This window comes from Amblyomma maculatum, chromosome 11 (genome assembly GCF_055883805.1).
Source record: "Amblyomma maculatum isolate TAMU_Amacu chromosome 11, ASM5588380v1, whole genome shotgun sequence".
NCBI lineage: Eukaryota > Metazoa > Arthropoda > Arachnida > Ixodida > Ixodidae > Amblyomma > Amblyomma maculatum.
Genome location: NC_139354.1, coordinates 95001597 through 95073685, shown reverse-complemented (window position 1 = coordinate 95073685; position 72089 = coordinate 95001597). Strand labels below are relative to the sequence as shown.

General features: G+C 48.1%; 1 protein-coding gene across 1 annotated transcript; it reads left to right on the top strand.

Moving 5' to 3' along the window:
• Positions 1–37711: 37711 nt before the first annotated feature.
• LOC146174434 (translocator protein-like) lies at positions 37712–65238 on the top strand. The gene is made up of 3 exons (XM_084585392.1): positions 37712–37822; positions 40988–41203; positions 65065–65238. Exons 1-3 carry the CDS (start codon positions 37712–37714, stop codon positions 65236–65238), a joined length of 501 nt encoding a protein of 166 aa, XP_084441518.1.
• Positions 65239–72089: the final 6851 nt, after the last annotated feature.

Below are 72089 nucleotides of genomic sequence, written 5' to 3'. Positions count from 1 at the left end.
CATCCATTGTTGTGCGTACCTTCCCGTAAAACTATTGGGGACACTTATTTTTTGCCTTCAGTGGTATCACCGCACAACCAAAATTATTTCAAGCCGGTGTTCGGATTCTTTTGCATTCGCGCATATTTTCATATGCACTTGGTTCTTGCCACGCATATATTAGGCTGCGGGTATTTGTTTCGGCAGATAGAAGTCAAAGACCAAATGAGACCTTCTGAGGGCCAGCGTAGCACAGGTACATAGCCTATAATATAAAGTCTGGTGTGCTGTGCGGCGGTGGCTCCCCACTGAAAAGAGTAGCGCCATTTTCCATAACTGCCACCAGTCGGCGCGCAGTGTGTTTCCAGAGGAGTCATCCTCATTATTCCAAACAAACACACATTTTGCGTAAAAGATTTTGTTTCATTTTTCTAATTTTCAGAGCATAATTTTACAACACGATGATTTCTCGTTTAAAAAGGAACAGCCTTATCAGCCTCAACCTCAGCAAGTGATCTCGTTTAGCGGACGTTTTCTCCCAGCAGACGATAGCGCTTGAGCAGCTGGCGTTGTCGTGTGAATGAGTGCGTGATTTCAGCGGTACATGTCAATTCTCCGATCCATGTCGCATGTAATGCCCATTCAATTGTGACAGTGATTGCTGATAAAGTGGCCTAGCAAAAAAAACGGGCATGTTTATCAATGTGCCGGACGGAAATGATTACTTTCAAGCCGTGGTATTAAGTGAACATGAGGAAGAGAAACAAATGGCCAAAGAGTCGCAATTCGATTGAGAGTGCCTCGGCCGACTTCAATGAAGACATGCACACTGTTAAAGCTGAAAACCTTCCGCACACCTTCAGCAGCGCCCACTTGCACCAACCGCTCTCAGTCATTGATTTGGCGCCACCCCGACGACCCGATCGACATACTAGGCGGTACATTAGACATTAGTCTGCCAACCAAGATCCGTATAACTCGTGCTATGGTCTTTCCAGTTGTGATGTATGGATGCGAGAGTTGGACTGTGAAGAAGGCTCACCGCCGAAGAATTGACGCGTTTGAATTGTGGTGCTGGCGAAGACTCTTGATAGTTCCTTGGACTGCCAGAAGATCAAATCAGTTGATATTGTCGACCATAAACCCTGACTGCTCATTGGAGGGCCAAATTCTAAAGTTAAAGCTCAGCTACTTTGGTCATCTGATGAGAAGAGAGGAGTCGCAGGAGAAAGATTTGATGTTGGGAAAGGTTGAGGGTCGCCGGAGAAGGGGTAGGCAGCGAACGCGATGGTTAGATGGCATCCTCGAGGCACTGCAGATGAAGTTATGTAATGTTAGGAAGAGACCGGAAAGCGTGACGTGACAAGGTCCATAGGGTCACGAAGAGTCGGACACGACTGAACGACTGAACTGAACTGATATTCTAGACACTGTAGCACATGGCTAAGATACGGTCAACTACATGGAGGGAATAATATATAAACGAATAGCAAAGTGCACGTACGTTAGTGTGTGGGGGACTAATACCACTGTCACACCATACACTTAAAGTGGCTCGTGAGCCCCTGAATTTGTTTAGGTGCCGCTTATAAAAGCGATGCACCAGTACATTTCATCCTGAGGTTAACCGTCACCATTCATTGACCCCGCAGCAATACAGACCTTTAGAATAGAGGGCCCCCAAGGAGCTTAGGGCGTCACAATGCGCATGCGCAGAAAGTAAGGTATCCTTGGTGCTTTGGGTTGACTATTGGGGCAGACCCTATTTTTCGGAAATAGCGTTCGTCACAGGAGCCGGTCGGTGCCCCAAGCTGCCTTGGGTCGCTTGGGTTACGGCCAGATCGCGGCGTCAGGCAAGCGGCGGCCGCTCGCCTCACCACCGATTCTTCGTTAACGCTCCATGCTTTCATGTGTTCACGGAAAACTAAAGATGTGCGAAGCTTGTTCTATGACTGAAGATGCCCGGATTACCGAATATTTACGATAGCATGCACTATATTTTCTGAATGCTTCCAAATTTACTTTGAGGACCCGGTTCGGCAGAATATCGCCACAGATTGGGCTGCCAACGTCATGAACCATAGGAACATGAACGTTTAAGTGTAGTGAGGCCGTGCGGGGGCCCAGGGGCATACATCCTCCAAACTCCTCTGTTTTAATAAAGTTATTACCACAACCTGTCTGGACGAATAACGGTTCTCTCGGGGAGAAGGAAGGAAAACTACAGGAAGCGGCCTCTTGTGTACAGCAATATCTCGAAGAAAGAGGCCTCACATGCTCTACCGAGAATTCGGAACTGCTTTCCGTGTGAAGACGCAAACAAAACCGGACCGTCCCAACCACTGGGGACCTGAAACTCAACATCTACCTGGAAGGAATGCCCATTCCGGAAAAGACCACAATACGAATATCGGTATGCGGATTGAATCCAACCCAAGCAGTACTCACTCACACTTTTACCCTCCTCAAAGTAGCAACGCTGCAAGTAACACGCATAATCACCCGCATCACCCACAGGCGGCATGGCATGCGCAAAGAGGACCACTAAAACTAATCAGAAACCTGGTAGTGAGCCGAATTATGCACAGCCTACCCTACCAGTGTCTCAACAGGAGCGAAATACAACACGCGCATGCCCTGCTACGCAAGGTGTATAAGACAGCTCTCCGACTACCGCGCAACACGTCGACATAAAAGCTCATGGCTGTTGGATTTCAAAACAACCTCGAAGAGCTACGCGAGGCGCAGCTTGAGTCCCAAAACCTCAGGCTGCTGCAGACAACGACTGAAAGAGCGCTCTTCCAGAGACTAGGGCAACGCGAGCAAATGCGAGAAATAGCGAGGATGGAAACGATCCCCGACGAACTTCGCAAGTCCCTCAAGGTAGCTCCAATCCCGAGAAACATGGACCCTAACCTCCACCAAGGTAGAAGAGAAGCAAGGGCCGACTTCATTCAGAAAACATACGCTCCTCACGACCCGACCGTGCACGCACACGCGTCCTCGAGAGGACGACACAACAAAATTGCAGTGGCCACGGTAGTTAATTCATCTCTACGCGAAGTGACCAGCGCCTCTATGCGCCACTGCACGGTACCAGAGGCCGAGGAACTAGCGGTTGTTCTAACAGTGGCGGAGAACTATAGAACCGGGCGGTCGCTAACGATATTCACGGACTTTCAACAGCTTCTCGAAATTACATGAATGGTAGGCTAGGTCACATGGGCCTGTCAAAACATAGATGTGGTCCCCAAAATTCGAAACCCGAGTGCGGAGCAATGGGAGACTCTGCTGTCCAGCGACCGCTGCGAATACCAGCAAGGTCTGATACAGCGAGCTCAGCGGGCGGCAAGTGGCCAGCGGAGCCCTGGACTGAGGGCAACCGACCATTGGATGGAATTGGACGAGGTCGACAGAGGAGACTCCTGGGGTGCAAGGAGCTCTAAAGGTGCCCCAAAATAACATAGCTTTTTCATAAAGTTTTTCCTTCCTTATTACAGGAAGGGAAAGCCGCAGTATCTGTCACACTTGCTATGTGGACACCTGGACCGCGCCGTAAGGGAAGGGATGAAGGGGGAGTAAAGTGGAAAGAGAGAAAGGGGAGCCGCAGTGGAGGGCTACGGAGTAATTTCGACCACCTGGGGATCGTTAACGTGCGCTCACATTGCACAGCACATGGACGCCACTTCGTTTCGCCTCCATCGAAACGCAGCCGGTGAGGTCGGGTTCGAACCCGGGAACTCCTGACAGTAGTCGGGCGTCTTACAACTGCACTACACCGGCGGGGCCGGTAAAGATCCCCAGGTGGTCGAAATTACACCGTAGCCCTCCACTACGGCTGCTCTTTCTCTCTTTCCATTTTAACTACAACCATCCTCCCACCCCTTACGGCGCGGTTCAAGTGTCCACAGAAACAAAGTGTGACAGTTACTGCGCCTTTCCCTTCCTATGAAAAATTATTATTATTATTATTATCTCCCCCCCCCCAGCACGCAGGCCGTGGGGTGGGTCAGGAGGGCCGCCGGGGGGGGGGGTGCAGTGGTAAGACGCCCGACTGCTGTGCCGGAGTACCCGGGCTCGAACCCGACCTCGGCGGCTGCGTTTCGATGGAGGCGGAACGAAGAGGCGTCCGTGTACTGTGCGGTGTCAGCGCACGTTAAAGGTCCCCAGGTGGTCAAAATTACTCCGCAGCCCTCTAGTACGGCTTCTCTTTCTCTCTCTTCACTTTCACTCCCATCTTCCTCTCTTCTCTTACGGCGCGGTTGCGGTGTCCACAGAAAAACAAGTGAGACAGTAACCGCGCCTTTCCCTTCCTATAAATAAATCAGGAGGGCCCCGCAGGCTGAGGTCAGATGCGATTACAAGCACTCTTCACGGCCTCAGCCGCCAGGCGGGTCGCGTGCCGCTGAACAGTAGGGTCTCCGCTCCACATCTAAGCCTCCTAGGCTTCTTTACTGTCAATGTTAATACTGGGGAGTCGGCGCATCCCCATATTATTTGATCTAGCGTGCCTTTTTGGCCGCAATTTTCACATTTTGAATCTTCTCCCTCCCCGGTTTGTGTTAAGAAAACCCAGACCGGGCAGATATAGTTAGCAGCTAGTAGCGTGCTTCATTGTTAGTGACAGGCCGATCTGGGGGAGGGTAGTCTTTTCGACCGAGTTTGTAAGATACAGTGATCTCATTGTATCTTATAGCGCAGTCTTTAATTCCCTTGCATTCGGAATGTTCTACCGCTGCCCGGCGGTAGTGATCTCGGGCCAGCAGGTGCGCAGCTTCATTGCCAGGGACAGACTCGCGTGCTGGATGATGGATATGGTTCTAGTATTGAGATTTGTGAGAAGAATCTTTCTGGCCTCCTCTGAGATCCGTCCTTTTGCAAAAATCCAGACAGCCGTTTTGCTGTCGCTGATTATAGTTTTGGCCTGTGTGCCAGTGCATGCGAGCGCTTTGGCGACATCTGCAGATGTGCTAATGTCACGGGTGCGTGTTGAGACCACAATTTTAGGCCAAGACGGCTGGCGTTTCTTGGATGCCTTCAAGTTTCCTCCGGAATGCTGACGGCGCCCCAGACTTCAACGCTCCGTTTGGCCTCATTGGCTGTCACGCTCAGAGGACCACCCCTCTATATGGAAAGCGTTCATCCCACCTCTCCTTCTCGCCACCCTACCATAGTGGAGGGCTACGGTGTAATTTCGACCACCTGGGGTTCTTGAACGTACACAGATTTGGGAATCGGAGGTGGCTGTTCCTGGCCCTTCGGGGCGGCGACTTGTAGGTCACCGCCGCTCAATTGCGGCAGGGGCTAGCCTGCCACTGAATTTTATCTGTTGTAGGCCGTCATTGCGCCCGCCACCGCTTAGGTGGCGGAGGACGGCTGTTGGCGCGCGAGTCTTTCTCTTCCTCTTCTTTTTCTTTCTTCTCTACTTTCTCTCTTCTGTCCGCACGAAGCAGCGGAGGTGGCTCAGCAACAGCGCCAGTAGCAGGCTCGTGCATTTTCTTTTCCTTCTTCCTACAGCCCCAACAACAACCGCCCATTTTCTTTTACATCTTCCCACATTCGTAACAACGACAGACATCGCACAGCACACGGACGCCTCTCCGTTTTGCCTACATTGAAACGCACGCGCCGCCGGTCGGGTTCGAGCCCGGGTACTCTGCCTAAAACACCGGGGAACTTTGATGCTTTCAACGGAACGCAGGTTGAGTTCGATGCAACGCTCGGTCGCCTACAGCCAACGCTTTCGCTCTACATTCTGTTCATCAGCGTTGAAACCCTGAAATGCACAGCTGGCGCTTCGGCAACGGCACCTCGTATTCACCCACGCTGCGGAGGAGTAGGCGTCGGCTCCGCCAGCGGCTCCGCGCTGCTCTCCAGACGTGCGCCATGTGACATCACTGCTCCTCGCGCATGCGCAGTTGGGGCTTTCCGGGACTCCACGTTGCTCCTTCAACAACAGTCAAATTAATCATAATACACTCCTCAAGGTGACATGTGAGCAACCTCTAAGACACGCAACCACATCGGTTAAAGACAAACGACTACCATTACAATCACAATATAGTTGTTTAAGCGTCATTTTTATGTTCGAAGCGTCAATAAAGCACAAAGCAATTTTCCACTGATATCCCTCCCACATCAGGTACGGGATAGTGTATAAGCAGAGTATAAAACTTTCACATTTCGCACCTTAGAATAAAGACAATTGCTATCTGAATACCACTTCTAATATGATGCATTGAAGACATCAGGAAGTTCACCAATCCAGTTTGCAGCGTGAACTTGTTCCGCCGAAAAGGTGCTGGACCGCCTCCCCCTTACTCAGCAGCCAGGAAAGGCCGTGTTCAGCGTCGCCTAGCAACCACCCTAGCTGGCGGACGCCGCGCTCGTCCTGCCATCTGGCATGACGTCACACCAAGCGCCTCGCCGCGGAGCCACCGCCACCGTTTGGTATGACGTCCGGCTAATCGGAATCCTCGGACTTTTTATTCACGAGGACGGGTATCGACGGAACGATAAAAAGAACACTACCTACGAGACGCAAGTAACAGGGATATTTAGGAGGATTGCACTCAAACACAAAGGGTTCAAAACGAGAATCCTGTTCTGACTGATGCAGGTGTTGATAATTAGCGGAACATGCCATGCCACACCGTTCCTCAGCATCAGGACCAATGGAAAAGATAAGATAGACGCACTCATCAGGCGTTGCGTCAAGAGGGCGTTGGGTCTACCCATCTCCTCTTCTACGGAACGCCTGATAGAAATGGGAGTGCATAATAGCTGGACGGAACTTGCTGAAGCGGTGAGAATCGCCCAACATGAAAGATTAAGTAGGTCGAGCACGGGTCGAACCATCTTAGAATGGGTGGGTCGAAAAATAGATAGGGGCACAGCCGACAAGGTTGCCCTACCACCACAATGTCGCGAGAACATCGTTGTCCGTCCTCTCCCCCGCAACATGCACCCAGAATACCACAAGGAGAGACGGGAGAAGAGAGCAGAAGCACTGGTTAAAAGTGCACAAGAATTCAGAGTAAAAGAAGTTGCCTACGTAGATGCTGCAAGCGGCCTATCAGGGGCGGCAGTCGCCGCGGTAGTCGATGGTAGCGGCGCAACAGTCGTCTCCGCCACCATCCGAAGTAGAAACATAGTCACGGCTGAAGAGGTCGCAATAGCGCTCGCTTGCGTCGGAACGAAGGATAGATTGATCTTTAGCGACAGTAAAACTGCTCTCTGGAACATCGGAAAAGGCAGGGTCTCACAAGAAGCCGCCCAAATTCTAAAAGCTGCAACTAAAATCGATCGCAAAATCCCCTAATTTGGGTCCCAGCACACACGTCCGTCCCCGGCAACGAGGCGGCCCATGATTTAGCCCGAGATCTCTACTTCCGGGCAAACGCGGAGCCACCCGACGGCCAGGAGATGGACGAACGTTTGCAAACCTATAAAGAAATAATCGAAAATTATAGATTAGGAAGACGTCTGATGCCGCCACCGGATCCTAGCTTAAATAATAAAGAGGCCATAGCCTGGCGGCGATTACAAGCCGGAAATTTCCCGAACCCTGTCTGGTTGTTTCACACTCAGATAGAGGAGAGAAAAGACGATAAATGTAAAGCCTGCGAAACGAGGGGGACCCTCGACCATATAGTCTGGGAATGCCCTAAGTCTCCGGGCGCTAGAGACAACATTAAAAGTAGAGAAGCCCGGGTAACCCTGCTGCGAAGCGACGTCCCCGCTGACCAGCAGAAAGCCGTCCGCCTGGCGGCTGAGGCCGCGAATAACCAATGTATATTCGCCAGTCCTTAGCCGAGGAGGTTCCAGCCCCCGTTCCTGAGGCCTGCGTGCCAGGAGCGGGGAGTAGGGGGCCTCCTAAATCGGTGGAAATTAAAGTTTTAATCAATCAATCAATGCCTCGCTGTTGCGCTCCCCTCCGCTCGTTTCGCCAGCTGTGTCGCATACCGGATAACATGTCGGAGGATTTAAACCTAGAGCTTGCGTGAGCTGCAAACACTGTTGAGGCGTCAGTATGGACGGCGAGAAGTCTGCTAAGGAGGCCTGGAATTGACATCAGAACAAGATAAAGAGGAAACGAATCGCCCAGGAAACGGAGGAGCAGCACGCCGAACTACTGACTAAACGCCGACAATATGCCGCCGCGAGATTAACTAAGGCTACCAAACAGTGCGTTACTTTTCGCTACGTATGTCCTGGCATAGCCGAGCTACGCCACTGCCATTTTTATGCATTCGTTAAATGCTCAAAACACATGTACAACGAATCAGAATGGTAATCGTTCTGTCTGTGTGTGCATCGCGCATTTAGTCAAGGTGAATAGTTACCAACTAGGCAAACAAAACGTAGGATGTGCTTTCGCGGCTGTCTTCTACGATAGTTTTCGAATGCAGGAAGACCACTCTAAAATTTGGACTTCAAGAGAACGGTTACAAAACTTTAACCTGACAGTTTCGTAATGCCGATGCGATAATTTGTGTTTTCATCATCTCGTTAAAGCAGCACACGTTTTATCACAGCAATCTCTAGATGTCACTGCCCGACGCCTGTTGTGTACATGTATGCGCACTCTCCCCTCCGCCCCCCTTGGCTGTTTACGGAGTAAAACCCGCAATGGCGGATGTCGTAGCAGACGCCACAGTTTTCTCCACCCTGCACGGCGGCAGAGGAGTGTGCGCGAATTGAGGCACCCAAGCGTAGGTCAAAGAAATGAGCGGCGCAAAGTTCATGACGACGATGGTCGCTGCACAGCGCCAGAGTGTGTTGCAGATTTAAACCACACATTATCGTCAGTAGCTTCTCTACTTTAGAGGTCCTGCAATTTTTATTATTTTATACGGATTGTCCACATAGTCCAAATTTCGCGTGGAGCCGATAATTTGCAAATAATTTTAAAAAGCGCTCCTAGCGACCGTCCGCTACCGACCGGGCCGATACATCGCGTGCAAACATCCCCTCTAACATCATTGGGGCTGCTGGCCGCACCCGCTCATGGTTGCTCCTAAGTTAGGCGGGCGTGGCGGGGCGTGGAAGGGTACCGTCACGACGTGTTTACTTCTGTCCTTGCGCTTCGTAGTGGGATGAGTTGAGGGGAAGAGGAGAAGCATTATTTTTAATCGCCAATATGTTAGGTGCTCAAGAAGCTAGCTTGAATAAATTTGTGCTCCAGAGAGGATTTATGGATCATATATTCCTCATAGGCATTTTATTATGTAAATAGTAGTTCTGTAGCGAAAGCTTTATTGCGATACGTTTTTGAAGCCGTCGTCTGGGACCGCGTTGCTCCGGCACCATGGGAGACGAAGAAAAAGAAAAAAAAATGAAAAAGAAAACTAACAAGGAAAAGAAGAATAAAAAGAAGAGAAAAATAATTAAAAAAAGAAGAAGACAGGTAACTCGGTAGGATGGTAGGCGAACGACAACAGCCAGTTGTAGGACAAAAGGTTCTTCTTCTTTTGTCCTTTAACGATACTTTCTTCTTAATCGTTTTCGATTTTCTTGAACTCAGCGATGGCCTACAATACTAAGCAATTCTGCACGCAGTCGGTTTTACCTGAAAAAAATAGGCTAGTAGTAACAGCGCATCGTCGCTAACTTCTTCTCCCGCGTTATAACAGCACGTACCCACAGTGGGGGATTGGGCAGAATTCGTTGTAGGTGACATATTATAATTTATGATGATGATGATGATGAATTTTAATGGCGCAAGGGCGACTCAGGCCAAAGAGCGCCAAACTCAAGGTTAACGGTGTACTCAAGTTTATGTAATGGGATAGTTGTGATGTTTCATGAAGGGATAAAAAAAAGTGTTGTATAGGGCCTACAAATGCAATTGCTCTGTAATATCGCTAAAACACTGGTGTATAGGGCCTAAAATTCATTTGCGATGTATAATATGCAAAAAAAAAGTAGTATATGTAGATGCTTTAAAACATCTAATCCGTCCTCTCAAGGAGGAGCGGGCTGAGACCCACGTCGATAAAAAAATTCCATGTAAAAAGCCTACTCGTGATAAAAATATAAGCACCTCTTTTAAAGGAAACATTGGGTTGTCACCAATAAAAATGATTGGGTTGCAGGTGCCTGATGAGTGTACGAGGAGGGAAAATGACGTCTGCTTCCTGGTTCCAGTTGTGCACATATAATTAAAACATTAATTACCGTAAGCTGATTACCACATATTGAACAGTGTGGTGCAGGAGAGTTAGTTAAAAGATATGTGTGCGTGTTGTGTATGTGCGACCAATTCTCAGCCTGCATAGAGCTACTTCTTTAAATCTGTCTTGTTTTTGTGTGGTGTACCTGCCTATCCATGGCTTTATTGTGTGTATTTTAATTCTGTTGCTGCGTCCCATTCCTCTTGCCATTGTTGTCGAATCATGTTTTGATGTGTGGCTTGAGGTCCTGATATGTTGTCAATGTCTGTAGAGTTTCGAAGGGCAGCTGATGCAGGAAGCCTATCAGCTGCCTTGTTACCTGATATACAGCGGTGGCCTGGCACCCAAAACATTGTAAATTCAAGTTCTAGTTTATGGGCAGACATAAGGGTGTTATAAAGAGAATTCAGTACTGGGTTCTTATTATGCCACTTCCAAAAGGATAGGGACGTTAAAACACTGAGGCAGTCTGTATAGATGATCGATGTCTGTATTTTATTTTCTATAATGGGGTCTCACCGCTAGCAGCATTCCATGGCATTCAGCGGTAAATATACTTGTGTGTCTGTTCGGTGCTTTTGAAAGGGAAAATTTCGGTGGTTGTGCTGCACAGGACACTTGAGCAGACTTTGAAGCATCGCTGTAATATTCATTACAAGTGTACTTCGCCTGAAGTGACATGAAGTGCTGCGGTATGGCAATAGGGGATGCGTGCTTCCCCACTTCAAGAAACGACAGGTCACAATTAACACCGTGCATTTCCCAAGGAGCAATTAGGTCTTTTATGGAAGTTGTATGAAGACTGGTAACCGGAAAGCCCTGATATTCAATATGCGTGGCAACTCTGATCGGATATGGTGGTGTTAGAGATGGTTTTTTAGAGAAAAGTGCTGTGCCAGTTTTGTCGAGCAGGAGACGGCGACATGGATGGTCCAGTTGGCATAGCACCTTCATAGCATAAGTTAGAGAAGTAAATTGTCTCCTTCGTTGCAGTGACCATCGGTTCGCCTCGACATAAAGGCTAGTAATTGGGCTAGTTCGAAAAGCGCCCGTAGCGAGGCGAAGGCCGAGGTGGTGCACGGGATCGAGCAATTTTAGCGCAGAGGATGATGCTGACCCATAGACCATCGAACAATAGTCAATGCGTGATAGAACTACACTATTCAGAAGGCTCAGAAGACAGTCGCGGTCTGTGCCCCATGACCGGTAAGAGAGAATTTTTAGCAGATTCATTGCTTTGAAACACTTCAGTCGCAACTGTTTTAGGAAAGTTTTTCATCAACAACTACGCCAAGAAATTGATGTTCCTTTTTAAAGGCAAGGCTCTGACCGTTCAGTGTAATTTTGGGGTCAGGCCTGATGCCACGCTGCTTAGAGAAAAGTACACAGACACTCTTTTCAGAGTTAAATTCAAACCCATTGTCATCAGCCCACCTGGACAATTTGTTTACACCTACCTAAATCTGTGGCCAAGTTGCAACATTTGAAGCTTATCTGGACGTCATCAACATATACAGAACAAGAAATAGTTTTTGGCAGCACGCTTTTTAAAGAGTTCATTTTGACTATGAAAAGTGTGCAACTGAGAACACCACCTTTAGGGACACCATTTTCCTGTATGTACTGCTTTGAATATGCATTGCCAACACGAACTTTGAAGGTCCGTTCAGACAAGTAACTTCGTATTGTATTCAACATGTTCCCTGTGATGTCAAGAGGGAAGAGGTCGCGGATGATACCATAGCGCCAAGTGGTATCATATGCTTTTTCAAGATCGAAAAAGACAGCTAAATAATGTTGTTTATGTACAAAGGTATCCCTTGCATAAGACTGAAAGGCAATGAGCTGATCAGCTGTTGACCGCCCAGCTCTAAAACCGGCTTGGTTTTGATGAAGAAGGCCATTCTATTGAAGGAAAGGGAGAAGGCGACGATTTACCATTTCCTCAAAAAGCTTGCATAAACAGCTGGTTAGTGCGATAGGCCGATAGCCAGCAGCAAGTGCGGGTTCTTTTCCGGGTTTTAATATTGGGATTATGATCGCTTCCTTCCAAGATTTAGGAAAGCATCCTGTTGCCCATACTTTATTAAAAAGGCAAAGTAGGGTTTCAAGAGTGTCCACATGCAATCGCCTGAGCATTCCATATGTGATCCTGTCAGGACCTGGAGCTGTGTTGCCACATGTGTCTAGTGCAATCTTCAGCTCCTGCATGGTGAATGGACTATTGCATTCTCCTGTGGATGGTCTTTTATCATATGCGTGCTTCCTCTCCTCTCTTGCCTTGTGCCGCAAAAAGGAATCTGTATAGTGTGCTGAGCTGAATATGTATTCAAAGTGCTGCCCTAGTGTGTCTGCTTGATGTTCGAGAGAGTCACCACTGGTGCTAACAAGGGGCGTTGGGATTGTGCTATATCGTTTGAGTGCTCTGATCCTGTTGTGAACTTTGCTTGCATCAGAATAAGAGTTCACAAAAAAGAGGAATGATGACCAGCTTTCTCGCTTGGAGATGCGTCGAACACGCCTGCCATTGGCCTTTTCACGCTTAAAGGCTATTAGGTTATCGGTAGTGGCGTATCGGCGTAGTTTCGACCATGCCCTGTTTTGAGTTTCACGAGCCGTCTTACATTCTGCATTCCACCAGGGTCTTCGTTTATTTCGTGGCTTACTTGACGTCTGTGGAATGTATTCTTCTGCTGCCTCTATAATGTGCAGCGTGATCAAGCGCTGAGTTTCATCAACGCCTAAGTCAGTAACTGATGAACAAGCCAATGATGAGTGTTCCCTGAACATCTCCCAGTTGGCTGCATATTCTTTAAACTTTCTATAATTAGATGCATTTCCATTTTTATTACCTGCATACTTTACAGAGATCGGAAAATGGTCACTTCCATATAGATTGTTAATTACAACCCACTCTGTAGCTGCTAAGAGCATTGGGGAGCCAATAGCTAAATCTATGGATGTATATGTGTTATGTAATATGTTGTAGTATGTTGGCTCTTTTGTGTTAAGTAGGCATGATCCAGAAGACAATAAGAATTTTTCGATTACCACACCTCGGGAGTCCGTTCTTGTACATCCCCATAATGGATGGTGTGCATTAATGTCTCCGACCAGCAGCCATGGTTCTGGAAGTTGATCAATTAGCTTTTCAAAGCTTTCGCTACATAACCTATAATCTCGAGGAATGTACAGAGAACACACTGTTGTTATTTTACTAAAAATTAAGGCTCGTATTGCCACTGCCTCTAGGTCTGTATTAAGTGAGATGCTTCGGCATGGGATTGATTTTTGAGTTACAATGGCAACATCGCCAGAAGGGCGAGTGCTGCCTTGCCTATCCTTCCTGAATACGAGATACTGCTTGAGGAAACTTGTGTCTGCTGGTTTTAAGTGGGCTTCTTGCAGACAAAATATGTTTGGTTGGTTCTCGGCAAGGATTTCATATACATCATCCAGATTATTTAGCAGTCCCCGACAGTTCCAATAAACGATAAACTCAGTAGCCATTTTAGTAGGTGCGGGATATGCGGTGGCTTAACTGGCGTATGTTTTTTTTTTTCAATTTCAAGTGTACCGGCAGGCACCGCCTCTCATTGGCGGACTCCCTAGGCGCCACTGACGCTGCGGAGGCCACGCTCACCTCCACCGCCTCTGGTGAAGGCATGAAGACAGGTGAAGACAGGAGGTTTTTCCAGAGGAACCAAATTCCTCTCAGATGTATTTGGTGTCCCGGACATCTGGGAGAAAGGGACCTCCGGGATTGCAAAGATTGGGGCAGCCAGTGGCTGCTTAGTAAGGAGCCGTGGTGGGAGCACGTCAGCAGCAATGCACTGCGTGCCCATCGTTACTAGACGCGGCCTGGCCCCTCTACGGGCTGCGTCAGCATAGGGAGCAGAGGAAGAACTCTATGTTTCTTCCGCGCCTCTCCGTATGATATATTCTCGGTTACTTTCAGATTGATCACTTCCTTTTCGGCCTGAAAGGCCACACAGGACCGTGAGTATGCAAGGTGTGTGCCCTCACAGTTCACACGTTTAAAGTCAGTTGCATTGCAATTATCAGCTGCATGGTCATGTGCACTGCATTTTGCACAGGTAAGGCGTCTTCGGTATGTCTGGCTACCATGCCCGTACCGCTGACACTTGAAGCACCTGCGGGGGCTTGGTATGTACGGGCTAACTTTGCATCGGATAAATTCCACATTGACGAATTCAGGAAGTGTGCTCTGGTTGAAAGTGAAAACAATATGTTTTGTTTTTATTTCTTCATTCTTGCTCCTGATTGTTATTCTTCGTACTGCTTTTACACCTTGGTTCTGTAGGCCCTCAAGGAGGTCTGGTTCTGTTTCATTTAAGAGGACTCGCTCAGAAACCACTCCCTGGCAGCTGTTAAGACTGCGGTGGGGCGATACCTGAACGTCAAGGTGAGCAAATGTCTTTGTTATGAGGAGCTTGTCTGACTGGGTTTTGTCTGATACCTCTATTAGCAGGTCACCAGATCCTAGTTTTTTTGCTTTATAGTTTGCCCCAATGAGGGCCCTTAGCGAGCTGGCTATCAGAAAAACTGATAGCTCATTTATAGGTTTAGACTCTGATAATGAGTGCAGCACAAGAAACTTTGGGAAGTTCTCAGTTGGTGACTTGAATTTTTGTATCACTTCGGTGCGACTCCTTTTCGGAGGTCGGTCAAGTTTTTTTTATGATAGTTTTTCCATGCATTATGGGTGGTGTAAGGGTTCCTAATATTCTGTTGCCTCTGTTTCACCCTTAAATGCAGAGAAAGGTCCCGAAGCCCCTCACCTGGTAGACAGGTTGGGAGCCCGTCGGCTGAGGCTTGACCACGACCTCGACCGCCACCGTTCACGGTTTCTTCCCTCCACCTTTCAACTTATCGACACAGTACGGATTACAGCTTCGGTATGGGGGCTCGGGGTCCGTGGTGGCAGCAATCACCAACACCTCATTACGCAAGGTGCCCCTGTGGGGGACATATTATAATTGATAATTTCGACTTGACTATATGATATTGCCACACCGCTGACCATCTTCTGGCGCCACCAAGTGGCCGAATGTCTCGGCACGTGGCTAAGCGTCATCCTCGTCTCTCTCTCTCGAGTTTTCGCTTAATTAAAAAGGGCCAGCTCGGTTGTTGTGCTGCTTGCTACGTGTGTTGGTGACATTTGGTGGAGGTGCGGGGTAAGATCCCATGTACGTTGCCCCCGAAGACGTCAGTGACGCTGCTCATCAACGCGTGGACGCGACTCCTGTCCATAAAGCCAGCCGTCGCCTGCGAGGCCTACAACCTGAGTTTGAACCGCTGTCCACCCCGCTACGAACCATGACATCCACGACGAGCAGCCAGACAAGCCAGCCTTCCAGCAACGCCCCACCGTTCGTCCTTCTCGCACCGCGATCACCGCCATCATTTCATGGTGACCGGTTAGAGGATGTGGAAGACTGGTTGGCCAGTTTTGACCGTGTGGCTGCATTTAACCAATGGGACGACGAGCGGAAGCTAATGAATGTGTACTTCGCGCTGCAAGACTCGGCCAAGACGTGGTTCGAGAACCACGAGGCGTCCTTTGTCAACTGGGCAGCCTTTCGCCGTGAGTTACTTACAACATTCAGCTCAAGTGCACGCAAAGAAAATGCAGAGATTGCAATCCGTTCAAGGTCTCAACAGTCAAATGAGAGTGTGGCCATGTTTGTCGAGGACATGATGCGGCTTTTCAATCGGGCCGACCCTACCATGCCTGAGGCAACGAAGGTACGGCACCTCATGCGCGGGGTGAAGGAGCAGTTGTTCGCTGGCCTCATTCGCGACCCCCCAAGAACTGTCGCAGATTTCGCGAGAGAAGCTACCAGCATGGAACGTTCCCTGCAGGAACGGAGTACCCAATACGGCCGCCAGGCAAGCGTAGCGGCCACACCCTGCTGCTCGTCCGTGCCAGCAGCCAGCGGCGAAGCATTGCGGGAGCTTGTGAGGAGCATTGTCCGCGAAGAGCTGCAAAACCTCCACTTGAATGCTCCCTCTGCAAATAATTATTCTACCGTTAACGTCATCCGTGATGAAATTCGGCGAGCGGTGCAGCCACCACCACCACCAGCACCACAACCGGAGCCATGCATCATGACTTATAGTGATGTCTTACGTCGACCTGCTCCCGAGCCAAATCCATTCCGTCCCGTTGTCGGACCACCGCCTCGCTACATGCGCCCCGTCGAGCAGCAACAAGATCTGCGCCCCGTCGAGCCACAGCAATACCAGCGTCCTGCTATCAGCAAGGCGCACTTGTGGCGCACGCCCAACAGACGGCCGCTCTGTTATCACTGCGGCGAACCTGGTCACATTCTTCGCAATTGCCCATACCGGAGAATAGGCCTGAGAGGATTTCCACCAAACGCGCCTCGACCCCGCTATGGCGAAAGACCACAGGAGATTGAGGAGTACCTGGCTGCTAACGAGATGCAGCCAACGTCACCACAACGGCGGTCGCGATCGACATCTCCGAAGCGTTTTGCTTCGCCCACTCGGTACTCTTCCTCTGGGCAATTCAGAGGCACGTCCCCTCACCGGGAAAACTAAACACGGCGACCTCCGGGGGTGGGGCCGCCGCTACGTTTCAGATTAAACAGCCTCCACCCGACGATTTGACGCGACGGCCCGAGCGGCGACGACCCGATCCGATAAACTTACCGACGTGCTGCGAACGCATTGTTTCCGGGGAAATTTTTGTAACCGCCGACAGTTGTGATGTGACCGCACTTGTGGATACCGGCGCCGATTTCTCCGTCATGAGCAGCCAGCTAGCCACGGCACTCCGTAAGGTTCTGACGCCTTGGTCTGGGCCAATGATGCGTACCGCCGGTGGTCATGTAATGACGCCGATTGGCATGTGCACTTGCCGCATAGAGATCTGCGGTTTTACTTTCACTGGCACATTTGCCGTATTACAAGAGTGCTGCAAAGATCTGATTCTCGGCATGGATTTTCTTCAAGAGTATGGTGCGGTTATAGACCTTCGGGAGCAGCTCATGGTATCGTTTTCAACCAAGCGAGCCGTTGATAGCAACACGGACTTCCGGAAAACGATGTTGCGCGTCTGTGACGACCACATAACGATCCCTCCGCGTGCGAGCAAGTTCGTCACAGTCGAATGTGATCATAGCACCGGCACGAGTGGCATTGCTGAAGCTAACATGTCACTGCTTCTAACTCGACAAGTTTGTGTAGCTCGGGGCCTTGTCGAACTTGTCCGTGGCCAAGCCAACGTGCTAGTGACAAACTTCACATGTGAACCCCAACATTTGACGGCGAACACGGCGGTCGCTTATTTTGAAGAACTTGGAGAATGTACAGGCCAGTACGCTTTAACCAACACGTCAGACCCCGACAATGCGACGCCTACAGCCATTCAGACTGATGTGAACCCGCACCTCTCGCCCAGTGAGAAACGCTGCATAGATAATCTTGTCAATTCGTTCCGAGATTGTTTTGCATCAACCTCCAAGGTCCGACAGACGCCACTAACGAAGCACCGAATTATAGTTGCCGATGACCAACGTCCACTATGTCAGCGTCCTTACCGGGTGTCTTCAAAAGAACGTGATGCCATCCGCCGCCAAGTAACAGAAATGCTCCAGGACGACGTTATCCAACCGTCGACGAGCCCCTGGTCTTCGCCTGTTGTCCTCGTCGCAAAGAAGGATGGAACCTTGAGGTTTTGCGTGGATTACAGACGCCTCAACAACGTCACGAAAAAGGATGTGTACCCCCTGCCACGCATAGACGATTCCCTCGATCGCCTTCGCCATGCCACTTACTTTTCGTCCCTTGACCTCCGCAGTGGATATTGGCAAATAGAAGTTGACGAGCGAGACCGTGAGAAGACCGCTTTTATTACGCCAGACGGTTTGTATGAATTTAAAGTGCTCCCGTTTGGCCTGTGTTCGGCCCCTGCCACATTTCAGCGAATGATGGACACTGTACTCTCTGGTCTGAAGTGGCAGTCATGCCTCGTATATCTCGACGACGTAGTGATTTTCTCGGACACGTTCGACGAGCACCTGAAACGTTTGCGCGCTGTCTTCGAGGCCATCCGATCTGCCGGTCTCTCTCTAAAACCTGAAAAATGCCACTTTGCTTTTAACGAGCTGAAATTTCTCGGCCACATTGTCAGCGCTCGTGGTGTTAGCCCAGACCCAGAGAAGACGGCCGCTGTCTCTTCATTCCCCAAACCAGCGGATAAACGAAGCTTGCGTCGATTTCTCGGCCTCTGCGCGTATTATCGTCGCTTTGTTAACAATTTCTCCAAGATCGCTGAGCCTCTGACCCGCCTGACAAAAGACGCCGAGCCGTTCTTTTGGGGCCCCGACCAGGAAAACGCTTTCACGGAACTCAAGTCCCGTCTCCAAAGTACGCCAATACTTGGCCACTTCGATGAAGAGGCCGACACTGAACTGCACACGGATGCCAGTAACGTTGGCCTCGGTGCGGTCCTTGTTCAGTGGCAGGACGGTGCAGAACGTGTCATTCTTTGTCCCGTTCCGAAGTTAATTATTCAACTACCGAAAAGGACTGTCTCGCTGTTGTGTGGGCAGTCATGAAATTTCGTCCGTATTTGTACGGTCGTCCGTTTCGTGTCGTGAGCGACCATCACTCTCTGTGTTGGCTGGCAAACCTGAAAGATCCATCGGGTCGGCTTGCTCGATGGAGCCTTCGGTTGCAAGAATTTGACGTTACAATCGTGCACAAGTCCGGCAAGAAACACAGTGATGCTGACTGTCTGTCCCGCGCCCCTACTCCCTGCCACGCGGACGGCTCCGACGACGATTCCGTTTTCCTTGGCGTTATCGCGACGTCCACCTTATCCCAAAAGCAGCGGGCTGACTCTGAACTTTTGCCCCTCATTGAATACCTCGAAGGAACCGTGTCATCTCCTCCTCAGCTCTTCAGGCGCGGAGTGTCGTCATTTTGCCTGCGTGATGGTGTGCTCTACAAGAAAAACTACGGTCCAACAGAAACTGCTTATCTGCTTGTAGTACCCACAACGCTACATGACGAAGTTCTTCGTGCGTGCCACGATGACCTTTCTTCCGGCCATCTCGGGTTTTCTCGCACATTGGCACGGATACGCCGAAAGTACTACTGGCCCAGGCTAGCTGCCATTGTGCACCGCTACGTCCGTACCTGCCGTGAGTGCCAGCGGCGGAAAACACCACCCACTAAACCAGCTGGGCTCTTACAGCCTATCGATCCCCCGAAATTCCCATTTCAACAGGTCGGCATGGACTTACTGGGCCCATTTCCGAAGTCCTCCATGGGTAACAGGTATATAGCGGTTGCCACTGACTACCTTAGCCGCTACTGTGAGACCAAGGCCATTCCACGTGGTACCGCAGATGAAGTTGCGCATTTCTTCATTCACAGCATTGTACTCCGTCATGGTGCGCCAACAGTCGTCTTAACTGACAGAGGAACCTCGTTTACGTCGGCACTCACTAGTGAGGTACTTCGACTCAGTGGCACCACCCACCGCAAGACAACAGCCTATCATCCTCAAACTAATGGACTGACTGAGCGGCTTAACAAGACAATTGCCGATATGATTTCTATGTATGTAGACGATGATCATGGGAACTGGGACCGAATTCTGCCGTACATCACGTTCGCATACAACACTGCACTCCAGGAAACAACACGCTTCACTCCATTTCATTTGGTTCATGGACGCGAACCCTTGACTATGCTGGATGCCATGCTTCTTCCAGATTCTGCTCCCTCCACTGCCGTGGGGGCTGACCAATTTATTCGTGACGCAGAAGCTGCACGCCAGCTTGCCCGACAGCGAATTCGGCACCAACAAGTACACGACGCCCAGCGCTACAACCTGCGACACCGAGAGGTGACTTACACGCCCGGCGACCAAGTCTGGGTATGGAGCCCAATACGGTTGCGAGGGCGCTCTGAAAAGCTTCTGCGGCGATACTTTGGACCTTACGAGGTGCTCCGCCGCCTCAGCGCGGTGAACTACGAGGTGCTACCACAAAGCACTGTACGCTCCTCTCGGCAGCCGAAATCTGAAATAGTTCACGTTGCCCGAATGAAGCCCTATTACAATCGGTAAACCAATTCAGGATCCAAACCAGCGCCAGAGACTTTCCCGTATAACTTGCCCCGCTTTTCGACTATTCCCCTACGCTTGCGGCATCGAGTCGATGCCCCTTGGAAGGGGGGCAATGCCACACCGCTGACCATCTTCTGGCGCCACCAAGTGGCCGAATGTCTTGGCACGTGGCTAAGCGTCATCCTCGTCTCTCTCTCTCGAGTTTTCGCTTAATTAAAAAGGGCCAGCTCGGTTGTTGTGCTGCTTGCTACGTGTGTTGGTGACAATATATAACCTTAGAGCCTCAGTTCCTGTTCTTTGATCGCCGTTCCGCGAACGAGCATTAGGTGTCAGACATGAGAGGCGCGCTCTAAGATATGGTGGTGGTGGTGGTGGTAGAAACATTTACTGCCATTATTACAATTGGTGGGGGCGTTGCCCCCTACATGGCATTTGAGAGCTCCCTCTGTGTACGGAGGGCCATCCTACAAAGCAAAGGAAAGCCGTTGGAGGGCTATCCGAGCGAGAGCGCATGTAATTATCCTGCGCTGGTCCTTATAGGAGGTACAGATGAGTAGCTTCTCCAGTAATATAGGGTCAGCTCTTGCAGGAAGAAGAAAACTGGTTAGGAAAGCGGGCGTGGAGAAGAAGAGGGTGTGGGGCTGTGCGCTTTTGTAGCTTGCGCCAATGGGCAGCTTGTGTTATTGTAAGATTCGGGGCAGGAGGTGCATAAGCCCTGCTATTTTCGCGGTGGTAGGTAAGGATGCCACGAAAGGACAGCAGGCACACCCCGACATTTGAGGAAGCCTGTTCCTCCCCAGCCTGGAAAGTGAGACCTCTGGCCAGGGAGTGAGCCTCCTCATTACCGGGAAGGCCCGCATGCGCGGGTGTCCAAATAAGGGTGACAGATTGTCGGGGTTGCCAAAAACGCAAAAGGCTGTGGGTGTTGGATGACATTAAATCATTGGCAAAGTTCAGGATAGCTGTTTTGGAATCCGAAATTATTTTCGCAGCGGGTGTGGATGTCATGGCCAGCGCAATGACTGCCTCCTCAGCCTCTGTTGTAAAATCAGTGAGATTTGAGCAGCAGAGAGATTTTCATGATTGTTAGTAATGTTAGTAACTGCTAGTACCTTACGATGGGTGTTCGCATAAGTGGCCGCATCTATATATGCTACACTGGGGTCTTTCCAAATTGTCTGTGTAAGGCTTGCGCCTTAGCTGTTCTACGTTTCCAGTCCCGTTCTGGGTTCATGTTTTAGGAAGGGGGGTACCAAAATTTGTGGCGAATTGCAGGAGGTAATGGGATGCCGTTAGATGGGAGTCCTAATGGGGATATGTGTAGAGAAGACAGCAGTGCGCGACCTGCAAGTGTACGCGAAAGGCGGGCCGTGTGGGCTGTCAGTGTGACGTCACGGAGTTCTTCATACGTATTATGTGCCCCACGTTTGAGTAAGCGGAGTGTTGAGGTCCTGGGAGGAAGGCGCAGGGCTGTTTTCGTACAACTGCGGAGTAAATTGTTCACTCGATCGCGTTCCTTGCTTGTGAGGGGTAAGTATGAAAGAGCGTACGCGACTCTGCTGGTAACATATGCTTGTGTGAGGCGAAGTGTATTTCTTTCTTGAAGGCTTGTTTTCCGAGGTGCTACACGACGGATGAGCCGAATAGTTTGATGAGCAGGAGTCTAGACTGCTTTGATTACATCTCTATGTGCTCCATTGAAGTAGAGTCATTCCTAGTACTCTGATTTGAGTTACTACGGGAATCGGTTGTGTACCGTGTGTCAGAGTGGTAGGAGGGCTATTAAGATGTGTGGATTCGGGTCGGTAAAAGAGTTGATATTTAGACGGTGAGCATGATAGGCCTCTCTCCTTCACGTAGATGTCAATAGTGTTGAGGGCTGTTTGGAGGTGAGTCTCTATGGTGGCGTCACTGCCTCGACATTCCCAGACAGTAATGTCATCTGCATAAAGGGCCAAATGTATGTCTGGAATCTCGGAGCGTTGTTTTGGGAGGTGAATAAGGGCAATGTTAAAGAGTGTCGGTGAAGGGACCACTCCTTGAGGTATTCACCGAGCTTGATGTTTCTAAGCGCATGAGGGCCCAGTGTGAGAGTCGCTGTTCGGTTGCCGAGGAAGGCCCTTATGTAGTTACGCAAGTGGCAGCCTACTTGTATGGTTTGTAGATTATTAAGAATGGCAGAATGTGCTACGTTCTCAAATGCTTTTGGTGAGGTCGACGCCAAGAATGGCACGTGTATCGCGAGCTTTTGAATCAAGGATATGATGCTTTAGCTGTAGGTAAACATTCTAAGTGGCCAGATCCGGAAGGAATCCAAACATGTAGTTGAGCAGGACCTCCCGTTCCTCCAGAAAGCTGCTTATCCGTGCATGAATGACATGCTCCATTAATTTTCCGACACAAGAAGTGAGGGAAATAGGTCGTAGATTTGTGGGGAGAAGCGGTTTGCCTGGTTCTGGTATAAATATTGAAATGTGGATTTATTAGATGGTTTGAACGTCTAGCGCTGGCAGTAATTCGGGCACAGAGGGATCGGAATACCAGCCGCAGGGAACAGCTTCAGCGCGAGGGAGATGGGCGCCGGAAACCAGCGATGGTGGTGATGGTGATGCCGCAGGGTTGTTTCTTCTTCGTCTTTACATTTCCCCCGCATGAAGAAGTCGCCATCCTGGCGACTCACGGGGAAGGGACAACCAGAGGGTTGTAATAGGGCTTGAGGCGGCTAACATGGACAACCTCACGGCTGCGGCGGCGGTGGTCGGAAGAAGGGGTGACTGGCTCGATGATGTAATTAACAGGGGATGTGCGTTCCAAGACGCGATAAGGTACGTGGTACTTCGTTTCTAGTTTGCTGGTGGCAGGAACGCATAACGAAACGAAGCTGTCGGCCAGGTACGTCGGAGCAGGGGTATCGCTATCATGCTGATCTTTGCGATAGCCTTGAGTGTTGGAGGTAAACGTGCGAGCTAGCTGACGGCAGTCCTCAGCCTTCTGTACAATATCGGACAAAGCACTGTACTCAGAGGCATCTGGATGGTATGGCAAAATTGTGTCCACAGTACAAGATGGTTCACAGCCGTATAAGAGAAAGAAGTGTGAAAAACCCAGTTGTTGCCTGGGTGGCAGTGTTGTACGCGAATGTTACGAATGGCAGTACCTGGTCCCAGTTGGAGCTCCCAGATTCAGATGTAACATACATTGCGAGCATGTCCCCAAGCGTACGGTTGAAACGCTCCGTGAGGCCATTGGTTTGCGGGTGGTACGCGGCTGTAGTCCGATGTATCGATTTGCAAGCCGACAGAAGCTCTTCGACTACTTCGGAAAGAAAGGCACGACCTCTATCGCTCAGTAGTTCGCGAGGGGCGCCTTGTCGAAGAATGAAGTGGTGCAGGAGAAAATGGGCTACCTCTCGGGCTGTCGCCGCGGGAAGTGCAGCAGTCTCCGCATAACGGGTCAGGTGGTCGACGGCGGAGATGACCCATCGATTACCAGCGGCACTGCATGGTAGCGGACCATAGAGGTCGATTCCCACACGATCAAACGGGCGAGCTGGACGCGGTAAAGGCTGGAGAGGGCCAGCGGGGTGGCGAGAAATCTTGCGTTGTTGACAGGTGGTACAAGAGCGAATGCAACGACGTACGAAATTGTACATTCCCCGCCAGTAATACCCCTGACGAATTCGATCATAGGTTTTTAGGAGGCCGGCATGAGCGCTTTGCGGGTCAGTGTGATGGTGGGCACAAACCTCGGAACGGAGGTGGCGCGGAATGACAAGAAGCCATTTTCTGCCATCTGAGTTGTAGTTCTTTCGGTAAAGCAGGCCGTCCCGAATGGTAAAATGAGAGGCCTGTCGGCGGAGTGCCCGAGGATGCATAGCCGCGGAAGGAGTGCCAAGGACATCTAGCAGGTTAGAAACCCAAGGATCTTGTCGTTGCTCGAAAGGCATATCCTCAATGGGGAGTGCTGACAAAGAGGCTTCAGGAGGGGATGATGAGTTAGGCGAACGCACCGGTGACCGAGAAAGAGCATCGGCGTCAGAGTGCTTGCGGCCAGAGCGGTACACAACACGGATGTCGTATTCCTGAAGCCTGAGAGCCCAGCGCCCGAGACGGCCAGACGGATCCTTGAGAGACGCGAGCCAGCAGAGCGCGTGGTGATCTGTAACTACATCGAAAGAGTGGCCATATAAGTAAGGGCGGAACTTCGTTATAGCCAACACGATTGCTAAGCACTCCTTTTCGGTAACGGAGTAGTTGGTCTCGGCTTTGGTAAGAGCACGGCTTGCGTAGGCGACAACGTATTCGGAGAAACCAGGCTTGCGCTGGGCGAGGACGGCGCCGAGGCCGACACCACTGGCATCGGTGTGAAGTTCTGTACGTGCAGTAGGGTCGTAATGGCGAAGGATTGGCGGTGACGTCAGAACATTGCGCAGCGTCGCGAATGCATCATCGCAGGCTGGCGACCAAGAGGGGAGGTTAGGGGCGCCTTTCAAGAGCTGTGTAAGGGGGGCTATGATGGTCGCGAAATTGCGAACAAAACGACGAAAGTACGAGCAGAGGCCCACGAAGCTTCGCAGTTGTTTCAAAGTGGTCGGTTTCGGAAAGTCAGCAACGGCGCGGAGCTTCTCAGGATCAGGCAGAACTCCATCTTTGCACACAACATGTCCGAGTATTGTGAGCTGGCGGGCACCGAAGCGGCACTTTTTGAGGTTCAGTTGAAGACCGGCGCGGGTTAGGCAGGTGAAGACCTGGCGAAGTCGAGTCAGGTTGGTCGGGAAGTCTGTTCAAAAGACGACGATATCATCGAGGTAGCATAAACAGATGTTTCATTTCAGGCCGCGCAGTACAGTGTCCATCATTCTTTCAAATGTGGCTGGGGCGTTACAGAGTCCGAACGGCATAACATTAAATTCGTATAGTCCGTCTGGAGTAATGAAGGCGGTCTTAGCGCGATGCTCCTCTGCCATGGGCACCTGCCAATATCCAGAGCGCAAATCAAGTGAGGAAAAGAATTCTGCGCCTTGCAAGCAGTCTAGAGCATCGTCGATTCTTGGCAGGGGATACACATCACGACGAGTAATTTTGTTTAGGCGGCGATAATCAACACAAAATCGTATGGATCCATCCTTCTTCTTAACTAGGACCACAGGAGACGACCATGGACTACAGGATTCTTTAATTACTCCGCGTTGCAGCATGTCATCGACTTGTTGGGCAATAACACGGCGCTCAGTCGGGGACACCCGATACGGCCGCTGATGGAGAGGTGGGTGAGCGCCAGTGTCTATGAGGTGAGTAACGGTCGTCGTGCGGTCCAAGGAAGATTGCGGGATGTCGAAGGAGGAGCGGAATTGGTGTAAAAGGTCAAGAAGTTGTTCTCGGTGGCGCGGCTCTAGAGCGCTGTCCACAGAATGGTCAAAAAGATCCCGCTGTAGCGGATCTGAAGCCACACGAGTTGGAGTCAAGGCGTCGACTTGGCAAACAGGGAATGACAAATCATCAAAGGCGAACAGAAGGTCCACGGGCTCGATGCGGCCGAGGCACTCCCCTTCGATCAACATAGCGGGAGACGCAAGAGGATTGGCTACCAGAAGTGTGCTAGCGCCGTTGTTGATGTCAAGGACGGCAAACGGCAGCGGTAAATGGCGGCGGCGGCAGACAACGTTAGAGGGCACAAAGTGGACTGTCGCGGCGGTGGTAAAAGAGGCAGTGAGGGGAACCAGAACAGCGCTAACGGGTGGGATGGCTGTGTCATGAGCTACGAGGAGTTTGGCCGCAAAACGAGGACGCGGCTCGTGGAGCAGGGCATCAGACGGTGCATCCCTCGATTCAATGAGCTCTACTTGAGGACTGGCGCAGTCAATGATAGCATGATGCTTGGACAGGAAATCCCAGCCGAGAATGACGTCATGAGAACATGTGGGGAGGACGACGAATTCGATGATGTACAAGGCTGCAGCAATGACGACGCGAGCAGTGCAGACAGCTGTCGGCTGTATACTGTGAGCGGATGCGGTACGAAGCGATAGTCCCTCGAGGGGCGTAGTCACTTTTCGGAGGGAGCGGCAGAGTTTTTGGCTGATAACTGATACAGCTGCACCGGTGTCGACGAGCGCAAGAGTATAAACACCTTCAACGATGACAGCAGTAACATTCGCGGGATTAAGACGAGGACTTTGAAATTCTGTCGAATACGCAGTTCGTGCCTCGCGAACTGCGGCGGTTAGTTTTCCGGCTGAGTAGCGGGTCGTCGGCGCATTGGCGAAATGGAGCGGCGACGTGGTGATGGCGAACGACGAGGCAGGAAGTCCGGAGGATCAGGGGATGCTGTTGGAGGACCCGATGGAACGGGGAACTGAGGGGCCAAATAAGGTGGCGCAGGCCGTGCATCAAAGGCCACATTTATTCGGCGCCGGCAGTAGCGTGTAGTGTGTCCAGGGATGCCGCAGTGGTAGCAAATAGGCCTGTTGTCTGAAGTGCGCCATGGAGATCGTGTCTGAAGCGAAGTGCGCCATGGAGATCGTGTCTGAAGCAAGGGGGGAGCGAAAGCTGTTGGTGCCGACCGCATGGGGGGCGAAGCATAGGCATATGCTGGCTCAGGAGGTGAACTTGAAGTGACTTCGGCATACGTGCGACGCAATACTTGAGGAGGAGCCGGCGCGAATGCTGGAGCGTAGCTCAGTGGCGCAACGCCGGACGATGACATTGTGGACGTGGGGAACGGCATTGAGGGTGCGACCGGAGCTGATTGAGAGACAGGATTAGGGACGACTTCAGACACATGCTGCTGGATTGCACGGCGAAGCTCCGGAACAAGGCCAGTTGGTGTCGACTCCTTAATATATGGCTGCAGAGACAGTTGTCGCGCGACCTCCTGACGTACAAAAGCCTTGATGTATTCAGAGAGGCTAGATGACTCCCTCTCCGCGGCAAGTTCAGCAAGTGATGCTTGAGAGTGGCGAATCAAAACACGCTCCTTGCGGAGTTCGTCGTAGCTTTGACAGAGGTCGTATATTTCCTTGACCGTAGTGGGGCTTTTGGCGACGAGCATGTTGAAAGCGCCGTCATTAACTCCTGTGAGGACATGACGTATTTTAACGGCCTCGGTCATGGTCGGGTCAACGCGGCGACACAAATCAACAATGTCCTCAATGTAACTGGTGAACGATTCACCGGGCAGCTGTAGTCGCGATCGAAGACGCTGTTCCGCGCGGAGTTTTCGGACGGTGGGGCGGCCAAAGACAACAGAAAATTTGGTCTTGAAATGCGCCCAGGTGGTAAACTCGGACTCGTGGTTTCGAAACTACAGATTAGCGACGTCGCTCAAGCAAAAAATGACATTATTACATTATTAAGCTTACGATTGTCGTCCCAGTTATTGTGGCGGCTGACCCGTTCGTAAGTGGACAGCCAATTGTCGACGTCGTCATCACTGCTTCCACTGAAGGTAGCAGGGTCCCGTTGGCGAAGGGAACCTGTGCAGGTGACCGGCGGATGTAGGTGCGATGAAGTAGGCTCCGTCATTGGGGTAGTCAACGTTCTGCTTCAAGTTCCAGGGCGAGATGGGTACAGGGAACCTCAGCTTGACCTCCACCAAGTGAAATGTGGATTTATTAGATGGTTTGAACGTCTAGCGCTGGCAGTAATTCGGGCACAGAGGGATCGGAATACCAGCCGCAGGGAACAGCTTCAGCGCGAGGGAGATGGGCGCCGGAAACCAGCGATGGTGGTGATGGTGATGCCGCAGGGTTGTTTCTTCTTCGTCTTCTTTACAATATCATTTTTGCCTCATTCCAGTGGACCTGCAAAGTGCCTTGTGAATTTGTCTCCCGTTGAAACTTTATAAAAAAATCACTGCGGCATTCGCGAAGGAAAAAGCATATAGCTTTTTTTGTTTGGTGTTTTTTGCTTTATTGTTGCAAGACTGCAACTCGATTTCCTCGAGTCTGTGTCTACGTCTCTTAGCTGGTCTCTAGTATTTTTTTTTTTGTGCTCTTAATGTTGTACTTCACTCGTTCCGCATGCTCTATTCGGGCATGGCTCCTGCTAATCGTAAAATACTAGTTTTTGACAAAGCGACAGCGTAAAGCCATTTCCGACGCACATAGGGTAGCGCGACAACCAAGATTTTGTGCTAATTTAATGTAATCAAAGAAAAGCTAATCCAAGTGCAGTGACGCCTGTTTTAACTCCATATAATAAATTGCTTGTGAAGCATTAGCGGAGAGCAGCCTAGGATAATCAAACTTCGACTACTTATAGTGACGTTTTGGAGCATCGAGGTATCAAAGAAACCGAAGTTCCACGAAGCCAGGGAATCCATGTGGAGGTTTTCTATTTTCTTTAAATCTGCGGTGTTGATAAAAGCATAATTTGGTAATGTAATTGGGTTATATTAAAGGATAACTTATCAGAAACTTGGAGAGAAAACTGCCACTTTCCACCAGTGGGATCTGAAGTAACGGGCACCGTGCGTCGCAAATGGTGCTATACGGAGTGACCAATGGAGTTTGCTCTCCTGTTACTTTCGGTGGAATTCATGTCGCATGTAACCCTGACATGACAGTTTCTACTAGCGCTGCCCCCGCCCTTAGCGCTAATCATAGAACGTCCTGTATTACCGCCAGTGCCATGGGAATGGTTCCTTTAACAGTAAAAAATATCAATCCATCTATGTTTTCAAGCTCACCTCCCATCGAAATGAGTTGGCCGCGACTCAGATCCAAATATACTCTGATGCGCCAGAAAAGGTAAAAAATAAAAAGCGCCAAGCGGCTGAGTGTACTGCTGCTGTGAAAGGAGAGGCACGGATTGGGAATTTGATCTGCTGCTTCTGAGGCGTCCGTAATTTGCTTCAAAACCTTCTTAGCTCGCTGGAAATGTTTACTTACGACATTAGAAGGAGTCCGCTTAGATCGGGAATGAATGTGAATAGAAAGCCATGAATTTCAAGAAAAGGTAACAACAAAACATACGTAATGCAATGACGATGCAAGCGATGGTATTATGAATAGGTAGAAGAAAAGCATGGTAAATCAGAGCTACTACCGTACCAATTTATTGCTTCCTAGTGCTCATTAAAAACCTTACATTATTGTGCGCTGAATGGAGGCATCAGTTAAGTTCAGTAGTTCTCTCGTGGTCGACTCTTTGGTACCCTAAGAACCACATGACCCGAAGCTGTCCAGTCACCCACTACCTTTCGAATGTCACACAGATTAACCTGAAGTGTCTCAAGGATATCATCTAACCATCTCGTTCACTGCCTACCCCTTCTCATCTGTTCCTCAATCTTTCCCAGCATGAATGTTTTCTGCAGTGGCTCCTCTCTTCACATGAGGTGACCAAACTAGTTGGGCTTCAACTTTAAATTGGATTTTTCAATGTGCAGTCAAGTTTTAGGGTCCCTATGTATCGACTGAATTGATATTCTATCGGTTAAAAGGAACTCTCACATGTCTCCGCCAGCACCACAATTTAAAAACGTCAAGCCTTCTTCACAGTTCAGCTACCGCATCCATACATCACAGCTGGAAAACCCATAGCACGAACTAGCCGGATCTTGATTGGCGATTTGATGTCTTTGCTCTTCACTAGGCGACCGAGGGTTGTCATAGCCCTCTTTTTCAGAAGCAGGCGTCTCCTTATTTTGTTACTGCAGTCACCTTCCGAAGTTACCTTTGAACCCTAAAACGGAGCATTCATCACAACTGTCACTTTTTGTTCCTGTATGTTCCAGCACTTGATGCGGCAAGATGCTTTGACCTTTATGTATTGTTCAATTGAAGACCAAACCTTACCCTCTTCTTTCACGCGCATAAGGAGCTTCTTGAGGTCCCTTCAACTGCTGAAAATAAATGGTATCATCCGCATATCTACGGTTACTGGTCTATTTTCCATCAAGCTTCATTCCAGCTAAATACTCGTCCAGTTCGGTCTTCCTTATGAGCGACTCAGAATATAGGGTTAATAGGCAGGACGACAGTATTCAGCCTTATCTCACTTATTCTCAATCGGTTAAGAAATCAGTAAGACCATGTTCAATTCTGGCGTAGCCCTTTTTCCTTCATATAGGTTCCTCACGAGGCGGAGGGAATTAAAGCCTAAACCGAGGACCAGCAAATCGTAAAACTAGGTGAGGTCATTCGTAAAATGGAAAAATGGCTATTTTCTTCAGTTTTTGGGTTAGTTTCGTTTTCATGAAATGGTTTATTGATTGTTTGTAAACATGTGTACTCGTTCATTGGCTTTTGTGTCACGTGTTTTTATTTGTAAGTGTAATTTTGAGATTTCTTCGTATATTGCTAAAGGCATTCGGTTATTTTATCCATGGCTGCTATGATTTTTGTTTTTAGAGTAAACTTTTTTTATTTGTGACAATATTGCTAATGTGGAGAATGCTGCAGTAGTTCATCAAAGGGGTTGGAGTATGTTGCAAATAAAACAAATAAATATACTTCAAGTCCAATAAATACGATCATCCCTTGGGTCATTCAAGGAGTCATTCACCCATTAGCTGGAGTCTCGGCTCAGTTTTTAAGGCAACAGGTCTGATTATTTATCTTCCAGCTGAGCAAGGAGATATGTAATATGTTACTCAGAAATTATACTGAAAAAAAAATATTGGATATTTCTGGTACCTTTTAAAAATGCAACAAATATTATGCGTACAACATTTGGATTTTTCGAAGCAAAGCGAAGCACGCTGTGCACCAGTAGGAATGCCCACATCCACCCAAAAGGAAGGCGAGAAAGATGACGACGAGGAGCGGTCTCGCTACCGCTGCATTTTAGCATGGCACCAGAAATTCACGTCTGAGTGAACAATGGTGAGTGCACGGCCATCAGTACGTCTTCAGCATCTTATGTTTGACTTACCGCATGCATACCGATCAGCTCTTACTCCATAACAGGATCCAGTTGCCAGGGGCATGCCGTGCTGAAGTCGGATAGGACAGCAGGGGTCGGACACACAAACGTACACCTGTTATAGAAATAGACCAGGTCATTTGATGACCGCGGCTGAGCCATGATCCCACTGTTATTGAATTTGATTCTTTAAGCGTCTATTCTGTGGGTCGCGAAAAGTGGTCGATTTCACTTGTGAAGATAGCACTTGTGCTTACTTATAAATGCAATGGATCTTCTATGCGTACCATCGCCACCGACCAGGCCGCGCAGTAAAGCTCAGACCCAGGTCACGCGAAGCATCACCTTCATGCTCGAGTCATTCTTGCGTCAATGTGTGGCCGCGTCAGGCACAGTGACGCTTTGAAGACAGCGACCATGCTCACACTATAGTGTGGACCACCCTGCACATTCAGTCTATATTCTGAATGTTGAACGGAACACTGATTGCCAGTTTCTTAATTCTGTCGGCCTGAAACTTGGGCATATGTCCTTATACGTTCCGGCATACGTGAGAATTTATAACAAATTTATTCGAGGCTAAAAATCTCACGTCACACACGAACTGAACATCTAACAGCATGAACACTCTTGACAGGTTTTTCATAAGGCGGTCTTTATTTGCCCGTAATATTCAACGCACTGTTTCCAAGCACTTAGTCTACACCAATAGAGACTAGACATGTGCAAACATAGGGTTACAGTAAGCTAGTTATCCGGTTATTACTTATCATATAATTGGGCCTTGCATTCATACAGTTCTCAGGGAAGTCTCATAGTGTAAGAGTAGATTTCTGATATTCTCGCATCCGCAGCTCACGGTCCGTTATTTTGATGTTACAATGTTTAGGCCCACCATTTAGAAAACGTCGGCTTTGTTAGTATTGTGAGCACAGAATCACGAACATTTGGTAGTTAGTGGCTAGCAGTTGGTTGGTAGCAGTTGGTAGGTGGCCGGCAAGACCGGGTACAGCTTGATAATGTGGTTGCCAGACGACACGCGATCACGGGTCTAGGATTTTGATGTTACATTGATTAGGCCCCATACTTCAGACGACCTCGGCTTTGTCGGTGTTATGAGCACAGAACCACGGACAGTTGGTAGTTCGTGGCTAGCAGTTGGTGGTTTGTGGCTGGAAAGACCGGGCACGGCTTGATTATGTGTTTGCCAGACGTCATGCGGCCACGGGACATGGTCGATTCAGCAGCAGCTGCCAACTCGGAGAGTGGCATCAGAGTCAACCTGGTAGGGCACTTTCATCTGGTTCAGATACGCTCCTCCAGGCCACGTGGACACGCCCTTACGACTTGGTTAAGCGGGCCATTTATCATAGGGCGTCCCAGCAAACTTGCACCAAGATTTTTAAAAACACGCTTAGCCCTAGCACAGTGAAACCAATTCAGAGCTGTTCAAAATCGCCTATGCTAACCTCCAGTATTTTTTCGTTCACTCAAGTTAATGAATTAGTGAATACCAGTTAGCTACTTTTGTAATTATTGGTTTGAGAGAAAAAGTGTCAATGCAAAAGTTGTAGATATTCTCGAAGAACAGGTAGCTACGTTGCTTTCATCAAACTAGCGTTTACATAAAGTGATATATTTACCAGCCTAAAACGATGCCGGGCGCAAAAAAAAAAAAAAAAAAAGAAACTTCCTCGTGACTGTGGCGCAAATATAAAGCCTCGAGTCACGCCCGAGATAAAAAAGCTGCTTTTCTGGGCCATGCTCTCGGCGATGAAGCTTATTGTACGCACTTGGTTAATTATTTAATGTAACAGCTATTCACGTGACAGCATTTTTGAACGCCTATAAATGGGGCGGTGTAAGTCGTAGCTTGATGGAAACAACGTAGCTACCTGTTTCTCGAGAAGATCTAAAAGTTTTGCATTGACACTTTTTCTCTCAAGCCAATAATTACAGAAATAGTTAATTAGTCTGCACTAATTAACTTTATTGAACGACAAAAACACTTCAGGTTAACTAGGCTACTCTGAAGAGCTCTGAATTGGTTTTACTGTGTTAGGCTAACCGTATTTTGTTTTTTTTTTTACATCTTGGTCCAAGTTAGCTGAGACGTCTATGCCCGGTTGCCTTTCGCAAACAAATGTATGCTAAATAGCGCTCATGCGATATTGTAGCAGACAATTAAGTGATTTGTAATTGCGAAGCCGTAAAGCCCATTTACGGACCGGAACAAGGATCCACAGGAGAGCAGGCAAACGGAAGCCATGAGTGCCATCACGTCATACCTTTAAAAGCGGAACACGAGTGTCCCTGCCCCTTTTTCTTACGTGACTGTATGCGTGGGGCTTACCTCAAGCATTACAGGCCTCTTCAGAAAATCTGGCATCGGCATTATGTGCGAAAAATCATGGGCATGCTCCTACAAGAGGTAGTTGATATAGCCGGACGCGCATTTGTCGGCTGGTTGCCTGACGTAAGGATACGCTCCATTATGTGACAAAGCTTGAAAGAACTGCCAAATCGGGTAGTTGATTTAGGATGGAAGTGGGGTGTAGGAATCAACCTTTTAATGAAGTGTCAGACATGCTATACTCCTAAGCCACTTAGATACGTTTGTACGGCTTGAATAAAACAGGTTTTAAACCGAAACCCGACAGCCAAAGCCATTAAGCCATAGGTTACATCTCTCCCTCTTTCCTCCCCCTAAATGCTGGGAGATTTCCATTTCTTAGCTCTGGCCTCTGAATGCCGCGGAGGTTGGTGTTTTTCAGTGTTATTACTTGAGGACTTGATGAGTACCGGCGGGTCGTGTGGTTCGCTAAGCACGACTGTCAAGTACAATCCACAAACGGGGCCAAAGAGGTGCGCTCTCACAGGGGCAAAATTGAGTGATTAGTGATAAAGCAGCGAAGTGTGTGTAGCGGGAAAAGATCCACACTGGGAGGCCGCAGTCGGGAGAAATTAGCGCTATAATATCATACCTTTATTGGCAGAGCTTGAATCGCCTGAATAATTAAACACTTCAGTACGAAAGTCTATGGGTGTGGCACTGAGCACGATTTCGGCTAAGTAGTGAACAGCCACAAAATCATGGGTACAACAACCGCTCAAAGCCGAGTCATTTTCGCAAGAAGAACTCAAGTAAGAGACACAATATTCGAATCAGCTACGCAAAACCGGTATCCCGACCTGTCACGGCATTTCATTGAAATGTGCTACTTGGTACAATCAAAAATCGGCAGAAACATATGTTTCGCTTTTAAGGGTATGCTACATTATTAATGACATTTCTCTGTCGGATCCTTATGCGGTTCTCTGACCACTCGCCAGTCGCTTGTTCCCCTTTTTTTTCTCCTTTTTTTGTTCTTTCTATCACGTTCTCCTTAGCATGCAGTCTTAAAATACCATATAAAGTGAAAGGCCACCAGACATACATATAGAGTGCGTCCTGCACGGAGCCGTACGAACATGCCTGCGCGGCTTATAGTACTATAGCCTTTCTTAGTCGGCATCTAATGGTACGGAAAGTTTCGCATCCAACCAAACGCTGCCATATTACAGGAGTTAAGCGAGTTGGCAGCTCTAGTCGTCTCGGCCTTGTTATGCGGCCTCATCGTCACAGAACCTGCCGACAATATATCTGTCCCCGACCGAGTTACCTGCCGACCACCAACTGCCAGAGGGACGCTTGTGATTTATTCCACACCAACACCGACCACGCCGCTACCATATTTTCTGCTAAAGAGGGCTCTTTAACGCTATGATGATGATATAATGGAACTCGGTGCTCGACACCCGTAGAGATTCATGGTCCCTCGTTTTGATGTCCACCATCTTATTGCCTTTATAGACGTGAAGTAAGAGGAGTCTATAGATATATAGATGCAAGCTGGCGTTTTCATACACAACGAGGTATGACAAAAACTTGCATTCATCGTCAATGCAGAGAATCAGATGCAGATCTGCGCTACCTGTACATTGCTAACTATACTGCAACCACTAAAAATTGTTTTCGATGGTGTTCATGTTATTGCGGCTCAGAAGCTATACCACTTCACTTTGAGTACTAGATATAGATATGAAGTCAAAAATATTATACATCACTTTGATACCTTGGTGCATTTAGAAAATTATACACATTATTATGCTACCAGACATGGAGAAAGCTGAAATCTTGGTGCATGGCGTTTGACCTCCGGTATGGAAAGCCTATGTTACCATCACTTCTGAACCCTTATCACTTTAGTAATAATGACTTACTTATTTCCTCCACTGCTGAACTTCGATCCATTTTTGTAGATAGATAAAATTCATTTAAAGTGTCCTAATGTCGTATTATTTTCAATCCGAGGTTTCCTTTTCTGCACTGACCAAACGTTTTGATTTGTTTTTTGCTATTGCTGTTGTCGAAACTGCGATGCGAAATCTGGCTGCAGACTCGCCAAACCGCCTACTGGCAGCTTTTTTTCGTTGCCCTCCATCTGTATTGCACATAGTGGAAATAAAAATTTTACTTGATACGCATGTGTGCCCTGCGCGCAGCACATCATGCCTGTAACGAGCCAACTAGCCTTAGGAGATTTATTACCTCATTTTTCGTTATATGAACTGGTATTTTCTTTCTGGCTCAGTTTTTTATTAGTGATAATGGTAAATCGTTTTAGCCCCAGGATTATTAGTCGATACAGATACGAACCACGTCACTAATATACAATGGTTATTCTGCACATAAAATGAAGCCCAAGAGATTAAGTACCACAATACGTATAAGGCGCAGTTTCTATACCCAGTGGCCCGTAAGAGAGGATGAGTAGAAGAGTAATGCTACCGACAGCGTAAAGGCTGAGATAAAATAATGAAATAATGAAAACACTAGCAGCAGCTTGTGCTTCTAGTGTTTTCATTCTTAAGTTAACAGGGCAGGACGTAGACTGGAACAAGGGACAAATACGCAAACACCGACTTTCAATGAACTAAAACCCTTGTTACGACATCGCCTCGTGCCCTCCTCTTCGTTCCGTGTTGTTAACATCCACATGGAACAATAGGACTAACTGCACTTAACTGCGAAGGTTGTTTGTCTTGCAGCGGTGTTACCTTCATTGCTGACAATGCTTATGCCCTGTACAAGCGCAATCGGACAGACCGGCTAGGCATGCTGGTTATCGTTGCATTTATGATTATGATGACACTTGCGACGATCTTTACGTTTCGTAGGAAAACGCGGCCTCTCCTCTAGCTTCCTCTCTCTGGCACAACAGGAAATTGGTTTCGAATGCAAAGCATACGAGGGGCCGGTTCGGTGTGTGCACTCGTCTACAGGAGGCTGCCGAGTTTCTTTGTTTTGTTTCGCTTCAACCACCCTCCTTTGCGGGATTATTAGTACTCTGTCGAAACTGTCGTTCTTCTCTACTCATTAATAGTAACGCGAATAGTACTCTTCGCAGTTTATCTATGTTCAGTGTAGCGAATGCCGTGCGTTCGAGCATGGCAACCGTCGACATCACGTGGGTTGCGGCTAGTTGAATGAGCTCCCTGCTCGTTCGAGTGGCATGTTTGAGGATTCTAAGCTGCGGCAGTCCGACCACGTCCGCTATGTGTAAACCCACTTAGTGCAATTGCATTGGGTAGCCATGGTCGCACAGTGGACAAAAAAGACCTAAATGCTTTCATGAAGCTAATTTCTCTCTGGATAACTTACCCAGGGTAAGGACATAAGATTTTGGTTCCGTGTATTTTAAATACCCGATAAAGTACTAGCGCCTATTATTCGCCATCCTGAAATCTTACAGTCTTCTAAAAGGTCTATAATGTAACTTCACTCACCATTTTTCGGTTTTGGTTTCAACAGCCAGTCGGTAGCAATGTTGCCGAAGGCAAAGGAGTCAACTTTCAATACATGTACAGTGCGACAGAATTCGATACAAATGTTAATTCGTCAAATCAATCCACTCGATCTTTTATATGAATCCGCCACACGAGCCGGCAGAACAACAATGCAAAGAGCAGAGGTAATTTCCATTGATCGATACCTCACATGACTCCAGCGTCGTCTTATTAAACGTCTGATGTGACGTCACGGGGTTTAGCTGCTATACTGTTGAAATAGAACAGCATAACCAAGTTAAAGCGAATTGAATGGGGCGCTCATTGTTTACAGATGCCTTCTGTTGATACCTGACCATGGCGTAAAGGAAGGAAGGAGGGCGGGAGTGAAAGCAGTGAAAGAAAGAGGTTCCGTAGTTAAGGGCTACTGAATAGCTTCAACGTCTGGTGACCTTTAATGTGCACTGACATCGCGAAGCACTCAGACGGCTTTGCGTTTCGCCTCCATTCGAGACGGGGTCGCCGCGGTCTTGTTCGAATCCGGGTACTCTTGTTGAGCAGCTGATTGACGTAACCACGGAGACTACGCGGCATGAACGGTAGTACATGGAACCTGTCAGGGACTAAGGCGACGGTGCTGGTCGGGCGAAAGAAAAAGATAAGCGGTTAATTCGATGGAAGCGGTCTTTGTCGGCAGGCGTGAGGACCAAGGAGTGTAGGAGGAAGAGCCCATGGACGAGTACAAGGAGACCACCCAAGCCGTGTGCTGGGTGCTGCTACCCAACCTTGGCAGCATGGCTGGCTTCTACATCATCAAGACCAAACACGACCAGGTGGCACAGGTGGGTTGTGTACGGTTGTGCTTTCTGATGAGATGTACTGTACATCTCTATCTGTTTAAAATTATTTGGCATGGTATAGTTTGTGTAGTAGCGCGCACTAACACGAATGAAACGTCTACATCACACTTCATAGAGCAATGCATATTGTTCTTCCTTCTGCTCTAACGAGAACGTTCAGAAGAGAGACATGTTGCAGTGAATGGCAATTCCATAAGGGAACTAAGGGGCGGAACAACCGGCTTCTTCATATGGAGTGCTTCGGGGTAAATGCGCTGTGTATAAATATTGAGTAGGCTCAACGTCTGCTTAAGTGCTTAAGTTTTAGGATGCGAAAGGGACACTCTGTGGTACCGCAGGTTTTGCTGCAGATGTTTCAAGATTGCATTACCACTCTTTCTTATAATGTCTTCGCGTGTGTTTGCACAGCTGAGAGTGTCCCAGTATGAATCGCCTGGGAGCAAGGCCTAGTCGATGTGGATTCTAGGATTCGTCTGAGTTTGTTTCACGCCACGCTTCAGTGCATTCGGAACTGTCACTAACAATCATTACATAGGCATAGCGATCGTAGTCCCCGATTGAATTCGACGACTCTTATTATTGTACGCATCCCAAACCCATGTTAGCAGGCTGCACGTACTAAAATGCGTTCACTAGGGGCCGCTCTACCACCCTTTAATTAGCTACACTTCGTGTTCTATGCCTTGCATGCCAGCCTTTTGCGCTGAAGGCCAATATTCGGACTACAAATTCGCCTAATTTATATAACTGAATTACTTTATTTTGTGCTACACCACTCACCATCATTACTCTGGGAACCATCGAGTGTTGACCGCGCGTACAACAACGACATTCAATCTTTTCATAATGGGGATACTAATGGTTTCGTATTAATAAATCACTGCGTTGCTTGCAGGAATTTCGTCCAACGGTTACTTCCACTCCTCTCTCGGCTTATCTCGCTGGTTTGGTGGTGGAGTTTTATATAAGTGCTGCAATACTATGTGCAGACGCCGATGTATATGAGCTTAGGTAATATTGTAATATTCTCTAAAGATAAATCCATGGCGTTGCTTTGATGATGTGGGCTTGATTAACTTACACCAAACTGCAGCCTGTTCCTTCAACTTATTGTGTTGCACTTTCAAGCGTCTGTTCATTTAAGAGCGCACTGACAACTCTTAGTCGGTGTTGTTGAGCTTAGTCAAAGTTGCTCGTTGAATGGCGATTGCTGACATGAGTTCTAGAAACAGATGTACATGTGTTCGTATATCCCGTTATACGCATTCAGATCAATTGGTCGCAGGAGCGGTCTTTCGACGCCGCAGAGCTAAGTATGTCAGTTTAGTGTGTGGTGTGGAGGCACAATGGTAGGTAACACGCCACCCGCTATATGTGGCCAAATGGTCCTATTAGCAAACACATTAAACGACGGCCTGGACACCTTGAAGGGAAGTTTGACTCATGGAAAATAAATGAGATGGGTTAGAGAGGGCAAAGGAAGATGGAGGACAGACACACTCATAGCGCTGTCCTCAATCTTCGTCCTCGTCCTTAGCGCTGTTTATTTCACCATGAGCAACCAACTATCCGCACCTCAATGTGTGTTGTCGTCTATGTGCGTAAAACAAAAGTGTTCTGTAACTAAACTTTTGACGCGGCCTAATTCATTATCAGAATATATCGTGAAATGAAGGTCCTTTATCAAAAATTTAGAGTCCAGGGCTTCTAGTTCTGAACCATACTATGTGGCCCCTAATGTATTCCCAGGTTTCCGAACTTGCGGATGGCAAGAAGATTCTTCCTCCTACCCTTTCCAATGGCTAGGACTCCCATGATTGTTAATGAAGTCATAATATAAGGCTTAAAAGCAAATCCTGTGGGCTCTAAATTTTTTACAAAGACTGTACGTCCAGAGATATCATTGAACCTCGCAATATGCAATGGTAATTCTACTGAGTGTTGTTTACATACGAGTCAAAACAAGTAACCATGAGAATGCCTCCAAGACCTGCAGTCTGTTGTCATTACCTATTCTTCTCTGCTCTCTGCAGTGCACATAAGTATGGCAATGAACATGGCGAAATTTATAGGTTACTCGGGTCTCGAGCCACCCTTTTCGGAAGATCCGCGCACGTGCTACTTGCTTTTTTACAAAAGTATGCCACCAATAAGCCTCCTCGCAATCTTAAACTATTGATTCGAAGCATCCCTTTCACCTGTGGGCCTGTGCTGGAGTTCCAAGTTTCGTCTCCTTTCAGATTTCGGCCTTCGAGTTTTTTGTGAAAACTGAGCATGGGAGGCATCTGACATGCATCTGCTTTATTTGACGTTTTATGCACACACTGTATATTTCACTGAGAACTGCTTGGCATATTTTAATTTCTTGCTGGTCTTAGTGGCACAAAGTTACGTGCTCACATTTATTTCAATGGCATCAGCACATTAAAACGATGTGACGTGCATGCGATGTTGCAGATAGACGCACAAAACGTCGGTGGTTGCGGGTTGGCATAGCCAACTTACATTTTCAGTTCAGCCTTACCGATAATCGCACAGCTATTGGTTACTTATGCTATAGGTGATGCAAGAGTGAGTGCTGTCAAACACAGAGACAAAAAGAAGAAAAACCTGGACTTGCGCCTTGTGCTGGAGCTTGTTTTCGGAGCTACTGTGGATACCACAGTACAGCGATCATAATGGCTGCGTCCAGGGAGCACTCATCTTAAATATCGGCCCCCCATTTGATAAGTACTCATATTGCTGTGGAAACATGGATGATGACAAAAGGCGTGCTATCAAATGTTTATTGAGCTGCATGGAGTGCATGGAGCTGTAATTAGGATACAAACAAGGAGGAGCAGAATCGATTACGAAACAAATGCGAGCAGCTCTTTGAGATCTAGAATGCGAGGGTAAGATCAACGATGCTCGTTAAGAGTTACCTGCTCGGTTCCAAGAAAACGAAAGCTTAACGGGAGCAACAGCGGTTGAGACTAGCAAGTGGGGAGTAGTGCTTGCAGCTGAAGCTGGAACCACAAAGGATATATAAGATACGTTTGTCCTACGGTGAACATAGTCTGACGATGACAGTGACGTAATTTTAATCTGCCTCCCACACATTGGCACCTGCATATGATGATGCTTTTCCTTATGACTTTGCCGCAGCGCTGCCCTCCGGCGCGCTTGTACCCCGGAGGCACTGGCCAAGTGGCGCTGTGGGTGCTGTTCAACAGTGCCATGGGATACGCCGCCTACATGGTGTTCCGCGACGGCAGAGGCCTACATGGACCAGCTAGGCCAGCCCTGGCCGTGTTCGCCGCCGGGCTCTGCTACAACTGGGCCTGGCCACCCATTTTCTATTCCAGGGAGAAGGTCGTGCTGGTGAGAGAACCTGTCATTTAATATTCTTGCTGGTTCCCTTTGAAAAATTGACGTGCATATCCTCGACTTGGCGCACTTTGCACAGCCTTTAACAAAAATAGAGTACCTCGGTCTTCGAGCATTAACTTTGGAGTTGCCATCAAAACTCGCCCATGTTGGAACACTTGTTCAATGAGTGGTCACTGGCCATCTCCATATTGTTCGCTCGAAGGAAAGAATTCAGCCCTATGTTATTTTGGGCGATTTTTGGGCCGTCTTCAGAGCTCCTTACTGCATCGCCAGGAGTTTCCTCCCTCGAGCTCGTCTACTTCCACCCAGTGGTCGGTTGCCCTCAGTCCAGGGCTCCGCTCTTCGGCCCGTTGAGCTCGCTATACCAGACCTTGATGGTACAGAGAGCTCAACGGGCCGAAGTCGCGGTCGCTGGACAGCAGAGTCTCCCATTGCTCCGCAATTGGGTTTCGAATTTCGGGACCAAGTCTATGTTTTGACAGGCCCATGTGATGTTATATATATGTGGGCTTTTCGCCGCACCACTGACATCTGTCCACATATATGGTAGGGTGCATTTTGTGTAGTATGTGTAGGTTTGGGTATGAACCTGTCTGTAGTCGTCTACAAATGACAGCTTCTCTGTTGAGGGAACTATGCGGTGGGAAATATCGCCTTCTTCTGTCTCTGTAGTTTCTTAGTATGGCCGAGTATACCTTAGGTGCTGGAAAAAGTTCCGTGGACTCGTCGGATATTCAGAAAGTAGTGTATGCTCGAGCTATCCTGTCGGCTTCTTGGTTCCCTGCCACCACCATGTGCCCCGGTACCCACATAATTTTGCGTGTGTTCTTGATTTCTTTTTGGTTTTAAATTTTCTCACTCACTTCGAAGAGAATACGGAGCGCGTGATCAACTATTCTACCATTCATGTACTTTCGACAGGCTGTTTGAGAGTCCGTGAGTATCGTTAGCGACCGCCGGGTTCTATATCCCTCCGCCACCGCTAGAGCAACGACTACTTCCTCAGCCTCTGTTACCCTGCAGTGTCACATAGAGGCGCTGGTCACTTCGCGTACAGACGAATTGACCACCGTGGCCACTGCCATTTTGTTGTGTCCTCCTCTCTAGGACGCGTCTGCATACACGGTCTTGTCTTGAGGAGCATATGTTTTCTGAATGAATTCGGCCCTTGCATATCTTCCGCCTCAGTCGAGGTTGCCGACTGTTGGGGATGCGGGTGACCATGCGCGTTACTGTAGCCTGTTTGCTTTGAGTAGGGTAAAACTGTGAGTACTGCGTTGGTTGGATTGAACTCACATACCCAATATTCTTATTGTTGTCTTTTCCTGCAAGTGTGAGTTTGGACGACGGTACACTATCGCTTCTGTCGTGTGACGTTCCTTGGCGCGCGTTCAAGTGTGGCATTCCAGATGGCAGAAACGCTAGACAAGAACACATCTCTCAGAATCTCGAGGAATATGGCAGATCTCGCGCACAGATCTCTCGCACAAATCTCGCTCACAACTCTCGCGCACGGGATTTGATGTCATGAGCCTAGAAAGGTTTTCGCCTTAAACAACAGTCCAGCTAACAGTACGGCGGGGCCCAGTTACCACTTATTCGAAAGTTCTGTATGCCTCGCAAGCATCACTGGGAGACAGCGGTCGTGCAGGGCTTTTGATATGCTTCACGATGTCACAAACGAGCGACATTCGGTGGCAGCACTGCACAATGATTGTGTTGCTCACACTTGGAGGTGTAGTAGAGAGCCCGTGGCAGCCAAACACCCCCAGATACCGCATTTTGGCTTGCTGGCTGGAAGATGGGAGACACTTCAATATATTTATTTTTTTAATTGTAATTCCGCTTTTTGTTCGAAACATAGTCCATCGCTCCCCACAACGCGTACTGTGCATTTCCAACGGCGGCCCGTCCTGAACAGCTTCGTTTTAAACATAGAAGTCCTGATCGTTGTCTTCGCGCCGATTTTGCGTGGTGTGTTGCCCCAGCTGAATTAATAGGACATGATGCGGTAGCCTTGAATTATATTCATGGGTTTCACATACTGAGTCGTCGTCAACTGGCGAATTTTGTCCCTATCTTCGGAATGATGATCGTAGAGGCGGCGGACAACGTTGGGTTTCGGCACTCAGTCTTCCCCAGTTACGCCTGGGGTTTAATGTGCTTAAAAAGGTTTGGCTTGTCTCTGAAGTATGATGAAGCCTCTGTCATCTGTGTTAACATCCTGATAAGAATGAAATGCTTCTACCTCATAGGGTGCCAGACGAAGGTGTCATGAGCCGTTTTCCGGCTTTTGACAACGAGTGCGATGTTTTGAGAGCAACAAATAGTGCCGGTGTGTGTTCAGGTCAATGTTTCACACTGACAAGCCTCGTGGTTGAAGTTTATATAGTGTAAATGGTATCATCTTACGGTTGAACTTGAAACGCGTCTTTTTTATTTACAAAGTAAAGTGCCACTTTTAAATATAGCCGAAATTCGTAAGCCCCATGCTAATAGGTTGAAGCAAGACTTCAGACGAGAAACACTCCACTCATTTCCTTCTTCGTTTCTCGATTAGTTTTTCAACAAAGGCAGCATGTTATGAATGGCTGCTATTCGCTCCCCATGGAAACAATTTGAAACACCATCAACAGCACACTAAATAAAAAAGGACCTGGCACTTACTCAGAGAACTCATCGAGCCTCCACTGGCTCCTCTTCCCACTCTCGAGAAGCACTATTCGCAGATGGGCGTGGATGCTTAAACAACTGAGCTCCGCGATCTCTACAATCCTCCTCCCCTACCTAGTATTTATCATCCGTAAACTGGTGCTTCCAATGCAAAACACAATGAGCCGTTTACCCTCTGGGATCTTGACTGGGTGCTAGAACAGCTAAAGCGGAAGTCAGCCCCAGGTGAGCAGCAGATTACGTACACACTTATTCGAAATCTCTCTGACAAGGGCAAAGCACATTTTCAGAGCATTATAAATTCACACTGGTGACAAAGCACCCTGTCAGCATCTTGGAAACAATCATAACCCTACTGCCAAAGCCTGGCAAAAACACTGCGGTTCAAAACCTCGACCCAATTTCTCTAACATCATGTCTGGGAAGGACCGTGGAACGGAATGATGCTCAATCCGCTCGAGGCTCATCTTAAATCCACAGATTTCTTCCCCCTCAACAAATTGGCTTCAGAAAATGCGTGTCTCTCAGTACCTCTTGTTTGTCCTCATGCGCGAGTTCGGCCCTCCGCCCTCTTTCCAGATTCAAGCAATAGTAGCCCTTGATGTGCGTAAGGCTTTTGATAACCTTGCCCACGATCCTCAATTAAACATCCTTGCTTCTATTGGCTGTGGTCCAAAGGTGTACGGCTATCTCACTGCATTTTTCCGCGACCTCATGGCCAAGTTCCGTCTCCTCTACTCTGTATATGATCATTTTCCCCCACACGTGGTACACCTCAGGGCGCTATTCTGTCAACCACCCTCCTTAACCTTAGAATGGCTCTAATATCTCGTATTCTAGCATCTATCCCAAACCTAAAACATAAATTTATGCAAACTGCCTTACTATTTGGTGAACTCCTGGGTTTCCTGTAGCAATAGAGGAGACCCTATACAGGAAGGTATCGATGCAGGCGTTAGTTATCTTTGTAAAGTAGGGCTAATTCCCGCACCTGAAAAGTCCGAATTGCAGCTGATTGCAAAACCTCGCTATCAACGCCAACATAACTAGCTAATCAATCTCGCAATGCAGGTCACCCTATCGCTCGCGTATCGTCCTGCCGGATCCTTGGACCTAATGTGTATGAGTCAGCTAATCAGGGCACTGTTTCTACACCCGTTAAAGTTTGAAATCAGCTTACGCATCTAGTTTTCCGCATTGTCAGTAAGCACGCCCGGCTACACGATGGTCAAGTCAGGCAGCTTGTCCACGCATTAGCACTCAGCAAAATTTTATATACAATTCCGCCCCTCACCCTAGCATGTCGCCAAAAACATCAGATTGGGGTTGCGTTTCATATATTGTACAAGGCTGCCCTTAACGTCCCTGTACATACGTCCATGGAGCGCCTATTACTCTACGGGGCTGTTTGTTCTTGACCCTGGGAGACCTCATACAACAACATCGCGACCGGCAGATTACACGTCTTTCTAGCACCAAACCAGGGCATTCGATACTTCCGCAAGTTGCACTCAAACCTATCGACCGCTCTATAACTACCCCTCCTTCTCGCTCCCTGATAACCTCAGAGTAACCCCTATGCCAAAAAACGTTGCACCCTATACTAACTCGCGTTTCCAATCATATTCACTCTACTGATTCCACGATCATCTACACAGATGCATCAAGACATAACGTCGGAGCAGCTTCTTACTCAATTGAGGGCTGTACCAAGGTAGTGACGCATCCTTCGGTCTTTACATAGTTCCACCCCCTGCAGCGACTCTCGAGACCCTACCAATACTCCCTTGCACAAGCACCCCTTGAACCATCAGGATATACCATATACACAGATTCAATACAGGCTATACGCGCCATTCATAAGGGTCGCATTACTAAATAACTGCAGGATGATCTACACAGAGCTCTCACCACACTACGTCTCTATACTGTAACACAGAGGTGGATTCCTGGTCACGCTGGAATCCCAGGCAATGAGGTAGTGCATCGCCTCGCCCGCGAACATCAACACCGGGTGCCTGAAATTCCCTGGCCTTATCCACCCGCCTGGGACACTACTCTTCACTACAAAAATAAATGAACATTCACTATGACAACATTAGCGAAACTCATCGTACATTTCCTCTTCCTGATAAATCTCTCACTACAATGCAAATACGTCTTCTTAGACGCATAAAACTAAATACACTCCTTACTCCTGCCCGATCGTTTCTATACTGATTCAGGCATTGTCCCGCATGCAAACATTCTTCTGAACACTATGCAAGCTTAGAACATTGCATGTTTCCATACCCTGTCGCAATTCAATCCCCTCACTTTCCACACCCTCCTCCGCCAACGTGCTGGCTTTGTTAACTTCTGACCAGCTGAAACATCCGTTGGCCTTGGTGACCCTGGTACAAGACATTCTTGACGCCTAGTAATGCGTTAAATAAAGTTGTTTCCTCCTCTTTCTCCTCCTCGGCCCCGGCAGCTTTACCGAAATATGCCGCCAAAGCTACAGAGCCGTAAAGCATTACCTAGTTTCACAGCAAAATATAGACCGTTATTAAATTTTGCGAATCGTTCTCTGGAATATTATTCCGCTAGCAACAATTGACGTTACTATTGTATCACCACGGTACTATAACCCCAGCGTGTACAACGTTAGTGCATTGCATTTTAAAATCCCAACACTGCGCCGAGCAAACGGGATGGCTGTGCCATCCGTCAGGATTTTTCCGAAGAGTACGTAGGTTGCTTCTGCTGCGTCTACCCGCCAGTTTCTGTACGCTTTAGAATTGCGGTTGTTCTGACAACGCACCCAGCATGGGATATTAATTAACCGCTGATTTACGTTTACTTAGGAATTAAGTATTCTAAAGAATGATGTCTTTTGTGCGTCGTTGGCGGCTCAAAAACTATAATTTCAAGCAAAGGTGGAACTGAAACCGCAACCTTAGCTGACACCAGATAGGCCAGATCTGCATGGTGGGGAACCACAGTGACAGAAGCTCCATCCCCGTAGCCTTGGCTGCAAAACTAGAAAAAGTTGTTCGGGAGTGTAATGCCTCCATGCAGATAACTTTTATTTGCGGAAGTAATATTTACGCGATGTGGATGCGGCATGCGCCGGCCGCAGGAAAACGTGCTATCCCGTTCGTAAAAGAGCCGTATTTGCTCTCCGTTAAAGATTTCATGTCATAGAAATCATTCTCGAGCCTTAAATTGAGGCAATTATTCCTGTCTTACTTCACTTCCGTCTTGCTCGCTTCCCTTACGGAGGGGTTTAGGCAATAAATGTGGTTAAGGTGTTCATTGAAGTCTGAGCTATACTGTGGCTTCTCTTTCCTTTAAACCAATGTACTGGCTTACTTATCGGAGTCAGTACTGTGCGAAATCAGAGCTGTTGTTGTTTTTGCAACTCTAGGAAGAAAGAAAAGAAACTTCACGGGCCTTTTACTCACATTGCAGCTGAGCCACATTTGCTGCCTCGTGTGGACAGAAAATAAAATGGCCCGCCGTGGTGGTGCAGTGGTTACGGCGCTCGACTACTGTGCCCACGGACGCGTGATCGAATCCCGGCCTCGGCGGCCGCTTTTCGCCGGGGGCGACGAGCAAGGCGCCCGTGTACTGTGCGATGTCAGTGCACGTTAAAGAGCCCCAGGTGGTCGAAATTTACGGAGTCCTCCTTTACGGCGTCTCTCATAGCTTGAGTCGCCTTGGGACATTAAACCCCACAAACCACAAACCAACCAGAAAAGAAAATAAAAAGAAGAGGGAGAGAAAGAAGCACGTCGCAACAACCGTCGTCCACCACCGAAGCGGTGGCTGGTGCAATGACGGCCTACAACAGATACAGATCCGGTGGAAGGCTAGCCCCCGCCACAATTAGGCAGCGGTGGCCTACCAGCCCCAGCCCCGTAGGACCAGGAGCAGCCACCCTACCCCGCCCATGTCAGAGTACGTCAAAGCTCTCCAGGTAGTCGAAATTACTGCGCAGCCCTCCATTGTGGCACCCCTTTCTCACTCTTCCCACCTTCCTCCCTTCCTTTACGGTGCAGTTCAGGGGTCCACAGAGCAAGACTCACAGGAGCGAACTCTAAGGCGTCTGCTGACAGGAAAGAATGAATGAAGCCTTGATATGATTGAAGGGATGACTCTCGGCCACTGTTTGGGTAATTAGGTAATTAGTAGGAGGAATGGAAGTGTAGTTCCTCGCTTCTTCACAGTTCAAGTGTTTCTCGTATGCTACAATCTGCCCACTGTAAGTCGACCTCTGTTACATTACTCGAGGCAAGCCGCTCTCACTGCCATAGGTAGCAATGGCATGTTGTATTGCGCTTTTTGATAGCATCTGATGTTCTAGGTCGGCACGTCGTCATGTGGAATATGCGGAATATTGTTCTTTCATCATGCATAAGATGCGCATTGTAGTAAATGTTTAGTTCTGCTGTGCACTGTTTCTGGCAGTGGGTGCATGTGTACTGTTTTAGTGTTTCGCTTCTGTCGAGAAACCACTTGTCAAGTATGTGTGGTGTGTAGGCCGCGTTTGTTATTGCTTTGTTGAGAAATATAACTTGTGGTAGAGTGAACCCTTTCGTATTTTAAAACACCTACGTTGGTGTTGCTTCATATAACCTAAGCCTGCTGTCATGTTTTGTTTTGCTGCGTACATTGTGCATCATCGCTCTGCAGGGTAGCCTTTAGTGAGCATTTTGGTAGGGATTTTAGTCTAGGTTTAGGCATGAAGTTAGGGTGGGGGGCTTTGTACCTGTCAGCAAGCCCACCCGCCAGTGTGGGCAGCTGCGTTTCCCCTGTCCGTGCCAGTGTGTCCCAGTAGCCATATAATTTGAATTTGTTTTCCAACTTCCCGCATTCGCTTCAGCCTCTTACTGATGTCGTTGGCCAATGCGTTTGTGTAGTTGCTGCCGTCATCTCTGCAATCACTGCGTATTAGTCGGTTAAAAGTCGATATTCATTGAAATTATCCCTTGTGCCAGCAGCTGTCGTAATGGAGTTTAGCTCTCCATATGGCAAGCGACTCAGCGTCTAAAATGGACCCTCCAAGTAGGTGGAATGTGTTCTGTCGGTTGTGTTGGGTGCTGGTACACAAACCAATGCCCCGCTCACCCTTTCATTTGTAATCGTAGCGTGAGTGTAGATGTCTACTTTGTTTAGCGGTCTTGTTAGCCATTCTCGGTTCTAAACGTGCCTAGCCACCATGTTCCCGCCTACGAATAGGTCGTTGAGGCATTAGTGCGATTGCCAGCGCCTGCCTTCTCATAACTCTCTGACTAAGCTACAATAGTTGACGTGGCGCCAGCTTCAGTCCCGTACATTCCCATCCCCTGCTTCCTTAGCTTTGATCTATCCAAATGTTCTCGCCACAGTGCACCTAAAACTGATTTTGAACACATCATGATCAAGTGCTCGCAATTCCACCCTCCAGCCACTTGGCAACTATCCGACCTCGAGCGATGGGAGGCTGCGGTGTCCAGCTCTGACCCGGTCGTTCAAAAGCGGCTGACGGACTGGGCTTTGGGTGTCGCTGGGAAGCACCAGCTTCCGGCCACAACACGCAGCCAAGAGCCGACCCGTCATTAAGATGTAATCACTTGAGGTTCCCAACATTGCATAATGTTTTTCACCACCACCACCACGCGGGTGAATATTATGTCCCTAGTAGTCTTGGAGCAGTGTTGATTTGGTTGTCCCATACCATGATCTGCTTCCCTTGCGTCGTGTTTTCAAGTCGCGATAACCTTCGTATTTTTGCTTCGTTGATATTATCTCGTATGAGTGGTATGCTGACCAGCTTAAGCAGCATTTCATTCCCCGTGTTCTTAGGAAGCCCATAAATGGTGCGAAAAGTTGCCCTGTGTCGCTTTTCGATGTCTTTCAGGTCGGGATTAGAAAACTCATACACGGGTGCCCCATACAGAATCCTGCAGATAGCAACCACTTAGACAGTATTTGGCGCTATTTTTGCCGGGTCTACTGTACTAGATTGAAATACGGCGAATCATGCAACATCGCAGTCCAGTTACGCTTTAATGTACTAAACCATTTACGAGGACTGTTGTAACAAAAAATCTGTCCCCCAAGGTTTTTGTCTTCCCTTTTGCAAGCATGATGTTGTGTTCTCCAATATGCAATGTAATCTGTTTTTTGGCATGTTGGTATTCTTGCCAGCTATTCTTATAAAGTGCGTCTTTTCAGACGACAGCTGGCCCAGTGCTTCTAAGCTCTGAGTAAGGCTGACGATTTGTGCTTTCAGCTCGGTCTGCCCGCTCTCTTCATTGGGGTAATCAAGTGCTTGCACCCATATGGTGACATTATCTGCATAGATAGTGCAGCAGACCGAATTGTATATTTCGAGTGCTTCTGCTACATTAGCATTGGCCAAATTCAAAAGCAAAGGACCAAGGACGGAGCCCTGGGGCACCTTCCTATCCAAATAATAGGTTCTGGGGATCCATTTCAAAGCCTTGCTATGAATCCTAGAGAGAGAGAAGGCAGAGAGGTTAACCAGGAAAGCTTCCGGTTTGCTACCCTGGGGGAATGAGGAGTTTAAAGGAGAAAGATAGAAGAGAATGATAGGAAAGGTAAGACGGCGAGGAGCACAGTCACAGTTTCTCAATGAAGTTCGTGTCTCTCATAAAACACGTAAGTGCTTTGAAGGCTTTGTCGTTAGACGCCTTCTGTTGCCATGGGCCGAGGATTTTCTCCTCTGTGAAAGGACGGCTGTCAAGATGGTCCAGAGTCGAACGCAGCGCATATCTTTCGCTTGAAAAAGCAGGGCACTCGCAAAGGAGATGCTGTGTGGTCTCTTCGCAGCCGCATCTTTCACAGTTAGGGCTATCCGCCATTCTCATCACATAAGCGTATTTTTTGGTGAATGCAACACCGAGCCACATACGGCACATCAGTGTTGTTTCGCGCCGCCCTTTGTTAGGGGGAACACGAAAACGCAGCCCAGGGTCTAGTTCCCTGAGGCGTCGATTGGAAAATTCTCCTTTGTTGCAGGCTGAAAGCGTTAGCTGCGCCGCTAAGGAACGAAGTCGACAAGCTGCGTAAACTCTAGATATAGGAATTGTCACTGTAGTTCCGTCGTTGTGTGCAGAACGGGCAACTTGGTCTGCCTGGGGGTTTCCCTCAATACCGCAATGTCCAGGTAGCCACTGGAAAATTATATCATGACCTTTTGACGTAGCGTCGTGGTATAGCACGCGGAACTCTGCAGTTAGTTGTTCATGTGATCCACGACGTAGCGCAGCTTGAACGCCTTGAAGCGCTGCTTTCGAGTCCGTAACAGGGGACCAGACACCTGGAAGTTCCTGGCCGATGTATTCAATAGCTGCACGTAAGGCAGCCAGTTCCGCACCAGTTGAACAGGTGGGGTACGCCGTCTTGATCCTCAGCACGATGGACCTCGACGGTATCACTACGGACCCCGCGGAGCTTGTAGAAGCAACTGAGCCATCGGTGTAGACGTGTTCGCGATTATTGTGCATAGAATACAGGTGACCCAACGTCATTTGCTTCAAGGCAGGCAATGGTACACTCATTTTCTTTTTTACTCCCGGAATAGATAGGTAAACTTTCGGTTCATGTAGGCTCCATATGGGTAAACTCGGTCTTGCTGGAGTGAACTGTGAAGGAAGGTAGGTGCGATAAGCTGCTATGGTTTTGGCAAGTGCAGTATGTGGTCTAATTGTTGGGATAGTTGCCAGGTGGTGAAGGGAAACCCGGGTGAGGTGTCGTATGTGTGTCCTCATGGTTTCAACAGCAATATATGTAGCTATGGGATGCTCGCGGGAGAGAAGAACCGTTGCTGCCGTTGAGGTGCATTTTGGCAGTCCAAGGCAGATGCGGAGAGCTTGAGCTTGCACGCTTTGGGGGATCTTGATGTTCGTCTTCCTAATATTATTGAATATTGGAAAGCTGTACCGCATGTAACCCAGGAAAAGTGAACGGTATAGTTGCAGCATAGAGTGCACTGACGCGCCCCAGGACTTGCCTCCTAAAAAAAAAAAAGAACATGGGCAATCGCCGTCAGTCTTTTCTTCATACCACTGATATGTGGACTCCACGAGAGGTTCCTATCAATGACGATTCCAAGGAAGCGATGACTCTTTTCATAAGGAATAGCTTTGCCATTTATGTATACTGCGTATTGTGACATTGATTTTCGTGTGAAGGCCACCACAGAACGCTTCTCTGTTGAGATAGTAAGACCCTGTACACGAAGATATGACGTCACAATTGATGCCGCTTTTTGTAGTCTTGCACGAACTTGGGGTCGAGTCACGCTTGAAGCCCAAATGCAAATATCATCCGCATATATGGAGATCTGAGCTGACTGAGGCAGCAGGTCGACTAGGCCGATGAGCACAAGATTGAATAGAGTGGGGCTCAGTACCCCACCCTACGGAACTCCGCGAGAGGTTCTATGTGAGGATGATCGTCCGTCCTCTGTCTGGATGTACAGTGACCTGTCTGAAAAATAACTGCGTATCCAGCTATAAGTTCGTCCTCCGATATCAGCAGTTTCCAGTGCATCTAGGATGGCTTCATGCGTTACATTGTCGTAGGCACCTTTAATGTCTAAGAACAATGCCGCAGTCAATCTTCAATTCTTTTGGACACTGACTGACGTAACCAGGTCTACGACATTATCTATAGAAGAGCGGCCGCGTCGAAAACCCAGACATGAAATCTGGATATTTTTCGTGTCGTTCCAAGTACCACTCAATGCGTGTTAATAGCATCCTTTCCATTACTTTGCCGACGCAGCTGGAGAGCGCAATGGGGCGGTATGAATTAATATCGAGCGGTGATTTTCCGGGTTTTAGAAGTGGAATGATACGACTTGTCTTCCATTCACTATGAACTTTGCCGTCGCTCCATGACCTGTTGTATGTCTGCAAGAGAGCCTGTCGAGCCTCTTGGCCTAGATTGGCAAGCGCAGAGTACGTCACACCATCTGGCCCTGGCGAAGATTACCTTTTACAACAAGCGAGAGCAGCGTCAAGTTCTTCGAGTGTGAACAGTAGATCCATCCGTGAATCCCTCGATGGCGGAACATCACTACACTGCGGTGGCGCGAGTGTGTTTGAAGGTCCTGTTATTCTTGCGCAGAATTCTTCGGCTACGTCGACCTCACTGCATCTCTGGTGAAGCGCGATTGATTTGAAAGGGTGTCGTTGTTGAGGGATGTACGAAGGCCGCGAATGACAGTCCAGATACGTGACAATGACTTCCGTGTCGAGAGTTTCACAAAATGTCCTCCAGCGGTTCGACTCCAGGGATTGAATTTTGCGCTGGATCTTTTTCTGTATGCGCCTTCCGTATGTGAGGTCTAGGCGAGACTTTGTGCGCCGGTATCTACGTTCCGCCCTGCGCCGAAGCGATCGTAGTCGCTGTAGTTCAAAGTCAAAATCTGTGTAGTTTGCGACAGGGTTAAAGGTACAGGTTGCACTCTCCATAGCGTCCTTAATTTTTTGTTCGAGACTTGTGGACAAGTCTTGGGTGCAAGTATCTTCCATAACAGGCGTTCGGATGAACTCTAAAGGCAGAAAGCTTGTATCCTTCGCCTCTGACAATGGTCTACTCTGTCTTAACGATGGAACGCCGACCTATATTAGAGGTGTTAATTACAGCAGCTGCTTGGACTTGACTTTCGTTTCACATTGCCTTACAAAACATGTCCGGTGGTTTACAGATATAGAAACTCATGGCAGCGACCATATCCCAACCTACCTCAACATTACCGGCCATTCGACATCTCTCAAAGCGACACGTATGCGGCGTATTGATTGGACGCTTTTCATAAATCCTAAATCGGCATTGAACGGAGCTGCATATCCAATTGTATGCTTTTTTGCTGGGAATCTCTGTTAATTCTCGTAGGATTACTTGCAGTCTTACATTGTCGAATACTTTGCGCATATGAGCCACCGGGATGTAGTCTGGTGTCTGTTTGCGAGACCTGCGGTTCATTACCCTGCCGAGCAGCCAAGCGCACTCATGCGTGCGCATAACGGCCGGAATCCAGCCTGAGGCGGATGCAACCCAGTCTGCAAGTATTCGAAGCAATGCTAACTTCTTGTGCCTATCATTCGCTCGGTCAGTTTGCAGATGATTTACGTGAGAGCTATTATTGGCCGTAGGTTCTCTGGTTGTGTGTTATTCCTCCCTCATTCCAGTAAGGGTTAGATCAATGATACCTTGAGTGCATCTGGATCCAGTCAAAATTCGGATGAATCGGTCATGGTAGTTAAGAGCTGCTTTTGGGCTTCATCGCTAAGGTTTTTGAACGATCGTCTACGAGGGCCAATTTTGGTTTACCGTGGGCTAGTGCTGCTAGTGCTTCATCAAATGTAAATGTTTTTCAAGTTCCATTTTTGTGTTAATCGTGATCATTGTCAATGGTGGCGTGGGTATCTCAGAAGCATTCAGGAAGAACCTGTGGACCGCGTTTTGCTCGAGCAGGGTTCTTGCGCAGGAACAGCTCTGCAAGCAATGGTGTGTTTTTAGTTTTGCCCAGCAGGATTCATAGAATTCCCCACAGCTTCTTAAAGCCGGGTTCGCAGTCGAGCATCGCACAAATGCTTTGCCATGCATATGTTTCGAGCTGTTGTTGGTACTCTGAGTCAATAAATCTTCTTCATACTCAAACACTTTGATGCCAACATCGATGGGAGTTACCCGCACTGTGGTGATATCTGCGATGTCTGTCACACGGTGTGGGGATGCAGCCAGAATCCTCCCCTTCACCCTACTTCAGCCCAAGATTCATGAGAGATGGCCCTCCTCAACTAATCTACACTGGAGGCCCAAATGGTTCTAGTAGCAAGGGCGCGAGGCGGAGTCTCGTAGTGCGGTGTTTTGTACTATGGGTACTAAAGATATCTCAGGGTCTTCTGACCAATAACTGGTTCACAGGAAAGAAAAGGCGCAGTATTTGTCGCACCGATTTGTTTGGTCATCTGAACCGCGCCAAAGGGAGGAGAGAAAGGAGGGATTGAAAGTATTAAGTGAGAAAGAGTAGCTGTATTGGTGGGCTTCGAAGTAATTCGACCACCTGGGGGACGTTAATGTTCACTGGCATCACATAGCACATGGACGCCTCTTTGTTTCTCCTCCATCGAAAAGAAACTGCCGGTGGTGGTGTTCGAATCTAATTACTCCGGCACAGTAGTCGGGCATCTTGATCCCTGCGCCACTTCAGCGGGGCAGGCCTTCTGACTCCAAAACTTTTTTCGAACATAAAAACGCTTTCACCACCACTCCCCGCCGGTGGCTGCGCTTCGATAAAAGCGAAGTGGAGAGGCCTTCTTGTGTTGTGCTATATCACTGCATGTTAAAGACAATAAATAATTGGTTCACAGGAAAGGAAAGGCACATCATCAGTCAAACGTGTTTCTGTGGACACGAAACTTTTAACTGCGCCGCAAGGGTAGGAAGGAAGGAACAAAAGTGGAAACTGAGAAAGGGAAGCCATATTGGAGGGCTTCGGCTAATTTCGACCACCTGTTAATCGTTAGCGTCTACTGACATTGCACAGTATAAAGTATAATATGAGTTTCCCTAGTAAATGCTGTTAAAATACGGCAATAAAAATTGAAGATGCACTTAAACGCTGCCATAAGGCTATGACGGAACAGTGGCCTGTGACCCTCTGGGATTCGATCGCACCGAAACACCGAGCGAATGCACACAGTTCGTACAGCGAAAGTCACATCCGGACGAATAACGTTAAGCAATAACAGAAAATTTCACTAGGACAGTGGTTCCGCATGACCAACGTGAATTGCGCTCGTTAGTCATCTGTTCGAGCAGTGGCCTTCATGCGACTCTCCAACCCGACAGCCGGCGGCTGCGTTTTGATGGAGGCGAAACTGAGAGGCGTCCGTGTGCTGTCCGATGTCAGTGCCAGTTAAATATCCACAGGTGGTCGAGAAAACTTCGCAGCCCTCCACTACGGCCCTCTCTGTTCTTCTGCCTTCACTTCTACCTTGCTACCTTGCAGTACGGCGCGGTTGTTCTTGTTGTGGCTATAGGAAGAAGGAAAATAAAATGCACGGCCCTGCTACTGGCTCTGTAGCTAAGCTACCCCCGCTGCCTTGTGTGTACAGAAGAGAGAAAAATAGAAAAGAAAGAAAATGAAGAGGGAGAGGAAGACGCGTGCCGCAACAACAGCCGTCGTCCACCACCAAAACGGTGGCGAGTGCAATGACGGCCTACAACTTACAACAGATAAAAATTCGGTGGCTGGCTAGCCCCCGCCGCAAGCGGCGTTTACCTGCCGTCCCAGCCCCGGGGGGCTAGGAACAACCACCCTCCGCCTTACGGCGCGGTCCGGCAGCTGGTATCAGGAGTGCGTGGAAAAAGCGTGACAGTTCGCGCATTTCCTTTACTGTACACCAATGCATTTCCATTATTTCCACAATTTGTTTTCATCAAGTAACGCGACAAATATGACATGCAAAGCGGCGTAGTATGGCCTAACTTCAAACTGATAATGTCATCAAGTACCGTGACCAAGATGACTTCCAAAGTGCAGTTTGTCGTAACTAGAAATTGACGATATCATCAGGTCACATAGTATGATGGCTTGTATAGTGGTATAGTATGTTGTAACTGGACAATCATAGTCATCAAAATCATAATAAAGGCTTGCAAAGGTTACGGTATAGTATGTCATACCTTGAAATTTAAGCATGAGAGATGACTTGCAAACAAAAGTGGTGTGTGTCGTTAGCAGAAAAAAAAATCAGTACAAAGGTAAAGGTGCATAATTTCGCAATTGCTACAATTTTTTTGAACATTCTCTGACATTTTGTGGCATAAAAAAGAAAGAAAAAATTATATCGTGGCGGCACAAAAGTGCAGATGATCGGCACTTCAAACCGATCCAGAATGTTTTCTCTGAATCGTTTCGGTTCTTGTACGATTCCAAGGTGGTGACAACATAGAGTCCGGTGCTAGTTCCCGACGTGAATACAAGTTCAGTTCCAGCTTGGCCTGTTCCCTCTACGTTTCCAAGTTCGTCATCCTGGCTGTGATGCACAAACGTGCTTCACTCTTTCCTTTCGAATCTATTTCTTGGCAACTCTTATATATCGGCGCCTTGCCCCATTCGTGAGGCAGCCGAAATAGTAATTTCCTCTCGCTGGGAATGGTATGATGGTCGCACAAAAATGTTGTTACAAAATAAGGGGACATGTATTTTTAAATGCATTTAAGCAATACAACTAAGCATGCTAGTATTTTAACGTATTTCACTAGCGCAGAACGTGCGAAATCCTTGACGTACATGTGGAAGTTGATGAAGATAACAAAGAGAGAGAATACGTTGCACTTAATATGCAGAGCGATGGGAGGCAGTGATAGCTATGACGTTTCGTACTGGCTTCCCGCGAGAAATACTTGACTTTGAACCTATTCCGACGTTGTTGTTTAGTCTGAAAGCATTACAAGCGGACATAAAATCGTTAGACGATTTTGCTTGGCTGTACCCGCGGCTTCATTTGGTTACACGGACAGATGATACCTTATGAACGCCATTTTTAAATTACCCTTGCGACGACACGTCCTCTATGACGTCACAATCTTGTGGTCCGATCAGGAAACAGGCACAAGTAAACTTGTTGCTCGGATTTGAAACATCTCGGCGCTTCCGCACTAAATTAAAAGGACACCTAAACTTCGCCCAAAGAGAACGCGTGCTCTATAGCGCGGCTTTGGTGTCAATTCCGTTTCAAAAGAAAGTGCATATTCGCGGACGAGGAAGCACGGCGCGAACCGGCAATGCAAGCCATCAGCGCTGTCTCAGCATCACCGTGCTCAGCATACAACTAACGAAGCTTAGGTAGGTGGGTATAACTTTATTGAAATGCCAGCGACCGACGGTTTAATACGTCGTGACGCTGACCAAGCGTCGACCCGGGGTTATGCCCTTTTATAACGGATTTATTTATTTATAGGGAAGGAAAGGCGCAGTAACTGTCTCACTTGTTTTCTGTGGACGCCGCAACCGCGCCGTAAGGAAAGGGTGGAAGGTGGGAGTGAAAGTGGAAAGAGAGAAAGAGGAGCCGCAGTGGAGGGCTAAGGAGTAATTTCGACCACCTGGGGATCTTTAACGTGCGCTGACATCGCACAGCACACGGACGCCTTTTCGTTTCGCCTCCATCGAAACGCAGCCGCCGAGGTCGGGTTCGAACCCGGGTACTCCGGCACAGTAGTCGGGCGTCTTACCACTGCACCACCTTGGTTCCGTGCCGTAAGAGAAGAGGAAGGTGGGAGTTGAAAGTGGAAAGAGAGAAAATGGAGCCGTAGTGGAGGGCTACGGAGTAATTTTGACCACCTGGGGATCTTTAACGTGCGCTGACATCGCACAGCACACGACGCCTCTTCGTTTCGCCTCCACCGAAACGCAGCCGCCTTGGTCGCATTCGAACCCGAGAACTCCGGCACAGTAGTCGGGTGTCTTACCACTGCACCACCACTGCGGGATGGGGCTGGGACAGGTAGGTCAATGCCGCTTGCGGCGGGGGCTTGCCTGCCACAGAAATTTTATCTGTTGTAGGCCGTCATTGCACCCGCCACCGCTTCGCTGGTGGACGACGGCTGTTGCTGCGGTGCACGTCTTTCTTTCTCTCTCCCTTTTCTTCTCTATTTTCTCTTCTGTCTGCACGAGGCAGCGGAGGTGGCTCAGCTACAGAGCCAGTAGCAGGCCCGTGCATTTTCTTTACCTTCTTACAGCCACAGCAATAACAACTATGCCCTTTTCTGCATTACCCTCATTTCGCCCCTTACTGTCTGCTGCCTACAGCGGGTGCGACGTACTAATTTTTCAACGGATCGAGTTCACACAGCAATATAGATTGCTCATGTAATTTCCGAAGTTTCTAATTGAACATACGTGAAGTTCCATCGAGATAGCAGCTGTCTGTATTCCAATGTATGAAATGTACTAGTTATAATAATGGCGGAGCCACTGGGTAAGATTGGATGCGAGTGTGAAACAAATATAAAATTGTTTTGTGCTTTTAATGATGTCTTTAAACAGAGTATGTACGCTGAACGACTTGTATATCGATTCTAATGGCTGTTGCATGCCGGTGTATTCTATGGAGCATCATCCTTTGTACCACGGATCCTGAAATGTCCTCTCGGATGTATCAACAAATTTTAAGGGAAATCCTTTAATGCCTCATACGTCCAACGTCCTGTCGATCTAATAACGGCCATGCCGGGCAACTGAGAAACGCAGCTTAGTTCTCCTTATCTAGCGTGATGCCATAGTGGTTCCCATGGAAACCGCTATCGCTAATTAGTGGTAGAAAGTGACCGATAATAATAGTGGTAGTTAGTTTTGCGGGGAAGGGAGGTGACTACTCCTGCCCACGGGGTAGGCAATGGCGCCCTCTTGGGTGCTCGCCTGCCACCGGTGGTTGTGCCTGTTGTAAGCCGTCATTGCGCCCTCCGCCGCTTTCTCGTCTCCCTCCCATGTGCGTCTTTCTCTCTCTTCGTGTCCTTTTTGTAGCGAAAGCTACAATGGGCACGAACGAGGAGCTCTACGGCGCGGAAAACACAGAGCCGTTGCCTAGCAACCGCAGCTGCGGACGCCGCGTGCTCGCTGCGCTCTCTCGCAATCACGAAGCAACCAGAATAATATGATGTCTTTTGTTCAATTCGACAGCAACATAGCTAGACAACCAAACTAATCTGGATTTGCATTCAAGATTTAGATGGCATAGCCTAGCTAAGCCACTGCTAATTTATGCTGGGCCGGTATCCTCATAAAAAATAGTCTCCACCGGGTGTAGAACCTCCATCCATCGGGTCCCCAGCTCAGCGCTTTAACCAACTGCGCCACGCACAGGATCGTGAGTAGCGAGTTTTGATTCTCCTTTTCTACCGTGAGGATGATAGTGATAAGGATAAGCTATTCAGTAACGCATTTCATTGGACATTATTGCGCTGGACAGTATTGTATTGGTCTAGATTGGAATGGTTTTAATTGGACAGGTTTGGATTGAATTGGACAGGATTGATAGATTGCATTTGATCATAATGAACTGTTGCTGATTTTGAATGAACTCTACTTGATCAGACCATATTGGTTTGAATTGGGTTAGATTAGACTAGATTGAATTCTATTACACTAGATTGGATGGGATTAGATTGGGTTGCAGAGGAGTATAGCAGCCGAGGGCCAGGCATACATGCTTTCGCTAGTATGTCCTGGCCTAGCTGAGCTAAGCCTCGGTCAATTTTGTTCTTTCTTTCCTTCTATTTTTCCTTTGTCCGAACGAGGCACCGGAGGTGACTCAGCTACAGAGCCAGTAGCAGGTCCGTGCATTTTCTTTTCCCTTTGCCTAGAGTCGCAAACGCAACCTCAAGTTTTGCTGCGCGACTGCAGCACGCAGTCCTCCCTAGTGTAGAAATTCTTCAGCGCTCATCTGCGCAATGCCCCGTCACCTAATTGTGCAACACCGTCTACGCGCGATTTTTCTAGTCGCGTGCTGCTCGCGCCCAGCGGGCTCGTCTCCTCTCGCCCACGGCGAGTGCGACCAGACGCGCTGCGGCAGCACCGCGCGCCGATTATGTTCTTTGGTGGGCAGTTTTGGGATGTTTTAAGCGGAGTCGCAGCTGCCTAAAAGAGCGGATGCGTCTTGCTTGCGTCCCTTACATGTTGCTTTCCTCACATCACGCATTCGCCCATTGACTGTGTGTTATGCACTGAAACTATAAGGTAGCACGAATTACATACGCGAGTTATATCGAGCCCAGAACGCCACTACAATAGAGCGTAACTGGGAAGTTATTGAAATGATCCATCGCTTGCGGCAACAATACAAAGCATTCATTAGGTCCTTCTCTATACCTTTTGCACTTAACTGGCGCCCTTGTGTATGGTTTGGAGGCATAGCTGCGCACAGCCATCGGTCAATTAGCTAACGCAAACGATTCTACGGGAAACGGAAAGGACACTATTACTGACGCTCATTGACACGGCACCATGGCGCCAAGTCCTATTTGGTTGCTGGGGCACGAGCTCAGAGGAAGGCCGAGTCTTCAGTCAATCTGGCGCTTCCCCCAAAAACAAATGGGAAGGCTTTTGCTGACGTCATCGTATTACGAAGCCGCATTGTCAGTTCTTCATATTGGGCTACATCAGGCGGTGAAGTCGAATCTTCTCCGGTCAGCAGACGCGTCCAACTCAGCACCGCTGTCTCAATGCGGAGAAGAAAAAACCACGGCAACACGCACCAAGTAAACATTCAATTGCAGCCGCACAGCAACAAGGCGAAAGCGCTGGCAAGCAAGAGGAACGCGTTTATTTCACGTACAGTCTATCCGCTCCTCATGCCCTCTAGAAGTCATGTCGACATTATCACAGATTCCTCAGCCGTCATCCCGAGTCTGCGGCACGTTCTAAATTCTGAAGGTTTAACACGAGATATTCAGAACATCTTGACAAGAGAGAGAGAGAAAACTTCATTGTCCTCTGGTTTTGACCGCTTGCGCGGGTCCAGCACGGCCTTACTGCACTAGATGTGTGACAGTCAATGTCGCTGAAGCACATCCTCGGCCCGTGTGGTGGCTATCCTCTGCCGATGCGGGTGCAACGCGCATAGTAACGCATCCCATTCCTCCCAGGTGGAGAGCGCCGAGCCCGCCTGGGGTGATCAGCCGGGCACTCCGTCAGGATATGTGCTATAGTGTAGCGGTGGGTTGAAAGCACAAGGAACAAGATGGGTTAAAGGCACCTGGGTTCATGCGGGATAGTAGGTAGGCGCGGGGAGGGTTCTGGTCTGAAGACGATGCCGTAGGATTTGGTGGTGAATAGTAAGGGATGGGTGAGATCGAGGGTAGAGCTAACGCTCGGCTCGATTGGCCTGCGTCAGCTCGCTGAAGGTATGCAAGCGCTCTCTCGAGTCGTCCAGGCCCAAGTCCGCCGCCACCCAGTTTATAAGTCCTCGGTCGTGGATGTTGGCGGTCGTGTTACCAGGATTTCTCCGAGTGCGCAGGCACCCAGATCAGCTCCACTTGGCAGGATGATTCAGGAGAAACCGACTCTAGCGCGCATAATGCGGTTTCATTGATCCTGCCTCTGGAGAAATTTAGTAACGCAGTTTTGGAATCGGAAAGAATGTACCGAGCTTCAATGTGGGCAATGGCAGCAGCTATTGCAGTTTCCTCTGCTGATTCTGGAATGGAGGTGGGTGGGAGGGAGAAAGATTAGTGGGCACCCCGTATTGTCCACAACCGCCACTGCAGACCACGTGCCCGCGCAAGCCGCGTCCACCCATACAGCGTCCTCCTCGAAACCGCAGTATTTGTGAAGGGCGTATGTGCGGGCCACTCTGCGTGCGATGTGGTAATCGGGGTGTGTATTGCGTGGGAAGGGATTTTCTAGAAGTTTACGGAATATGAGTTTAGGGAGAGGGAGGAGCTAGGGGATTGGTGGGTATTCAGATACACAGTCTATCAAGTACGTGTCTACCTCTAGCAGCTTTAGTGAGCCGTAGGTATCGAGCTTGTTTGTGAGCTTAAACGAGCTCGTTTATAGTGCTATAGAGTTCTAGTTGTAGAAGGTTTGAGCTTTATATATGAGGGGGGAGATGGAGAGTGGTTTTTATGCTTTCCTGAGGAGGGCTTCTAAGGTGCCTATTTTCTTACGGTATAGGTTTAGAAGATTTGTCATAAAAGTGCGTGTACACTGGGTAGCCGCCCCACTCAAGCGTTGGTGGACGGAGCAAGCCGCAATGTAACCTCTCTTCATCGTTATGACATGGCCCCCTCATCTCCGGCGACTGTAATCTTCACCGAAAAAAGGAACCTTGGGCGCACCACGCGAGCACTTCTCCTACCGCGTGGCACCGACCTTCCTAGCGTTCTTGCGCGCGGGGAAGAGTAAGAGGTCTGGCTTCGAAGGTTGCACCTTCGTGTCGCCCTCACGCCTGCGCTAACCTGGTTGTGACCGGCACAATACCACGCCGCATTCAACGACACCTGCCCCCTTTTTTCCTTCTCCTTTCTCCGAGGCAAACACCACACATGTTTTATAGGCGTGCCTCTCTCTACATGCCTTCCGGCAGAAGCACCTGCTCCAATGCGGACCTCCCCCAGGTCGGCCGTCGAATGTGGACGTTTGTATACTAGGTCCACATTACCGGCCATTACTAGATTTTGTTAAAGGATCAGGACTGTAATTCTATTTGTGAGCAAAACATTACGCTGTAAGGCATGCTATCGCAATCAAAAAAGACGCTGCAGACGCAGGCAAGTGAGTGAGAGGGGCGAGTCAGCCTCCCCGATAAATTACGCAGAGCTGGCCGCTGTTCGCTGGCACCCGCGCGCCACGCTTCGGTGTTTAGGTCGCCTATAGGGGGTAACAGCTGGCCCGGCGGTCGCGCTCGCGCGAGGGGGAACCTCTGGTGGCGTCACAACATGGCAATCTAGTCATTTGATATACACAACATAATTACGTGATGAAGTCGCAACACACCTACCCATGACGCCCACCCTTGTTACATGCGACGTCACGATATGGTTGCCCTTGTCATGGGATCCACATTTCCTAATTACGCGATGACGTCGCAGAATTATACAATAGGTGGTCACGGGGCTACAATACAGGCCCGTAGACTAAAATTATTCGGCAATCTGATGAAGTGGTGTATTGAGCAGGAGCGAAGTATGTTAACAAAGCTAGTTAAGCGCTTGCGTTCTTAAAGAGGGATGGGCGTCAGAATCGACTAAAACTCGAAATTTTCAATTTCAGTTCCAAAATGTGCCAGCATTCTTAGAGAATATTTCCACCAATTCTTTTCCTCAGATACTCATCAGAAATCTTTTCAAAATGGCGTCAAATATGCCCCCATCCCCGTAGCCTCGCCTACTCATTGCATGTTTTCTGTGACATGCAGTGGTGTTTCTGTTTATATTCTAGATTTAACAGCGCATAAAGACATTTACTTCAATCGTTTTTTTTTAATAATGTATAGCACTTCATTGCTGTTTTCTGTAATGTCACAATAGCTACGTTAGCATCATTAAACCCGCTTTTGGCGCGAAATGTTTCCTTACATGTGGTTCGTATGGTCGGCGTTCAGTCATTCTGCTATAGCACGCGTAATTGTTATCTTTTATCCGTTTCGCAGGTGTTGTTTGATAACTGTACTATGCAAGCAGCAATGTCTCGATTTTCTTGTAATTCACGTAAGAAGCTTAAATTCTGCACAAACGAGTACAGGCAACAAGCATAATGTGTCCAACCGATTTAGAATAAAAAGGCAGACTTTCAAGCCTCTGCTGAAAGTAGTAAAAGACGAAAGGTGCATGCAAGCAAAAGGACCACTACCAGCCGCTACGAAGAGAAGAATGGTAAAGACTGCGTATCAGGGGCCTTTTATGGCAGTTTGAGTGAAGGTAAACCTTCGAGTCGCGATTTCTCAAAACATGTTTTCTGCTGACAAAAGGAACATTTTCTCTGCATTGGTTCAAGTTACTACAACGATATTTTTGTCAATTGCTCCTGAAATCTAACGGAACATTCTGAACCAAATGAAATGTGGTTTCGCAATTACTTGTTCCTTCACAATTCTTGCTTCGTTGAAAGCAGCTAATATTGAGTGTCCGTTATGTATATATTTTTCAAAAAGCCAGTTTTAAAGCCACTATTATTCTTTTTGTTCAAAATAAAGCCTGATGTATGTAGAACACCGAGGAAACGTTTCAGGGGTGTCTCTTCTGTATAAACTTTTTTAAAGATGTTCCTTCATCAGCGAAGGAAAACTGAAGGTGTTCTATAATAGTATTTCAAAAAGTTTTCAAAATTTTTAAATATAATTTCGCAGACTTCTACTAGGCCTTCATTACAAACAATATTTAAAAATTCATCTCAAGTCTGTAAAGATGGCGAAGATATTAGCAGATGCAGCTAAACATATATGACAACTATCCATGCCCCCTTAAAATATAGCTTTTCCTGCCGCTGCTTTGTGTAACTTTTTTTTTTTCTTTCCGTACATGTTTACTCTAATGTTAAAATTCTTAACGCAACCAAGTGATCAAGCGAATGAGGGGAGGGTTTGGCCACGGCCGCTCAATGGAGGTTGAGCGGCGGTGGTTTGGCGCTCCTTGATATCACAAGTAACAAAGGTGTCGCTGCGTCGCAGGCCTTGGCAGACGCGTCGTTGCTGTGCGGTGTCGTGGCGCTGCTGGGCCACCTGTATTTCCCCATCAACGAGAAGGCGGCCAAGATAATGCTGCCCTGCTTGGGCTGGGCGCTCTGCGTAGCTTCGTACAACTTCCGCGTCTGGCGCTGGAGCAAGCGACGGAGCAGCGACTAGTGGACCACGCAAAAGCCATCGCCACAACTATCGTTACGTGTAACCAGTTGTGCAAGCAGTCAGGCCTGCTAGGAACATCTTCAATCCTGGTCATGACAGACTCTGCTTTATGCACGTGGCGAAACAGTGTTGCTTGGATTACCCGATTTCCGAACTGCCTGCAAGCTGTATAATAGAACACGCGCTAGACTTCAGGCAACGTAACGCGACAGTGTGTGTGTGTCCTTTGTAGGGGTGTTTAAACATCAGCCGCCATTGTCGTAACGAAAGGGCGTAATGTGACATTAAAGCAACTGTTGACAGATATGTGTGCTGCCTGTTCGGCTCATAGGATGGCTGAGTGTAAAGGAGTGTCATCTTTACGGCTATAATCATATATACTTCTAAAGAGATGGTTAATAGCTGTAGCAAAGGGAGGGGAGGACTAAGCAGCCTGGCATTGTTGCATCACATATTCTATAAAGGAAAGGCATAAAAGCTAAGCACAAATTTATAATAGTTCGCTATATTGACGTTGATGATGTGGTCAGTAACAGCCTTTACTTAACAAGATTTGTACGCAAGGAACATAAAACGGACTTTTAAAAAAAAGTTATTAAAATTTATATTGACCTGTGTTTTGAGGCCAGAGCTGGCTGTCATCAATACGAATGAAACTTTTCCAAGGGTTCAGGCACAGACCAAGAAGAGACAACACTGCTGAAGAGTGAGGACGGCAAAAATGCATAGACAATGTGTTAAGTGAAAACGAAACTTACCCTTCATAAATAAGAAACTGCATTCTACTGATAATATGCATATGATAATAATGTATTCTACTGATACATGATGAACTAAATGAACAGCAGTGACATTGTTTACTATTTGTCCTAGATTATTTCCAAAGGACCCGCCAGGGTGTGAAAAACTGGTCTGAAAATTTGAGACAATGCCAAATAACTACAATCACGGCTTCAGAAGGGGATAACATAATGGTAGGTGCCTGCGAAAGTATTCCAAATATGAATCGCAGCATAAAATGCAGTTTTTTACTCAGTAGGACAAGTGAGTATCAGAGTACGCATCTTAGCTGCACACCATTCATTAAATGCCGCGCAGAAAGGCCTCTCACATACTTCAGCAAGATGAATGTTTTCAGCGTATTGAAGAACGTGAGTCACACATGTTCTTGCATTTTTGGCTCCGTACTCCACCATAACAGTGCCACTGAAACCGGGAACTGAATGGCACTGTTCATGATGTGTTTTATTTTCAATACCCCATTACTCGGTCACAAGACGTTAAGGCGCAGAAGAACATATCAAATTGTTTATACATCTATGACTTCAGTACCGCCATCAATTGCATAGCCACAATATATGCGCTGAAACAAGATCTCTTTGTTTTAGATGTGTGTTTTATATAATTACAGGTGCAATAATTCGCACGCTAACTTTCAAACGATCACTGGAGTAAATTGAGAGCATTCTAACTTAAGACAGAATTGTTCCTTTTGAAGGTGGTTAAAATGATAGGTTCAGTTTAACGAGGGGAGCACTTGCGATGGAGAGTAAGATAAGGGGGCTGGAGACGTTCCTTTGGAGATATCACTGAACTAGTAGTTGGGCGCATAACGAGTGGCCTGATTTCACACCAATTTACTAATGCTAAGTTGTTACCTTCAACGTTCCCAGGCATAGCAAGCGTACTCAAGTTAAGGTCTTACCATAGCTGTGAACAGATATAGTCTTATGGAAACTGTTGCTCACGGATGCACTGGCGTATATAGTTCAGAATGGTATGAGATTTTAGCAGTGTTTTTCTATGCGCTTGCATCGGAAAATACATTTTCATCATGGCTTATGAAATACAATGGTGAGTAAGCACCTATTAGCGGGTATATTGTTTATATGGACAGTCCTTATATCCATGGTGAAATTGTAGCAATATAGAGACGAAAAAGGAAGAGCATGTGTGACATTCTGAAGAAATGGTTCAGGATGAAGCTGGCAACAAGTGCTGTCGGCCTAGATACTATAATCAATAGGCCTTCGTACAGACATAAACAACCATTTTGCCTGTGCGTAATATTAACGTCCATGTAGGGCGCTTTATCGCCTGTCATGGTACCAAATAATTAAATTGCAGCATCTATGTAGATAAATTCATTGCACATGATTGCAAAAGCACATTAGAAGGACTGCGTCACTGCTACAAAGCATCTTTTGTAGCGTAAAGCTACACTATACGCGGGTCAGAGCCGAGTTTCGCGTGAGTCTGTGCGGCGCGCTATGCGCATGCGCGAGAACAGTCAAATTCGAAGTGACCAACCAGAAAATCTCATGCCCAATCACCATTGAATCAATACTTGCCTTCCACCGGGGAATCGAGCCTCAATCCCGTGGATCCCCAGCCCAGAGCTTTACCACTGCGCCACGCTCCGGATAGGGAAACGTTCTTCATAATTCCCCTTGTCTACAGTGAGAATGAAAAGGGATTCCGCGAATGACAGATACTGCGCCTTCCCTTTCCTGTAGACGAATTATAGAACGCCGGGGAACTTTAATACGTTCAATGAAATTCTGGTTGTGTTCGACAAGGGGCGCGCGATGTACCGTCACGACAAGATGCTTTCGCTGAGCAGCAACGAGAAAGGCCCGGACGAATGAATCTTCCCAAAGCGCACTGCAGCGGCCGCTTTACGCTTTACGCTACTTATATCCAGGCATAGCAGAGCTAAGCCACTACCAATATTTTTCTAAAGAAGCAGTGCCTCCTGAAAACGTTTGCCCAAATATTCCTATGCTATTGAATTGAGTGCACTCTACATGTGACACCACATCCATCTTTTCAGAACAATTCTGCTACCTATCCATTACACCGAACCGTTTTACAAAACGATAGTGGAGAGCAGATAATGTTATATACGCCAACTAATACAGCATTTATTTCGCTTGTGAACAATTTACCACTTTCTTGGGGGCAAATAATTTCCAAATTTCCATAGCTGAGTACTTTTGAAGCATCGCGTACCGCTGGAGACAGAAATCGTATTGCACTGACCTCAGATAAAGTTCTCCTCCTTCTCCTTTTCACTCACTGTTTCATTATCACTCGATGCGATGTAAAACCTTAAAAAGGCCAACAGCAAGACACCAAATTAAGCATGTAATTTGCCGCAGATTCCAGAGAAACTCACTGTTGTGCATTGCTGTTATGGGCGTTGATTTCAGCACTTACCGCGTTCGCATTAGCTCTTTGCTTCAGCACTCTGGAAAACATGTCCAAAAGAGTTATGGCTTGATGAGGCTAAAGACTAGATGTTGGTGCCTCAGCATGAGACATTTCTTCTTGCACTATGCGCTGCGAAACTATTACTATGTTGCGCTGCTGTTGAACTAAATTCCTTTCCTGAACAACAGGACCAAATCCTGGAAACAATCAGTAACTTTGAGAAAGCTATCATTTTAGATGGTGAGAATCAAAAGAAAATTAAATGGCCTCTTGAAACGGTATCAAGATTGGTATCCATACCCTGGGTGCCCTGTCTGCAAGTCCAGAAACACAGAAGCTGCCATTCATCAGCTGCCGTGGGAATGTCCTGCGGTGAAGCCGACGCAGATCCGGCAACTGGTGGCAGCTGGCCTCTCTCCCCATAATTCGCAGTCATATGCCGCTTGGACGCAGAGACCAAATCATCGTTTGCTCGTCGACTTCAATGCATCAGCTAACTTTTTTCATTTACTTGACCGCACCCTTCATCCTTCACAGCATTCTTTTATGCCCTGAGGGCAATAAACATCGCAAAACCACTTGAAGAAACAATTTGTGAATTTGCTGAACTAACTAAGGAAGTGAATGCAATTAAATCTGAAATCGTTCTCCTGAAATCATACATGAATGTAGAACAAGCCAGTGAGGGTTTGGCTGGTGTAGATGATGGGAACAACAGACTCCCCAGAAACAACTTCATATGTAAAGGTTTGTCTGATCCTGCGTCGGAATCCTGGGAAGAGACCGAAAATATTGTTAGTACTTTTTTGTACCAACATGAAGGCCAAAACTGGTGAAATCGAATGGTCCCGTCTTAACGGGAGGTATAATCCTGTATTTTTCCACACTATGGTCATTCGGTTTCTGAGCTGGAAAAGCAAGAATGATATTTTAGGACATGCTCACAAACTGAAAATGTATCTTCTGCCAAAGTATAGATAGAGCAGCCGAAATTTCAGCCCGCACGTAAAAAGTTGATAGATTTCGCGAAGGCAAATAAAAGTGAAGGAAAGCACAGTAAACAAAATAAAACTGAACAGCAGCATCTAGAGATATGACCCGCCCAGTGACCGTGTCGTAACACATGAACAAAACCAGCGCTGTCCGAATGTTCATCAAGAACTGCCGATTCAGAACCAACTCGGTTAGCAAACTCTGTCCGTTGTCTTTTCTTGAAACTTCCGCAGCCTTGTACCTCCTTCACAGTTGAACCTTCGGCGGCGAGAGCGAGCGAAGTCTACTGTCGCCGTCGCGCACCTTCAATCACGGTGCTCGCCTAACACATCACCGCCATGGCAACTTCGAACGCACGCTCTCATTAACCCTAAACTGATCGGTCAGCTGAAACTATCTGTAAGCCACAAACGAGCACCCAGCTATGCTAAGAGATGAAGGGAAGAGGTATTATTATTCTTCACTAAAGCATGGCACATCTGACCCAAGTACTCTGGCAGCTTAAACTTCAAAATGCTATTTACAGGCATAGTAAGCGAAAGGTCATAGAAGTCATAGAATTCGAAAGGTTTTTTGCGAGATCCTGCCTTTTCCGGTATTCCAGATAGCAGTTTAACTGTCGCTAAAGATTAATCTAGCCCTAGTTCCGACGCAAGCGAGCGCTATTGCAACTTCTTCAGCCATGTCTATGTTTCTGCTTCGGATGGCGGCGGAGACGACTCGTACGCCGCTACCATCGACTACCGCGGCGACTATGTACCGCCCCAGATCGGCCGCTTGCAGCGTCTACGTAGGCAACTTCTTTTAATCTGAATTCTTTTGCTCTTTTAACCAGTGCTTCTGCTCTCTTTTCCCGCCTTTCCTTGTGGCATTCTGGGTGCATGTTGCGGGGGCGATGGCGGACAATGATGTTCTCGCGACATTGTGGCGGTAGGGTAACCTTGTCGGCTGTGCCCCTATCTGTTTTTCGACCCACCCATCCTAACGTGGTTCAACCCGTGCTTGTCGTATTTATTCTCTCATGTTGGGTGCTTCTCACCGCTTCAGCAAGTTCCGTCCAGCTATTATGCACTCCCATTTCTAGCAGGCGTTCTGTAGAGGGGAGATGCGTAGACCTGGCACCCTCTTGACGCAACCCCTGATGACCGCGTCTAATCTATTTCATTGATCCTGATGTTAAGCAACGGGGTGGCATAGCATATTCGGCACATTATACACATCTGCATCAGTCTCAAGAGGCTTCTCTCTTTGAGGTCGCTGCTTTTGAGTGCAATCCTCTTAAATATCCATGGTAGTTGCGTTGCGTAGGTAGTGAGTTTTTTATCGTTCCGTCGTCCGTCGAGTGTTATGCACCCCTGCTCCCTAACTTCGCTGTGGGGGACTGAATGTCTTAAAACTTTATGCAGGCAGTTCTGTTTGACAAGCAGTCCTTGATGTACTCGTGCATCTACTCCGATTTCTTGGAAACCATGGAGAATCGCTTCGTGTTTAATTTAATCAAAAGCCTTTGTCAAGTCCAGGCCGAGAATCACTTTGGCGTCTCTAGAACGCGAGTCGATTATGTCGTATTTGAGTCGGAGCAAGACGTACTGCGTGCTCAACCCCGGTCGGAAGCCGACCATCTCGTGCGGCCACAGGTTGTTTTTCTCCATAAAGCGCGTCACTAGTGTTCGGACTACATGCTCCATCAATTTCCTCATGCATGAGGTTAGAGAAATACGTCGTACATATTCTAATCTTGGGGGTTTCCCGGCTTTTGGATAAGACTTCCATTTGCCGACTTAGGCTATAATTATTATAAATTGTAGAGAAGCCTGGAAAGCCCTGCTGCGGAGCGAGATCCCTGCCCCGCAGCAACAAGCAATCCGCTTAGCCGAAGAAGCCGCGGAGAGCCAAGACCTCTTTGCCTGCTTCTGATCGCGGAAATCTCTGCTCCCGTCCCTTAGGCCGGCATGCCGGGGGCGGAGATTGGGAGCCTCCTTCCTGGTGGAAAAATAGTTATCACATCACACGATTATATGATGCTGACACCGTTAGCCGTTCGATCCAAGTGTCCGTACGGCCCCTCTTTTCATTTGGCACTTCCTCGAACGGCGCACCACATAGCATGCAGAAGCAGACGCAATACAGCAGGCACCACCGGCGTTTAAAATTGCTTTACAGCAAAGAAGAGGCGCAGTATAGACCCCTATTTCGTTGTTGTGGCTGTAGGAAGAAGGAAAAGAAAATGTACGAGCCTGCTGCTGGCTCTGTAGCTAGAAGGTCCTCATTTGGGCACCCGGTCACCAGGGACTCAGGGGAAACGAACAGGCCGATCAGGCCGCCCGCGCACTCTCTCCCCGGGCTATCTCCTTGTCCTTGGAAGCCTACTCCCAATCAGACAATCTGGCCCTTACATTCAAAGACATCACCGATTACTACAAGGAGGAGCACAGGCGCTACCCGGCCCCTTGTAAGGGACTGGATCGCGCTGACGAGCGCCTCCTCATCAAAATTTTTACCAATACAGTACTGTGCCCGGCGGTGCTTAAACACTTCAACCCGTCCTTTGATGGTGCGTGCCAGTACTGTGGGAAGGTGGCTGACACCTTTCACATGGTCTGGGCGTGCCAGTCAAACCCATCCATTCCCCCCAACCCCAATCC

Coding starts and splice junctions, on each gene's coding strand:
- LOC146174434 (XM_084585392.1), top strand. CDS start 37,712: ATGGACGAGTACAAGGAGACCACCCAAGCCGTGTGCTGGGTGCTGCTA. Junction 37,823..40,987: donor AACACGACCAGGTGGCACAG/GTGGGTTGTGTA, acceptor ACTTTGCCGCAG/CGCTGCCCTCCGGCGCGCTT. Junction 41,204..65,064: donor CCAGGGAGAAGGTCGTGCTG/GTGAGAGAACCT, acceptor GCTGCGTCGCAG/GCCTTGGCAGACGCGTCGTT.